Source organism: Canis lupus, chromosome 7, assembly GCF_048164855.1.
Source record: "Canis lupus baileyi chromosome 7, mCanLup2.hap1, whole genome shotgun sequence".
NCBI lineage: Eukaryota > Metazoa > Chordata > Mammalia > Carnivora > Canidae > Canis > Canis lupus.
The window spans coordinates 62,894,184-62,966,272 of NC_132844.1; the positions used below are offsets into that span (position 1 = coordinate 62,894,184).

General features: G+C 43.2%; 1 long non-coding RNA gene across 1 annotated transcript; it reads left to right on the plus strand.

The window, feature by feature from the left end:
* Positions 1-5,346: 5,346 nt before the first annotated feature.
* Positions 5,347-33,359, plus strand: LOC140636342 (uncharacterized). Its single transcript, XR_012033612.1, has 3 exons — positions 5,347-5,471; positions 26,389-26,558; positions 32,693-33,359. It is a non-coding gene; the product is annotated as an uncharacterized lncRNA (long non-coding RNA).
* The last annotated feature ends 38,730 nt before the right edge of the window (positions 33,360-72,089 follow it).

The following is a 72,089-nucleotide window of genomic DNA, read 5'->3' on the forward strand; positions in this document are numbered from 1 at the left end:
TGGAAAGCAGTATAGCAGTTCAGCAAAAAATTTAAAGCAATTCCACTTCTGGGTATACATCCAAAATAATTGAAATCAGAGTCATGAAGAGCTATTTATTTGTACACTCATGTTCATAGCAGCATCCACAATAGTCAAGAGATGTAAGTAACCCAAAGGTCCATTGACAGATGAATAAGTAAACACAATATGGTCTACACTTACAATGGAATATTATTCAATCTTAAAAAAGAAGGATATTCTAACATAACACTATGATATGATAAACTTTGAGAACATTATGCTGAGTGTAATAAATCAATCATAGAAAAAACAAATACTGTATGATTCCATGTATACAAGGTATCCAGAGTAATCAAATTGTAGACACAGAAAGTAAAAGAATAGTTGTCACAGGCTAAGGGGAGGAGGAAATGGGAGAGATGTTATTTAATAGGTATAAAGTTTCAGTTTTGCAAGATGAAAAAGTCCTGGAGATTCGTTGCACAACAGTGTGAATGTACTTAGCACTACTGAATACTTAAAAATGGTTAGGATGGTAAATTTTGTGCATATTTTACCACAATTAAAGAAAAGATAACTGAAGTGGCTGGATTAAAATAAACAGAATAAGAAAAATCACGAGGGAGAAGAGGAACATTACGGAATGATAAAAGGGGTTAATTCACTGAAAACTATTTTAAATTCTAAGTGCACCTAACAACAGAGTTGTAAACAGAGTTTACAAGTACATTAGACAAAAATTGGTAAAAATGGAGGAAGAAACTGAAAACATACGATTATGATTGGAGACTCCAATACTCCTTTCTCAGTGACTGATACAAGTGGGCATCAAATCAGCAAGAGTACAGAAGACCTAAGCAATTCTAGCCAACAACTTGACCTCATAGACATGCACAGAACCTCTCACAGCAGAATGCACATTCTTCTCAAAAGTGACATTCTTCATGTGCAACAGGTCTTCCCGACTTTCCCTTCTTCTCTAGCTCTTCCTTCATATAGTTATTTCTCTCTTCCTACTTCTCTCTCTCTCTCTCTCTCTTCTTCTTCTTCTTCCTCCACTCTCATTCCTTTTTCTCTTTCTCCCAATCTTCAGGGGGCATATATTTTGTCTAGCACTAATTTCACAAAATTTCATGCTTCCTGTTCTTAACTTAAAAGCAAGTGAGTTGAGGTGCCTGGATGGCTCAGTCAATTTGGTGTCTGACTCTTGATTTAGGCTCAGGTCATGGTCTCAGGGTCTAGTCACAGAATCCTGGGATCGAGCCCTGCATCAGGCTCTGTGCTTAGCAGTGTGTCTGCTTGGGATTCTCTCTCTCTTCTCCTTCTGCCCCTCCTCCCTGCTCTCAATCTCTCACAAATAAATTAATAAGTATTAAAAAAAAGCAAGTGAGTCGGCTGTTTTTTTTTTCTAATAAAAAATAAACAATCATAAACTAACTTGCGTTCGCATAAAGTGTTCAAATGATTTCCCTTCTTAGATTCTGGTCCTGGATATCTTCTGTAAGTTACATCGGAAATTTGCAGAAGGTCATTGAGACTGCAGTTATTGGAGGAAGGAAAACTTCATGGAGGAGGTGAAATCTGGAATTGAAAAGAATTTGGATTATGGTTCACAGGGAGCTTCTTTTTATTTTATCTCTCTGTCTTCAAAGCATTGTGAATGGTCTAGCAGTCCACGGGCATCAAATGGAGGAGACATATGAACATGACGATCCCTCCTGTCTCCATTGTGCCTTCTCTCCTATCTTCTCTAGTCTGAAGTAAATATCTTATTTCCTAGTAGATGCCTTTTTCCCCTTCACTTTTCAGAGCCAGGACCATGGCTCTGGCCCTCTGTGATAACTGGGACTCTTCATTTTGCCCTAATTGCCTCACATTGTCTGGCTGAGGTTTGCAATCAGTTTTGCCACTTCTCCCAGGGCCTGCCAGCTCATTCTTGGTTTGTCTCTGGATTCCCTGCAGCCTCTGCTACACTGTCTTGCTGGTCTTGGACCAAAACTCTGGGCATGACCTGGCTGTATGCTGCCTGCTTCCCGAGGACCCCTGGGAATCTCTTCCTGTTTCTGTGTCTCTCTAGGTGAATGCTGCTTTCCCCTTAGAGTGGGAAGCTGCTGACCATGATACCTGAGAAAAGTGCAGGAAAGTGTGAATACTGCATAAGTGGTCACGCTGTGTGTGCATGCAGGTCCTCACACTTAAGGAGATATATGCATGTTTGTCAGAAGAAAGCATGTTCATGAAATGGCTTGTGCAAGCAGTCTAGACCAACAGTATGTGCTTGGTGGTACAAATGAAGGGAACTACAGACCCACCTGGAATCCCTGATCCAGCCTGCCACTTCTTGTGATTTCCCATATGTTCATCGGGTTCATATGGATTCTGAATTATGATCTGAAGGGATCCAGCTTATCCTCCACTGGGCCTAAAGTTTTGCCATTTGGCACTTATTAATTTGGGTTAAACATTGTCCTCTAGAAACTTCCCTTTAAAAATGCAAATACTTCTGGAAAGAGGTAGAAAGATAGGAGACTATAGAAATAATCCTCTTCACATTTTTACAGATGAGGAAAGTGACATGCCAGCAATATTTCCAAGGTCAACTTGGCCTTCTGACCCCTGGTCTAGCACATATCACATACTTGGTTCACAGGGCACCACCTGTGGGTCCTTCACAATGTGCCATAAAGGCTTCCTTACTTATCAGGGCCATTCCTGAGAATATGGTAGGCAAGACCAATTGGAATAAGATGTGTGGTGATGCTGATAAATTTGGACATGTTCATAACTTGGGGTACTGGATTTTCCTCTAGACCAGTGCTGTTTAATAGAAATCTAACATGAGCCACAAATTTGAGTCACATATGCAATTTAAAATTTTCTAGTAGCCACATTAAACAAAAAGAAAAAAGGTGAAATTAATTTTAATAATACACTTAATACCAATACTTATACTTAACCAATATTGTGAAAAATATTATCTCAACCTGTACTCTGTATAAAAATTAATGAGGTATGTTTACATACTGTTTACTAAGTCTTTGAACTCTAGTGAGTATTTTACACTTACGGCTCATCTCAGTTTGGGCTAGCCACATTAAGGGTTCAATGGCCACATGTGGCTAGTGATCCCCTAAATAGACAGCACTGTCTTAGACTCTCCCTATTCAAAGCCCGGGATTCTGCACCCCCTTCTCTGATCAGGACATTGTTTGCACATACCTTTCTTATTCAGACCTGATATCCACAGGCTTGTAGTCACCTTACAAGCCAGCCAGTTCAGGGGATTTCATGTTATATTTATTACATAGAGTCTCAGAGACACAGGGGATGTGCTGGGGTGGACATCAGGGGTGTCTGAGGCATTTGCTTTCACCACGTGCATTGCTGTAATGTGGGTGTTGTGATGAGCATTTACAGATTACTTTATCAAGTGTTAATTAAGCTAACCCTTCACAAAAGGGCAAACAGCTTAAAGGTATCCCTACAAAAAAATCACAGCTTGAAGATAATACCTGTAATGCAAGCGCACATGGACACAGAAAAACAGGGAGCTGATATTTTGCTTCTCCCAGGTCAGCTATGTGATGAGATTAAAACATTAGTGATGGAGCCAGACTTTACATTTCAGAATCACCAGGAAGGCTACCTGAGATGTGAATGTATATCCACGGTTATTAACAAAGACCTTCATCTTAAGTGTATTTTATGGCTTGGTATATTAGTGTGTGATATGTGATATTTCTACTGTTTGGTATATGTCTTATTATGTATGCAATTTACCTGTTCCATGGTACATGGACATAATTCAGAAATACATATGGAGTTTATTTTTTATTTATTTTTTTAAAGATTCATTTATTCATTTGAGAGAAAAAAAGAGAGAGGGAGAGGGAGAAGTAGCAGAGGGAGAAGGAGAGATAGAAACTCAGGCAGACTCCCCACCAAAAGCTGAGCCTGACACAGGGCTCAATCCCAGAGCCCTGAGTTCATGACCTGAGCCAAAATCAAGAGTTGGCTGCTCAACCAATGGAACTACCCAGGCGCTCCCTAGAAATACATACAGACTTTAAAAACACAGGTCAGTTCAGGTCATTCCTCTGCTCAAATCCCTGCACCAATTTTCCACCTGACTCACAGGAAAAACCCCAAGGCCTTATGATGACTAGGGCCCCTAACCCTTCATGCCTGCCTCAGCAGTCCCTGATGTCACCTTCCCTGACCCTTACTGCCATTCTCTCTGCTCCAGCCACACCTGCCTCCTCACTGTGTACCATTTTTATTGTATCTACAACAACAAAAGACATCCAGTTTTACACATTTTTTAGCATTTTATAAGTGGAGTCATACTGTACAAATTCTTCTGCTATTCTCTTGATTGACTTTATATTCCTAAGATTCTCCCAAGACATGGTTTGTAGCTATAATTCATTCTTTTTCACTACTGTGTAGTATTTCATTATGTAATTATATCATATTTTAAAGGACATTCTCCTGCTGTTGTTTTGAGGGTTTTTTTCCTGCTCAACAGGGCTGCCATGAACATTTTGCCAGGTGTCCTGGGGTACATAGGCCTGCACAGCCGTCATAGGTATGATATCATTCACATGCTTTTCCACGTGTAGTGTCATGATAGGTGCTTTCTCCTAAGCTTGGAATGTCCCCTCACTGTCCTTCTCTTGTTTGGCAAACTTAAGACCAACTTACTAGATGTCTCCTTTGAGGAACTTCCTCCCCACATCTTGACACCATTGCTTTGTCTGTGCCTCCACTGAAATACTTCTCACTCTGTACATTAATGAAAGTAATGCCTCTCTTAACTAACCTTTGCCTGTCTGGGATGCACACTCATCAGTGCCCGAAGCCCCCAAGCCCTGAGGACTGGGATTCCAGTTCTCACTTCTGCTTTCCCCTATTGAGTTATACACTCACAGGAACTGGTTGTGTTTGTTCCCAGATGTGCCTGGGCGAATGCTACTTGTCACTCTAGTTACATGGTTTAATTATGCATGATGTGGACCAATGAAATACAAGTGCAGTCTCCAAATTATTTTACTCATTCAATAAACATTTACTGAACAACAACTATGTGCTGGGCACTGTCTTAGGTTCTGGGAGTTAAACAATAATTGAGGTGAGATTTTGCCTTCATTGATCTTATACTCGAGTGGGCATGTTTTGCCCTATGGTAGCCATCTTTATAGCTGAAGGTGGGCAGTGGGGCACCACTTTTTAAGAGGCAAATTAGGTCTGTGGCTCCTGATAAGTGAGAGGAAAGCAGGATGCCACTTTAGGTCATGGAAAGACAATCCGCTGGGCTGGATGGAAGCCAGAGCTTCGGGTGAATGTCCTCACAGGGCAAGAGTGTCCTTGTTAACCACATTTGATCCTCTGGAATTGGATGATTGGGATGGGTCCCAAGTAAGAATATCTGAGCTCTTCATACTTTTCCAATGACAGGGCTTTACACGGTAGGTCTTCAATTAATTTCTATAGAATTAAGTTGACTCTTACCAGCCTTTTAGCAAATGTAGACTTCCCAGAAGCTGGGCTTGGGAGATGAAGAACTAGTTGGCATCCCAGTGGAGCCTGGCAGGGGAATGGGGATAACATTGCCTTGTTTAGATGCTTGGGATTGTTTTAGAGCATGTGTCACTTGGCTGAGTATACTAGAGCCAGCTTTTTCTGGGAAGCTGGAGAGTGGATCAAATCTAGCTTCTTATCATATTAATACTCCCTAAACTCCTACACTCGAAAGCTTTGGGAGTCTGTATTCCTTTTATGTGTAAGTATCAAATTCCTGGTGAAATGATATTTCTCAGGGAGTAAAAGTCTGGGTGTTGGTCCCACATTCCTCCCATCTTGGTGTGAAGCCATCAGGATTCAGCTGGATGGAATGATCTTAGGGTCCCTTTCAGCTTAGTTGTTCCCTCTTTGAGAACTTTTTTATCCTCCCAGGACTTTGGCTGCTGTGGTTAGGCTGTTCCCTCTTACTGGTGCATCTTTGGCCATCAAATGAGTTGCTGTGAATCAGCAGGATTCACCTTCAGCATCGGTCTTTGGAGATAGCTGCCTACCCAGTGTGATTTTGCAGGCTCCCTGGAAGGGACTTTTCTCCCTACGCATGTCCCAAAATACCTTTTCTAATCAGCCTTTTGATGCTTAGGATTGCTTTCCTGTGGACAAAGCCTTCCATTCCACAATGAAGTCCTGAAAATAGAAATGAATGCACATGTGTTTGGCATTGCGCACAACAGACTGTTCTTGGCCTCCTTGCTGCTGCTCGTGCTGTCCCCTTTGCCAGGAATATCCTCCCCGTGCCCTTATTTCCCTTAGACTGATTCTTTAAGAGTCAGTTCAAACATGTATTGCCTGGGGGGGATATTGTAATTGGTTTGTCTTGATTACAAGAAACAGACTTACCCAGACTAGCTGAAATAAAGGCTGGTAGGGGGTAGAGGTGGCCAAGAAAGAAGTTAGCACGTAAGGGGATGAATCTGTGGACATTCAAGGAACAGGGACATAATTATCTGCATCTATAGCTTGTCTCCCCCACATAGACTGGCTGTAAGATCTAGAAAGTAGGGGCTGTGCTTTATTCATTTTTGAAAACTCAGACCTAGCACAGAGCTTTGTACCTAGGATAAACCCAACAGATGTTGAATAGACGGTTGAACAAATACCTGAATCCTAAGTATGGGTAGAAGATATTGGTATTGTCTTAGAGGAATTTACAGTATAATTGGGGAACTAGAAAACAAGTGAAAAATAAATAATATAAGAGCTAAACAGTGCAAAGCAATGGTAGAGAACTGACACAAAGCTTGCAAGATGAATCAAAGGCACCTTAGGGGAGAGGAGATTCAGTGAGCAAATCATCCAGATAAAGACTTCATTTCACATTAACACACAGCTGACTGATGTTAGACCTCTCAGAGTGCAGACTTTTGATGGGGAAATGGGAGTGAACATGGAGCTGGGGGCCAGTTTCACATAAGGCCCCACAAAGGTGCCCATCGACAGCAAGGGGGCAGGCATGGAGGCTTGGCCAAGGGCTGGCTTGCAACGTTGGGGTGCTTCAGACATCGTCCCAACTCCTTTGGAACCCATGAGTGACACTGGCTGGTGGATCAGTGATCCCCATTGGTCTAATCTGACTGGTTAATCCAACAAAGAAAGTGAAGTTTGTGCACTGGGTCTCTGGAGTTATTGCTAGCTGCTGGTGGTGGATGAATGGAAGGCCCCTGGGTACCCCTCAGGAATCCACAGTGAACAAAGAAAGTCATCCCAGTGCTTCCTTATTTTATTTTTTAAAGATTTTATTTATTTATTTGAGAGAGGGAATGTGCGCAGGGGGAGGGGCAGAGAGACTCTCAATTGGAATCTCAAGCAGACTCTGTGCTAACCATGGAGCCCAATGTGGGGCTTGATCTCAAAACTCCAAGACCATGACCTGAGCCGAAATCATGAGTTGGACACTTAACCAATTGTATCACCCACCCAGGGTCCCTTGATGCTTCCTGATTTTATAGGCTTAGCTCAAAGGTCAAGAAAGAAGGGGTCTTTGCAGCTCTCTTTGTTCAGAGACTGGCCCCAGGGTGAGCCCCAACCATTCCCTCTTCTGTGATATGCTTCTTTGAACTTTCCCTCAGAACTTGTTGCCCTTGGACAGGCTCTGTCAGTTTGCCAAGGATTAGCAATGGATGATTGTGAGGGGATCTCACGCACCTCAACTTTATCTTTTCTTATACTTGAAAGTGGAAACAGTGGTAACCCAACTGAATTCACTGAGCTCAGCCCCTAGTTGAGAAAACAGGCTCAGAGAAATTAATGTGTCTGCAATTCATGCAGTGCTCTGAGTTTAACTTGTATGGCCACGTATACCCATGCTTTTGTTTTTCATTAAGCAGCCCTTTATGGAAGGCTCACTATGTTCTAGGCACTATTCCAGGGACTGAAGTATATGGTGGGGTTGCAGGTAACAGAATGCTCATCTAATCATGGCTTAAGCAATACTGACACCCATTATCTCATGAAACAAGAAAGAAGTTTGGGACTGGGGTCTGCAGAGGCTGCTGGCTCATCAGCCCAGCAATACTACCAAGAACCAATGTCCAAAGACAGAGGGAGGTAGGTCAGGGACCTTCACTTCTCTCTTTTATTAGGGAAAAATAGCCTTCCTAGAAGTTTTCATCTGACTTATTTTTATTTTTATTTTAGTTCAATTAGTCAACATATAGATCATTAGTTTTAGGCATAGTTTTCAATAATTCATCAGTTGCATATAGCACCCAGTGCTCATCATATCACATGCCTTCCTTAATGCCCATCACCCAGTTACCTCATCCCCCTACCCACCTCCCCTTCAGCTGATTTCTTTTTATATCCCATCAGGCATTCCAGGTCACATGCCTGTTCCTGCGCCAATCGCAGGCAGATAGGAACATGATGTTATAGCCGGCTGCCATGGCCAGTTGTGGTGCACTGTTCACGAGAAAGGCAGTGTAGCATCTCCATTAAGAGTACAGCCTCTGGAACCAGATGGCCAAGTTCAAATCCTGACTCCACCAATTCTTAGTTACACAACCTTAGGCAAGATGCTTAACATCTCTCCTCAGTTTCCCTATCACCTAAAATGGTGTTAATGAGACCTTAAAGACGAAGTAAGGAAGTGCTTAACACAGTATTTGACTCATAGTGTTAACTACTCCTACAGTCACTCTCCCTTGGGCTGAGCATTTCCCTGCTTGAATAAAATCAGGAAAAGGGGTGATGGTGTTGGGTAGACAACTCCAATGTCAGCCACATGTGGTTACAGACAGCAAACACGAAATGTTAAAATCCTGTGAGTGGTGCCTTGATACAGGAAAGGGACAAGGAGGCTGCCTGATTCAGACTTGAGGAATACCAAGGAAGACTTCTCAGAGGAGGTGGCACTAATGTATGATTTCAGCAAAGGTAGCAGTTTATTGGGCAAAGGGGAGGTTGAAAGGGTAGGAGGCCCTCCAGGCAGAGGGAGTAATAGGAGTAGAGACTTGGCAGTGTTATAGGCCATGGTATATGCAGGATAAGTACGAACAGTTTACTGTGTCCAGAAAATGAAGTGAGGGCTATGGGGGCTCTGAAGGGGTATGCTGCTCACTGGGGGAGGGTCCTAAATGTTGAGCTAAGGAGATTGAGTCTTCCTACAGGCTATGGCTTGTAAACCAGAAGTAGCCCTAGACTTGTAGTTCGGGTCAATGACTTGACTGTGATGGGGGGATGGATGGGAAGGGAGCGAGACTGAGGAAGGAGGCTGTGACAATATTCCAGCGGAGGGGTAACAGCCTGAAGTAGGGCAGCTTAGGTTGGAGAGGGAGAGATGGTCAATTAGCAGGATGTGGTCAACAAATGTGGAGGGAGACAGGACCCAATAGGACCCAGTATTGTAGCTAGAATGACTTGAAAGAGAAGGATTGCAGAATGCAGGCAGGAGGATGCTGAGAAAAGGGGATTGTGGATTTGATTTTGGCCACTTTCGGATGCTTGAGATAGATGCAATAGTCCTGGGAAACCAGAAACCTGAACAAGGGGCAAATCAGCAGCTCTAGGCTTCACAGGGGTTGCCAGTGTTGTGCTTTGTTTGGGCGCTTTGTTGGGCCAAGTGATGGTTCAAGGCCTGTAACCAGGCAGGAGTATTACCTGGCTGTTGCACAGCAGCTACCATTTGACACTCAGCCTTCTGTGTGCATTGCTGCATGCCTGCCTCCTGGGTTCCTCAGATTTGCCGGCCCTGATGGAGGATGAGGAGAGAAGGGGCTGGAAATGGAGCTCTGCAGAGAGCACTTGCATTTACAGACAAGTACAAATAGAGAGGTGCTCAAGGGAGATGGAAAGGGACATGGGTAGGGTGGTAGGAGGGGACAGGCCCAAAGGATGTTGCAGGACCAAAAGGAGGTCATGTTTGTGTTAAGGCACATTACATATTTTTGTTCTATCCCAGCACAGTGCCAGGGGCGGGTGTTTGGTATAGATTTACTTCTCTATATTAAATTAGCAGGAAGAGTCAGGCATTCAGAGTGGAGAAGATGGTGAAGCGGGTTGTCTTTCTGATGGAACCCTATGAGTGGGGTTAACATCCCAGAGACCTACAGAGTTCCAGAGAACTACACAAAGCTGAGGTGGAGGATTGGCTGTCTGTGTGACACTGGGCAGCTTACTTGGTGATTCTGGGCTTCGGTTACCCTGCCCAAGAATCAGAGACACCAGTACCTGCCCTAAGGATGTGCGGAGGTTTAAAGGGGGTACTGTGTGCTCACATTCAGCATCTATGGACCCGTATGTACTCACATATCACGTTTGGAATAAAGATGGGAAAATAACTTTGCTAGTGGGGAAAAAACCCCACCTGAAGCAGCATAGACTTGCTGAGAAACAAGGGAGTGAATGGGGATGAGGATGTAAGAGAGAAACACAGGCACCTTGGGGATCCCCCAAAAGGACTCAGTAAAGTACAGACTTGCCCCCCAGGAGGCTTATTATCATAGAGAGATCCAGAATGGAGGAAGAAGCCCAGTCTAGGTTCTATAATGGTTCTTTGCAGTTTCCAGTTTTTCTGGCGTTTGCCTCCCCAAGCATCCTCATGCTTTTAGGTGGCTAGCATGCTGGAAAGGATATGGGTATTGGAGTCAGAGAACTTAGGTTTCCCAAATCCCTGCTCTATAACTTTACCACCTATATGATCTTGTAAAAGATATCTAACCTCTCTGTACCTGTTTCTTTATTCAAAAAATAAGTGAACCCACTTTAACTGTTTATTATGTGGAGTAAATTAGATTAGTGTCTATAAACTAGCTGACAGTGTCTGGTTCTTAACAGGTGCTCAATTATTATTTTTGTCTTGTTTTTCTTGTGCCTTAAGTAAGGTAGTTTCTATTGCTCTCAAGAAGAGGGGCTTAGAAGTGTCTGTTGACCAGTCAAGAGAGCCCATTCTGAGGAGGGAAAGAGTTATGAGGGAAGGAAGACCGATAAGTGTCTTGTTTTCTGGGGGGCTCATCTTGAAAGAAGACCCAGACTTTGGGGGAACGGAAAGGCAATGGGACCCCACAAAAAGCAGTAGAGATCACCAGCAAACAGGGCCACAGTGGGTCCTGTGAAACTCCAGCACTTTGCCTTTCTAACACAGTGACATAGTCACAACCCTAGGCCTCCCTCTACCCTTACACCCCAAGGACTCTGGGGCAGAGAGGAACCAGGGTATCCAAGCTCCATGGCACCTTCTCTGTTGCCTCCCAGAGGACACTTCCGGGATGGCCACCCTGGCCAAGCCCATCCTCCAAGTACAGGTGGGCCTTGGTCCCTCTTGTCCCATCTGCATCCAGAGGCCAATCCTAGAGTCTGTGGGATCTAGAGGAAAATCTCTCAGGGTGCTCCTCTTCCGCCCCCCCCCTCCGCCCCCAGTATATTTGTAGCTCACAATTGTATGGCACTTGACAGTTCTCAAAAAGCTTTTGCCTCCCATAATTTTATAGGGAGAGAAAGGGAGCCAAAGATAAATGACCTGCCTAAGGAGATCACATGGTTAATAAATAGTAGAACCGGGATCAGAACCAGGAACCCCCAGACCAGGGCCATCTTGTGCTATAAAAATTTGAAGGCCCATGTTTCATCCCTTTGGCCTGTTATCAGTGCGTGGGTTGCTGGCAGCTTGTTTGGGTATGAGCCTTACCCACGTTTTGGTGCTGGGAGGAAATTCGTGTTCCTTTCCCCCTGCCATTCCTCCTCGACATCCCCTGCCATTCCTCCTCGACATCCCCTGTCTCCTTGAGTCCCTAAAAAAGTGTCCTGAAGGACAGAACCCCAGCCTCTGTCTTCCTGAGAGCCTCCACCAATGCCCCATGGGTGCCTCTAATACTCAGGCTCTGGGAAATGAAGCTGTTTCCCCACCTGCTTAATGGCATTGCCTGAAGCTCAAGAGAGCTGCATCTTCAGGTGACTTATTGTGATACCCATCCACACGAACACCCCTTTCCCTTCTACGTGCACCTGCCGCAGTGGCAGCACAGCTCCAGCGGCAAGCAGAATTGCGTCTGTTACTTTCCATTTAGGGGGCAAAAGGAAGTTACCAGCATTGATTGAAATTCTCAGGTAGAGCGAATCTGGGCGGCATTTGAAGAGGTGAATTTAATTCAATAGTTTATATTCCACTTAGGTTCCTCCTCTATCTGGCTGCTGGTAAACAGCTGTAAACTGCCACAGCTGTCTTGTGATGCAGAGGAAACACGGTCTGGAGAGTAAAATAGAGATGGTGGGACAAATGTCAAGGGGATGGAGAACATTAGGGGAATGGGAATATGTGGCCAGATGTGTGCACAGGGCGGGACCCCAGGCACAGGGACCCCATTCCTTCCTTCCTTCCTGGGCCTCAGCTAAATGAGGGGCTTAGGATACATGATCATTCACGTCCCCTCCTGCTCTGAACTTTATACTGTCAGAGGGAGCTCCGTGGTGCAATGGCGGGGACTGAGGATTTGGAATTGGATAATCAGGGCTCAAATCCAGTCTTGGTTCTTATTTTCAGCAGCACTGAGGGCGCCATTTGGCCCTTCTGAAATCTCTGAGGGTGAAGTGGCAAGCCGCACTGGCCTTTTCCCTCCCAGGTGCAGTGAGGTCAGAGAGAAGGTGTGAGACAGCATCGTATGCCCTGGAAAGCCCCATCAAGATGTTAGTAACTACTATTTTCATTGTTACTGGACCAGAGAAGCCCCCAGAACCTGCTTCTCACAGCCCCCCTGCCCAAGGGCTGTGACTCTGATTGTCTGGGTAGGATCTTCCTCCTATAGGGGGGCCACGCCTATGCTAAGCCAAGTGTGTAGTTATCCTAAGATTTGAAAAGTATCCAAACTATCCTCAGCCATCTCCCCCAGCAAGCTCATCTCCAGAAGGCACCTGTCAAAGGATGTTAGTATATTGGCCTGAAGGGGTAATAAGTAACACCTTCTCAGCCCCCGACAGTGGGACTTCCTTTCTGTAGCCTTTGTTTGGTTAGCTCTCACCTTAGGAAACTGTGAGTAGACTCTTAGATTGCAAGGGGAGTGGGACCTAGGATGGGTAAATGTAATCATCTTGACAATATTCAACTTACTTTCCTCCATGCCTGAGGCACTGTGCTGGGCATGGGAGTAGAAGCGGCTAGCCTCTCTTCATTTCTTCATCCATTCATTTAGCAGGCACCAAAAGAGCATCAGCTATGATAGCTATGGACAGGGTGGGAGCTGGGGGGCTTTACATCTGGTCGAGGGGAGAAATATACACAAGGGATCTGAATCCTCATGCCAGGCTTAGAAGCTCCTGCTGGCACCTCAGGAAACTTTCCATGATCCATCTTTTTTTTGCTCATGCAAATAAATAAATAAATAAATAAAATCATGATCTGTTTGATACCACTCTCTAGTTCAATACCATATCATTTATCTCCTACTCTTCACTGACATGGGTAAACTCTCATGTCTTTCCTCCAAAATGGCAGCCCGTATGTTGACCAAGGCTTGTTATTTTCTAAAAGTGCCACTTTGGCTAAATATGCAAGGGAAGGAGTGGAGAGGAGCAGGCAAACGGTCCCACTACAAGCCCAGGCTCCTGTCATGAGAACGGTCTGGCAGCCTTGATCCTGGCATGTGGTCATATGTGTGAGCAAGGTGTTTGGCTCAAGCAGTCCAGCACTAGGGGTGCAGAGGTCGCAGTCATAAAATTCCAAGCCCGTGCCACAAGGAAGGGGCCATTCCAGGTCCCCCCACCTACCACTTGTGGCGGCCCTGGCTATGGTCCCTCTGTGTCCTGAGCATCTCTGTCATCCGTGGGGCCATTGCTTACCTACCTGTGCTCCTGGACACCGACCTGATCCCTCCCCACCCATGCTGTCCTGCTGCCAGCTCCTGGAAGCCCACTCTGGGTCAGATGTCTGGCCTCCCCCCCGGCCTGGGAAGAGTCCCCCTTGGAGAAGCAAAGGGAGTGTGATGAGAGACATCTCTATGGGGGGAGAGCCCTGAGAGAAATCCTAAGTCCCTTCGTCACTCTTTGATCTGGGACAGACAACATCTTGATGGGGAACAATCCCTGAGGGAGATGATGAGCTGTCAGAATGTATAAAACATAAGCTGTGTAAAGACAAGACTCTGAGCACTTCTTACCACACCACTGTACCTCTCTAATCTGGCTACCACATCCCACACCTGGATTGCTGGACCAGCCTGTTCAGGCCCCTGCTCCTCACACCTGTTCCCGGAGTATGAATCTGACCTCACTGCCCACCCCTCTCCCTTCCTCATTCTGCTCCACCACCTGGCTCTCCCTCAGCATACTAGGCACATTGCAGCCCTGCCCCAGGCCTTTTGTACCAGGATCCCCCTCCCTCCACTTCATTCAGGTCCCTGCTCCAATGTCACCTCTTCAGGCTTTCTCTGACCACTCCACCCAAATTTAGACCTTTGTCACTATTATATCCCCAGTGTCTAGAAAAATGCCAGCACATAGTAAGTATTTAATAGATATTTGTTGAATGAAAGAGCATGTGAATGAGTGACTTGTGGCAGCCACAGGGGAGTAGGGAGGCAGACTACAGTGCCCAAGGGCCCACAGTTGGCACAGGATGGAGGACTAGGGCCCAGGGCCTCTTTCTGACCATTCTCTGGACACTAAGGGGACAGCTGGGGTCAGGGGAGTGAGTAGGGGGGTGAGGGGGTGGGGTGCCCAAATCAGCATGGTCGGCATGTCTGCTCTCCCCAGGGCCCCAGTCATTGAGTTCCTTCTCATGTTCCCAGTTTCCCTCATGCCTCTTGCATCTGCACCCCTGCCAGTTCGTGTGCAGAGCTAATGAATAATGACAGGCCCATAATTACACTGGCAGCTGAGCCTTTGTTGTCCTGGACAGCCAGAGCTCGGGGTCAAAGTTCTACTGTCCCCCGCCGGCCCCAGCACTGTGACCTTTCACCCGACACCCTTGCTCGTGGCCTCTGTCTCATGTAAAGGGACTCACTTTCCAGGATCCTGAACAGCCAGATGGGACATTGTGCTCAGGACATAAGTGGAGAGAGGCACGGAGTGCCTTTCAGTTGGTAGCGTGTGGTGGGAAAAGGTCCAATGAGGAGCCTAGGCTGGGGTCCTGGACGTGTCACTTCCCCTCCCAGGTTTTAATTTTCTCCTCCATAAACCTCTAAGAGTTGGATGGGTTCAATATTCTTTATACTATGTTTGGAATACCGCGAGGAATGCAAATGACATTATTTGGATTCTGCATGTAATCTGAGCAGGGAACAGAACCATGACCATCACCTGGCCAGAGGTCTCCACTGGGGTCTATGGATATTTCTGTGGGGCTTCCTAAGGGAGCAAAAGGCAGAGGGGGCATCGCATCTCCCCCATGTCAACCAGGGCATTCCCCCTCTGCCTGCTTCTTACTCAGTATTGATTAATGATTAAGATTTCACTTTAAAAAAGGCTTTTCCCACTAACACTTGAGAAACATCAGAACACATGGTCCCCAAATTCTCTTCCATTTTTGACACTTAAGGTCTTTACTTCATTAAGAGCAAGAAGGCTCAAAGACTATTTTGTTTCTTCTGCTGAGTGGTGTCCCCAGTAGGTGCTGTATGATAAAAGCAGGTTGATGCAGCAGAGCCAGAGGTGCCCTCAAGAACAAACCTGGCACAGTGCTTGGCACATAGTAGGTGCTGAATCATTACTGACTGACCCAACTGGAGAGCCAGAGTCAGAGAGAAGTCTTATCCTGAAACATCATGTCAATGGAAAGCCATGTGACAATAACGCTAGATGGGCAATTGGTTGGTTCAATCCCTGACCCCTCAAGGCACCTCTTATTCCTCCTGGGAGAAGCTGACAGCAACAATTAGCAAGAAATCCTTGAGTGTCCCCCTCCCCACTGTATCACTTCCCCATCTAAGGGGTACACAGTGTTTGTCTGAGTGACAGCTCATTTGAGTGGGAGCGAGTCCTCGGTCTTGTCCAGAGCCAGAAAAGCATTCATTATGCCCTGATCCCACTATCAAACCATTTTCCAATCTCTGACCAGTCTACCCTGGTCTTGGCCTTGATGGAGAAGGAGGTGGAGTGTAACTGGGCAGCGCAGAGACTGATGGGAAGCAAGTGGCACTGAAAACCAAGAGGGAGGGTTGCAGATGGACAGGCCAGCATAGACCCCGCTGGAAGGAGAATCAGGAGTCACACAGTAGAACGTGTTGTGAGGAAATAGTGTCTTGCCAGGGTGACAAGTGCTTTAGATGCAGCCCTCTTGTGAATGGTGGGTCTCTTTGGTTGTAGGTTACAGCAGATTGGAGTCCAACAGATTTAAATGAGGACATGTACTTACCTCATAAGAAGTCCAGAGGAAAGGTGCCTTACAACTCATATGGTTGTGAAGTAGCAGAGACAAGATCTGAAGTCCACTAACAGGTTTGCTACCCGGGCATGCAGTGAGAAAGCCTGGGAAGCTTTCCTCAGCTCACTCCTCCCAGGCAACCCCTCCCTCTGGGCTTCCATGGGGTAAGCTCAGCATCTTAGTCTCTGGGGGTACAGGCTGGCCCAGGAGGACAGCATGGGGCTGGTGGCCCAGAGCTTCCTGGATATAAGGCTGACCCACAACAGGGGTGTGGTGGGGAGTAAGAGGAAGGCAGTTTTCACAGGGATCTGGGTAAGTTCAGAGTATTGAAAGGAGGCCCCATCAGGAACAGAATAAGTGGACAAAGATTGAGGGACCCAGGCTTCAGGGCAGGGCAGGGACCTTATGAATCTGATGACCAACAAAGAAGAAAAGGGGTTCACCTCCACAGAAGGGCAGGCATTTCATATCCCACACTTCCATTAATCCTTAAACAATTCTGTGAATTAACAGAGGGGGAGATAGAGAAAATTATTAAGTAATTTGTTCGAGATTATTCAACTACAAAGTAGCAGAAGATTTGAACCCGGGTCTGTATGGCATCAATCCAGTGTTTTCCATCTGTCAGGTTGCTGAGGAGCTCAGGGGAGGCTACTTGGTGGATGCTGGCATATTTAAGACTCACTACAGGTGCATTTGGTGTCATGGCTATAAACTTGGCTCTACTGAGTGGCCAGACTGGAGTCCAGTGCTGCGCAGGCTGCCTGAGTCAGAACTGGCAAAGGGTCTGGCTGGGCCTGGCTGCCCCCGAAGGCCTCTCCACTGCTGGGCAGGGTCAGTGAAGGTGGCAGGAGCTATCATATCAGCACCATTATCTCTGTTTCAATAAAGGGGTTTGTTCATTTTGTGAGCTCCTCAGCCTAACAGACACCTAGATCAAAGGTGGATTCATTTCTTCTCACCCACCACAATCTGGCTTTTATTTAATTTTCATCCTGACTGGGTCCTTTCTTTTTCTCAGGCTGCTTATGCAAGTGACACCCAACCTTCTGGGAGTCCGTGGCATGCTGTCATTATTTGCTTGATTTCTCAACACCTTTCTCCTGCCTAAAGGATTGCCTGACAAGGATTTTTAAAAATTTTATGACTGTGATTTTATTCTTCTCTCTTCTAACATGAAAGGAAATATAATTTCTTTAGATTGTATAATCCCCACCCCACCTATCACCTTGCTGAGCTATTACTTGTCAAGCAAAAATTATCCCACACTTTTTTGGTTAAAGTCTTAACCAAAACAGCCAGAGACTGAGCAGCCTGGGCAGGGCAAGAGTCGATTCCAAGAGTCCTTTGGTGTGATATGGCACTCTAGAGAACATTCAATATAAACAGAAGCCACCTCACTGCTCTAACATGTATTTCTATAACTCAAACATACTCTCCAAAACAGAGTGATTAACACATGGAAAACTTGCACTTCTCAAGGGTAAACTATGTTTTCAGAAGTAAGCTGTTTATGGCTTACTGCATACATTTTAAAGTTTTGCAGGGAAATGATTGCTCTTCCAGCAGTTAGAATGTAAAAGAGCCTAAACTGAGCAAAGTTGCTGTGCTAGGACTCTTTGGTATGCTGCCCAGAGCAGTTGGAATGTAAGCAGTTGTGAGTTTGGGGGTGAGGGAGGAGGAGAGTGTGGTAATTTGTATAAAAGGTATACAAAGAACTTTGGATTTTCATAATTTTACTATGGTAAAGAAGGTATTAGGTAGGGTATAGGCTAAGCTGCTGTGACAAAAGACCATAGAACTTCAGTGCATTTACTTTTCTCTTCTGTGACCAACCAGAGGCCAGCAGATGGTCCATGGTGGGTAGATGGCTCAGCTCTCTACGGTCATCTGGGGACCCACACTCCTCCTCTAGAACATCGCTCTTATCCATATGGTCACCTCTGAATCATGGGCACTATGTCCAGCTAATCAAATGGCACGGACACCTACATATTTCAAGGGCAGGACCCATAAGTCGAGGACAGCATTTCTCCTTAAATACATTGACAAGACCTTGGCCCCATGGCCAGCTGCAGGGGAGACTGGGGGATGTGTGCTGATGGGAAGCCAGAGCTGAGACACGGGAGATTCGATTGCTGAGAGGAGGAAGGGAGAATAGATACTGGGGACTAATTAGCTGATTCTATGATCCAAAATTTTTTTCTAGATAATCCAATCAATCTCTTACTTCCAGTTGATCTTTAAAAACAGCAACAACTGGGGCACCTGTCTGGCTCAATTGGTAGAACATGCGACTCTTGATCTCAGGGGTCATGAGTTGCAACCCCACGTTGGGCATGGAACCTACTTTTAAAAAATAAAAATGGGTGAATACTATTTTAAACAAATAAATGAATGAAAACAGCAACAACCTTCTGTCTCTCCTAAAATACCACTCCAAATGAACCACTGCAGTGAATTAAGGTGGCTTCAGGAAAACAAAAGACAACTCCTGCTCCTTCAAGCTAATCACTAAGATAATACAGCCCCCTTGTTGGCCAGAGCACTGTGAGGCTGAAATCTTATTTTTTTTCCCTCTGAGGAAGCCACAGGAACAATAAATAGCAGCACACTAAGCAATACACGTTTTATTCTGTAAAGGCATAGAAATTCTACCTGGAGGCTTCACTGACCAGGCTTCCCAATCTTTCCTGAGATTTAATACAGGAAATAAATTCAATTTTAGCAGTTAGTACGTGCCTCATGGTGGGCTCCCGGTAAATGGCTCTTAAATAAATGCTTTAGAAAGTGCCCATCTCCATAATGTCTAGTGATATCACAAAGGAGGGAGTCAGCCTTCACCAGCACAAGTGGGTTTCTTATTTTGTTTGTGCAAAAGAGAATGGGAAGTGTAGTTTTCCTTGCTCTGGTCAGGCCTTCTCAAGCAGCCTCCTACCTGGGAGTCACTCCAATCCCCAGTTGTAGTCACTGCTATGTTCATGTGGGGTTTGGGGATAATATCTCTGACAGTCTTCCCTTACTTCTCCATCATGTTAGTGGTTAGAAGCTGGGAAAATCAGTATTACAAACAGCTATGCTCTGCTAACTTTCTGGCAAGTATGTGAAATGCTTTGAGATCACTGGAGACTCTTTAGGTCCTGCTGGGCCACTGTTCTCAGAAGGTTAGTGGTTCAGGGTAAGGAGCTAGAGAGGCCAAAATTCTGAATTAGGAGGGAAGCCAGGCCAATGAAGACCCGGAGATAGCCCAAGAGCACAACGAGTGTCAACATTCAAGGGGAGGGCCAGGCAGGCGCTTAGTATCTAGGAAAACAGGAACCAGGTGCTGTCTGCAGGTGCCATTGAAACAGAACAGGGGTTGCTCATGTGTGCATGAGACAGGTGTGTGGGAACAAGGGGAACGATGACAACACCAATGGCATTTTTGGAGGTGTATATATATATATAATTAAGTACTATTCATATAGTGTGGTACTTAGGAAGTCAGGACGATTATCATCATTTTATAGAAGAGGAAATGGGCTTAGGAGAGGTTAAATAAATGTCCAACTTTACACAAATGCCTGATGACCAAGCCAGGACCACACGCCCCAGAACATGTGAAAGTCATGAGCAGAGAAATGATACACAGGAGAGGATGGCTGAGCTGATGCTCAGGATAGTGGGCTTTGGCGATGGAGGCATCCATCAGCTTCCTGAGCAAGACTCGCTCCACCAACAGGTGGAAGAATCACCTGGCAGGGATGATGAGTGTAGGAACTGGAAGAAAGCCACTGTCAGCAGTCAGTACTGATCCAGTAGACCTCGAAACTTGAGTGGACAATCACAGGACAGAAGCTGTTGGGGGGGGGGTGGCAGAAAACAGAAGACTGGGATTGCGTTCAGGCTTTTTATGCCCCTGACTCCCTAGGGTTTCAATGTTTCTCCACTGATTTGGGCTTCCTTCTTTCCCCTCCCCTGTCCTGCTCTCCTCTCCTTTCTTCTCTCTTTCCTAAAGACTATGTCCATCTTCTGGTGTAAACCTCTCTTCTGAGCTGTAGTCTTGTACAACCAACCATGTATGAACCCTCCCCCATGGCTATCCCACAAATGCAAGATGTCCAGATGAATCTCTCACCTCTTACCCTACCTGGTCCTCTGCCTGTACACCCCATTATGGCTGAGAGATGATATCACCACCTCCCTTAGGCATCCAACAAGAAACCCATCCTAAACATCTTCCTTCAGCTGGACACTAAACCCTGTAGATCCTACACCTTAAATATCTCCAGAGTCCCCTTCTCACTGCTGTGCTTTGGTCCTGACTCTTCTCACCTCTCATCTGGACCCTTGTAGTGGCCATAACTTGTTTTCCTTCATTTGGTCTCCCTGTCCCAGTCCAATCTCTGTAGAGAAGCCCAAGTGAACTCAGCAAAATGTGTGCCTCTCCACGCCTCCTCTGTTTGAAATCTTTTGGTTACTCCCTTCATCTACCAGAATCCCTGAGCTCCTGAGAGCAGCATAGCCAGCTCTGGATATCAGGTACTCTCCAGTGGCCTGCACAGGTCCATACTCTCTTGATGTGGGTTCCCACTTCCCCTCTTTCTTCCTGGCCTGATTGATGGCTAGTCCTCTCTGAGTTGAGCCCTGCCACCATAGCAGTAGACCCTCTGTGATTTAGCCTATCTGGTCATCAGTCTAGGATTTCATCCTAGTTGACTAGGATGACTTAATTATCATCTGCATTTCTTTCCTCCCCTCCTGCCTTCTTTCTCTTTCCTTCCTTTCTTCTTTCTTCTTTCTTTCTTTCACTTCTATTATGAAAAATTTAAGCATACAACAGATTATGGATAATAGTATAATGAACACTCATATACCCATCATCAGCTACAATTATCAACTCATGGGCAAGCTTGTTTAATCTAGACACTAGAGACCACACCACCTTACATACACATGTGCGCGCACACACACACACACACTCATACACACATGCACACACAGAGTTAGTTTGAAGCCAATTCTATGCATCATATAATTTCACTTATAAATATTTTAGTATTTATGTAAATGGTAAGGATTCTTTAAAAAAATAACCACAAGATCATCAACATACCTCTTAACTACTTAAAATCATCAAATATCCACAAATGTTCAAAATTTTCTCGTTGTCTCATGAATGCTCTTTTTAACAGTTTGTTCAAATCAGGATGCAGGTAATGTCTCACATGTAATTGACTGATTTGTTTCTTCAGTCCCCTTTAATCTAGAGATTCTCTCTTATTCTTGTTCCTTGCAGTATATTTATTAAGAAAACCAAGTCTTTGTTCTATACTTTCCATCTTCCTGGATTTTTTGGGTGATGTTTGCATGGTATTTTTTAATATGATCTCTATTCCCTGTGCTTCCTGTAAACTCTCCCAACTGAGTATTCCAACTGCTTCTCAAAGAGTGTAATCACCTTCTACCTCTGTGTCCCTAGAACCTGGGGCAATGCCTTCCATAAGATAGGCACAGAACAAAAATGTTTTGGTAGGAAAGGAAGGATGGAAGGAAGGAAAGAAAGAAGGAAGGAAGAAAGGGAAAGGAAGGGAGGGAAAAAAAAGAAAGTATGAGGGAGGAAGGATCAGGAGTGAATGCAGGCCTGTGGTTTTCAGTATTATCCAGACCAGAATCATCCCTGATAAACCTGTTAGAAATGGTGTTTCCTGGGCTTTATCCCAGCTCTATGAACATTGGAACTGAGTCCTGGGCCCACAGATCTCCATTTTTTCTCTCTGTTTGGGTCATGAGCTTCCCCATCTGTGCAAAGAGGAGCCCCTTCACTAAGCCCCCTGCCAGCTCCAACACTCTGAGCCCAAGCCAGGTTTCTATGGTTCTGAAGAATGGGTGACTTCACTTCAAATGTTGTGCATTTGGAAAGGCAAAAACCTAAACCAAAGCTTAGTACCTGACACTGCTGCTGAAGTCAACTGTCTTTATTTCTAGTGAGTTCACCCCATGCAGGCTGTGGGTTTCTTTAGGGTGTAGCCCCAATGTCCTAATCTCTTCAGATGGGCCATATGGCCATCTAGTGGTTGGAGAAGCCCACTGTCCTGCAGGCTTCTGGTCAACCTTGCTCTCAGTAGCCCTTTAGCCCTTCCCCATTTCTCCAAACAAACACGGCCTCCCTTTTACACCTCTGCACATTCCTGAATCTGACAGACAAGCCAGGCTTCCCCTCTCTCACATTACCCTCCCTCCTTTCCCTACCTCAGGGCTGTGGACTTTGGTTTTCTCCTTAATCATTATTTGTTTGTTTATCTTTCCACTGGTTTTCAACCTCGGGGATAGTTCTCCTCACCAAGCCAATTTGAATTAATTTTGCAGGGACAATTCCACAAGACAATGTATCAATTGCTGTATTAAAATCAAGATGTATTGCATCTCTCCCATCGTTCCCATCCCTTAATTTCTTAGATCCCTCAAAGGCACAATCAAGTGTGTCTGGCATAATTTGTTCTTTATAAACCCAGACTGCTCGTTGCATGCACTCGCAATTTTAGAAAGATTTTTGGCAGTGTTTTATTTCCATAATACTTTTCTTTATTGTATTTGGTGATTTAATCTTGGTGATTAAGGTGACAGTGGGTTGGACCTCGGGCCCAAGCCCCCTCCATGAGGCTCCTCCCTGGATTTCTTCCATCCCATGCAGTGCTGTACTCTCTGGCTGTGACCCAGTCACACTCAATGCCTGCTGGTAGGGCCACCAAAAGCAGCTGGGGACATAAATGAAAGGGCACTTTGTCCAGGATGCAATGGATAAGCTCAAAGGATAAAAAAAAGGGTGTGCAGAAAAAACAAGGTTCATGGAGTATGGAGGGGCAGCAGCAAGCATGGTGGATGTTATGGGTTGAATTGTGTTCCCTCAAAATTCATATTCTTAAGTCCTAACCCCCAGAGCCTGTGAATGTGACCTTATCTGGACATAGAGTTGTTGCAATTAAATTAAGTTAAGACAGGTCATTAGGGTGAGCCCCCATCCAATATGACTAAGGTCCTTAGTAAAAGGGGAAATTTGGACACAGAGACCTTCACATGAAGTAGAACATCATGTGAAGATAAAAACAAAGATAAGAGGTGATATATTCACAAGCCAAGGAATGCCAGAGATTACCAGCAAACCACCAGAAGCTAAGAGAGAGTCATGAAACAGAGTCTCCTTCAGAGTCTTCCAGAAGGAATCAACCTGCTGATACCTTCATCCCAGACTTCAAGATTCCAGAACTGTGAGATGGTAGATTTCTGTTGTTTAAGCCACCTAGTCTGTAGTACTTTGTTATGGCAACCTCAGGAAGCTAATATAGTGGGTAAGAATGTGGGCTCTGTTGTCAGACAGACTTGAGTTTGAATTCTGATTCCATACCTCATTAATTGTGTAGCCTTGGGAAAGTTTATGTAAACTCTTCCAGCCCCTGTTGTCCCATTTAAAATGGAGTGCTCTTAATACCTTTCTTAGTGGGGTGGGAGATGTAGCAGCTGCTGCTGGTGCCTACCACAACCCCTCAGCCTGCCTGGAGGTTACCTGCATGTGGTTCCTCTACCTGCCCCCCTGCTTTTGGAGCCCCTGACAGTGCTTTTTTGGGGGCTAGAAGTGTCTGGGCTACAGGAGGCAGGAAAAGCCAGAGTTGATGTCTCCTGGACATTAACAAAAAGTACAGAAGTTGGTGGCTAAATACCCCAGCTTCCTCTCTTCTGAGTGGGAGACAACCCTGGGCTGTGTTACACATAGTCTCCAGAGGATCCCAGTGGGCATCAGCTCCAGTTGCCCAGAGTAGTAACTCCTTCATTAATAGCCATAAATGGGCTTCTCTCCCTTTGCTATCTTACTTCTCCATTCTATCATAGTAATTCCTGGATCACTTCCCAATGAAACTACTTGCTCCCAAATTTTTGTTTCGAGGTTTGCTTTGGAAGAAAACCAAATAAAAAGATACTGTATAAAAGCGTTTAGCACAGCAAGTGGCACATGGAAAACACTCAATCCATTTTAGTGGGTATGATGTACTATCTCTATCTGATGTGTAGTCTGTCTATGGTGTTGGTAAGTGGAAGGTGCGTGTGCATGCACCAAGGGTCTCCATGAATGGGGAATCTGGTGTGCAGCAGGGGTGATGTGTTCAGATGTCACTAGAGAGTGGGACCTCTGGGAGTAGACACAGTGGGTTCAAATGTAACTGCAGTGTGGTCACCCTCTGAGGCTTCCAGCCCCAATGCCCGGACTGAGTGTTGGGAAGCCTAGGGAGAGCCCATCTTACTCCACAGAGCCAGGCCCATCTCCATCCACCAGCTTGCTGCCAGTATTGCTTGGTGTATTGTTCTCTGGCTGGCTGCTTGGGAATTGGCATGCTGCCAGCTTTGAAAGCCGTCTCCTAAGAAAAGTACACATACTGAGAGAATTGGAAGGAGTCTCAGGTTTAATTTGAGCTGACCCATCATTGCACATGTAAGAAGATGTCTATTCCATTCACTGTGGAGCAGGATTGACATTTGGACCAGATCATTCTTTATTGTAGGGGCTATCTTGTGCATTGTGGGGTGTTTATCAGCATGCCTGGCCTCTACCCATGGGATGCTGGCAGCAACCCCCCCTCAACATGTAACAACCAAAAATGTCTATAGGCATTGCCAAATATCCCTGGAGGGTGGGGGCAAGAATCACCCTTGGTCGAGAACCAATTCTGTAGAATCCACACATACATGTGTAGATACACAGAATGAACATGTGTGAATACCAATACACAGAGGCACTTGCTTATCAATCCCGATGGAGTCCACTTGCATGGCAGTTGAAAGCAAGGCTCTGCAGTGATATATATCTGGCTTCAAATTTCATTTCCCATTCACTAGCTTTGTGACCTTAGCTATAAAATGAAAATCAAATTATACCACACCCCTGCTTAAAGCCCTTGACTAGCTTTCTATTGATCTTAAAATAAAATCCATCTCCGTACTGTAGTCAACCAGACCCGAGTCTCATTTTATATCTCACTACTCTTGTGCTCTGTTGCAGCCACGTTGAACTCCTTTCTGTTCCCTGTATGTTCCATTCCCACCTCAAGGCTTTGGCATTTGCTTTTCCCTCTGGCTATAGCATCCTGTCCCCAGATGGTTATGTGTCCCCTTCCTCCTTCTCATCACTCAGGTCTAAGCTCAAATGTCACCTCCCCAGAAATGCCTTTCCTGCACACTCTAGCTATAATAGCCACCCCTTCCTGACTGTGGTCTTGCCTTGTTCTTTTCTCCCTTACTCTTCAACATACCCCCATTTATTTACTTCTTTGTTTATTGCCCATCTCCCCCCAAAACAGTATAAGAGCCTTGGACAAATAATACAATTTCATACGTTTGTGGAGAAGATTAAAAGAGATAATAATAATAAAATAATAACAATAGTAATAATAAAGCACTCAGCAAGCACACGCCTATAGTAAATACTCAACAAATGGTGATCATAACTTATTTTTCTCATGTAGTTTAGAGATTATCTGTTATTGCGGCTGCCCCAAATCAATTAACCTCCTCTTTGAATTTTGACAATTCCCTATGTTCCCAATATAGAGTCCTGAAACACCACATTTCCTAGCTAGGAACCAACTCACTCCAGTTTGCCTGAGACTTTTCTGGTTTTAGCACTGTTAAGTCCTACATCTTGGAAAACTCTCAGTCTTGGGCAGCCTGGAATGGTTGGTTACCCTACCCCTAGCTTCCAGTATTAGTTCTAATTAAGTGCCACTGAGATTTTGATTGATTGGAAACCGAGTTAAATGAGACCCTGGGGTAGGGGGCACCCATTTTGCTGGCGTGGTTCTGTGGTGCTTGATGGCCATTTGCTGACTGTCATGGAAGCGTAGATTCCCTTAAAAGGCCAGTTCTGACATTTGTTAATGCATTTGTCTCCAGCAGCTGAACGTAAGACTGTCTCTTGAGCAGTTCAGATGATTCTGTGAGCTCTCTCTATATACCTTACTAAACTGCTCTTTGTTTAAACTGTCTAGAGAGGATTCTGTTGTCTGCAACCAAGAGGCTCAACCAATACACAGTAATTGTACAATTTTCTTCGGTGAGATCTACACTGCAGTATAGAGCCTCTTGAGGGATGCTCAAGAAAAATCAGTCTCTGGACAATCTAGAGGATTGCTCATTACCAATCCATTCACTTGATAGGGTAAGTGCCATTGTCTGTCATTTCAAATGCTCCAGATAGTCTACCACATGTGTGGCAAGGTGTACACCTTGTCAGTAGGGTAAAGCTAAAACACAGCCTTTCCTGATCCTGGGCATTTCAGCCTAGACACCAGTAGGCTGCAGTAAAAGTCACCCTGAATCCTGGGTATATCTCATCTAGCCAGGAGGGTGGGGACACAGTCTTCAGGTTGGAGTGGGCTTGGGACACTGACCCAGTACCAAAGGTTGCCCTAAAGAAGGTCAGGAAGTCCTGGTCAACATGCGCACAGGAAAGGTTAGGATCATCACAAGTTCAATGATGTTTGGATTTGGCCAAGGGCATTCTAAGAGAAGGTTCAATTCAGAAGGCAGGTGGGGCAGCAGTCAGTACTGATTGTAGGTAGGACCTCTGGGATCTGGATTCAGCACTGGGAAATAAATTCAGGTGAGGTCTGATTGGGAATTGGGGCCAGGAGCCCATGCCCAGGGCTTAGGGAAGAATTCAAATCAGAAGCAGAAATTAGGATTCTTGGAAAGACAATCTAGGATGTATCATTGACTTCAGCATGAATCCTAACAGAAATGCAATGTTGCTTCATATGTATGTGATTTTGAGTTTACACACATAGTAGAGAGTTGTAGACTTGTTCTGTTTCACTCTTTTAACCCTTAGCACTGAGTTTTCAACTTTTGCTTTCCGGCAAATTTTTTAAAACTTATTTACTTATGTATAACTTACATAAAGTAACGTGCAAAATCTTGTGTACAGCTCAATGGATTTTTTACGGCAGCTTTATTAAGATAGTTCATTCACATTCCACAAAATTCGCAGTTTTAAATTTTCAGTAATTTCAGTATATTCATCAGTTGTGCAGCCATTACTGCTACCTAATTCAGAATATTATATCACCCTCAAAGTCACTCCCTGTTTGTTCTTCCCTGCTCTTCACCCCTGGCAACCGCTAAATCTACTTTCTGTCTCCACGGATTTGCCTGTTCTGGCAATTTCATGTAAAAAGAATCATACAATATATGACATTTTGTGTCTGGCTTCCTTCACTTAGCATAATGTTTTCAAGGTTAAGTCATGTTGGGGTTTGCATAGGTACTTTATTTCTTTTTATGGTTGGAGAATGCAACAATTGTATGGGTATACCACATTTCGTTTATCTGCTTCTCAGTTTATGGACATTGAGTTGTTTCTACATTTTAGCTATTGTGAATAATATTTGTGTGCAAGTTTTTGTGTGGACATAAATTTTCAATTCTCTTGAGTATATACCCAGGACTAGAGTTCTGGGTCATATGATTATCTTTAATGTTTTGAGGGAATGCTAAACTGTTTTCCAAAGTGGCTGCACCATGTTACATTCCCACCAGCACTATACAAGGGTTCCAATTTCTCCATGTCTTGGCCAGCACTTGTTATTGTCATCTTTTTTTATTATAGTCACCCTAGTGGGAGTGAAGTGGTATCTCATGGTGGCTTTAATTTATATTTCCCTAATGACTAATGATCCCGAGAATCATTTCATGTGCTTATTTTATTGGCCATTTATACATCTTCTTTGGAGAAATATCTGTTCAAGTGTTTGCTGAATTTTGAAATATATCAAGTTATCCCTACATGACTATCACCATGTAACATTTCTTGCACCCAAGAAAACTCCCTTATGCCCCGTTCCCATCAAATCTTTCCTCCAAACGTAACTACTATTCTGACTTCTATGATCATAGACTAATCTATTAGTCTATGTCTAATAACTATATTAGTTTATGACTGATAAATGCTTATGGATGAAATGATATGATGTCTAGAATTGATTTCAAAACAATCCCCTCTGTGTGTGTGTAAAGAAGTGTTATATAAATCAAACAAAATAGTCCGTGGGTTAATAATTGTTGATTAATCTTGCCTGATTTTAAACTTCATAAAAATGGAATGGACTCTTCTATATCTAATTTCTTCTATTTAGTACATTGCATGTGAAATTCATCACTGATGTTCTTTGTTTCTTTGCATGTAGTATTCCATCATATGAATACATGATGGAATGAGAAAGTTTACTCATTCTACTGCTGATGTTGATTTGAGTTGTTCCTAGTTTGTGGCTATGACAAATGAAGTTTCAGCACTTTGAAAAGTTAATCCATTCAGCTGGTCTCTCCAGAATATCTGGTTAGCAACCTAGGTCCCAGATGCAGCTGGTCACAAAAACACAGTAGGGAGATACACCTGCTGCCCTAGTAGCAGTCAAGCTGAGACTCTGATTCTCAGTCTGAGGAGAGCAACTCAATTCCAGGGCTGAAACATAGGTGGTGTGGTGGCCTCAAAGGGCTTGGCTGTGACTTAGAAGGAAAGGCAGGGCTGAGCAAGTAGGGAGGGGCAAATACTAGGAGAGTAGGTAAGGGAGGGGGCACTTTAGAGGGGCTACTAAGAAGTCCCTCTGCTTGGCCAAGTGCTCAAGCATCCTCTGACTTCCAATCCAAGCTTTTCCTTCTCTCTAGCCTTTTCTCAATGAGCAGCCTTGGTGGAGACAAAGTCACAGTCACTCACCTTGAAGTGAATTAAAGAGGCGAGTGAAAAAATGCTCTTTTCCCAAGGAACTTTAATGATTCAGTGACTGCGGTTGGCATGGGATATTATGGCCATACACTTTTGGAGACACTGGGAATTTGCCCTTTCACTAATGGCAAGGGAATGGGGTCAGCACAATACACAGTTCCAGGGCATTGTTCATACTATGTTTCATATGGAGGGGTTCCCTGGGGTACAAAACAGAAAATTCCATCTGAATGGTGCCCCCGGAGCTGAGCCACTGACCCTGAGAAGACTGGGCTTTTGTCACTAATGGGCAGGGCACAGCCAGTAGGTTTCTGGCATTTGCCTACGCTTAGCTGCATCTTTGTAGAACCACTAAACAAAACAAAGATTTGCCATGAAATGGGCCAGGGCCACCAAAGCAGGACCTACTAACCCACAGCACTTGGGCAAATTAAGAGTGCACATCTCTTTCGACGTACACACTCCAATCTGGATATGAACTATGGGGCTGATCTCATGAAGATCACTGGGAAGACATGTGCAGATCTTCTGTGAAGTGATGCTGTGGCAGCTGGTAGTAGAGGTAATGTGGGGGCCCATCAGAGAAATAGAAAGGTAGCATGTGGTGGCAAGCCCTGTGAATTCTGGACAGCAACCAGAAACAATGAACTAGATGCACATACAGCTTCTCAGTAGATCTTTAGAAATGGTGCTGAAGGTAAAAGAATAAGACAAAGAGTAGAGTCTACAGTGCAACACCACATGTGTAAATTTAAAGGACAGAAGCACACAAATGCAACTCCAGGGTATACCCCAAAGGACAGAATGGTCACCTATGGGGCTGGGGGTGGCGGTGGGGAATGTGGCTGAGAGAGGGGCTGTGCAGGGCTGGTGCTGAGTGTGTTATGGCTGAGTTAGGAAGGATGAATACCCTTCCTGAGGAAGGAAGGAGGGAGGGAGGAAGAGAGAGAGGAGACCATTCATTCTTTGACTTGCTTGAGGACATTCACTGGGTTGCAGGCTGATGGTCTAGTGGTTAAGTTGCATTATCCCAGAGCCTTCTCTAGGAGCACAGGGGGCTGAGCTACCCAAAGAGAAAGGAGTGAGCAGTGCTCTGCTCCTCCCACTAATGAGCCCTCACTGGGCTAGCTGGGCCTTATTAAGTTTCAAATTCATCAAGGTTATGAATGAGATTTCTCCTCCTTCCCTTGGAGCCTGTTGAGATTTATACTATGTACCAGGCAACTCTGCACTTCATTTTCCCTTCCCTTCTCATTTCTTTAAACAGGTGGGTGAGGCTCTGTTCCCCAAAGAAATTCCAAAGCTGAGAGTCCACCTGTACCCCTAGTCTCCAGGCAGGAGTCTGTCTCGTGAAGGAACTAGCTTGTTGATGAGATACCTCCTGCCATAGTGGGTCCCTTCCTCTGGGCACCCCTCTTGCAGTCCTGTCCCACCGTCACCTCACTATCCCTTGATGAGTTCCTTACTCGGGCTGCTTCTTTTCCTGGGGGTCCTGGGGCAGAGGATTGGCAGTAGCACAGATGTTTGCCAGGAGCTATAGGCAGATTCTAATTTACATGAACACATGCGTGGCAGAAGGGCTTGTCTTGAAGGCCTGTGTGTGAAGGTTCACCTGAAGAAAGTAGGCTATGGCAGCACAAAATTGGGGTGTCAGCTGTGAGACACTAGAGAACCTCCTCCAAACGGCAGTGCTTGGAGAATTTGGAACCCCTGTCCGGATACTCAGTGCTGGAAGGACTGAAGAGGAACTTGTGGACTTGTAACCTTGAGTCCCTTGTGCTGTCACTTAAACCCATTTCCATAGAATTACAGTGTGAGTGCAGGGACACAGTGTAAGATCATCTGTCCAGCCAACTCCCTGGCATACAGATGGGAAGTAGGAAGGGAAGCCATTCCTCCAGGTATGCAGAGAAGACAGGTGCCCCTACAACTGTGTGTGTGTGTGTGTGTGTGTGTGTGTGTGTGTGTGTGCACGTGTGCACACACATGCAAGTATGAGGTTCCAACTAGAACCTGATCCTGGCCTCATTCTGAATGGGGACATTCAAGGGTTTCCATTTCACAACCTAGTCCTGGAGCCCAAGGGTGCTACGTTTTGTTTCGGAGGAAAGCAAGTTTGGGAAATGGATGGAGAAGACAGGGAAAGACAGAGACAGAGACCTCTTGGCAGAGACAGACATAAAATAGACTAGGCAAGGTGGAGAGAGAAGAGCAGATATAGGATGGACAAGATGAGGGGGAAGATGAGGAAGGCAAGGCAGGGAGTGGGGAGTACTGGGCAGATGTGGAGAAGCAGCACCCTGCTTTGAAACCCTCTGAGGCTGACTCCCTCCTCCCACCCCATTCTTGCCACCCATCCATGGAGCCTGGCCCCAGAGTGTGCACCAAGTCCAGTGTTGGTGCTGCTTCCAGGTCATGCGGGGCCTTCCTTGCTGCCCCCCAAGTTCTGTCTGGTTCCTGGAGGCTTGGCCAGCATAACAGGTAGACCTCCCATTCTCACTCTCTCCCCAAGCTCAACACCAGCTCAGGCAAGTCAGTGTTTGCTCTGGTGCCAGAGTCCTGGGGAAGGGACAGCAAAGGAGACACAGAGAGACAGTTAAGTAGGAGCATGGTATTAGCCCTGGGCTTCACACCCCTGGATGTACATAAATCGGGATTGGACTGGAACAATGGGCAACAGCTATTTCCTACCAGCCCTCTGAACAGTGAACAGTGGCTAAACCTTTTTACCCAACATGGTAGAAGCAGAGAAAGCCACCTTCACCAACATGCAGAGTCTGCACAACACAAAGTGTATCTGAGGCCAGAGGCAGTAAGGTGGCCATGGGGGGGCCTGGACTCAGCTCCCTGTGGGCCAGGATGGACCTGGTTCACCACCTGTGAGCTGTGTCACAGAAAGGAGGTACTTTATCAGCCTGGCCTCAGTTTCTGTATCTGTAAAGTGGGTTTAATAACCTTTCATGCCTGTGGCTGTTTAGCAACACATTCCAGCACTGCTCCTGCCCTCCAGTCAGTGCTCTGTCCAGCCTTTCCCACTCCCCATCAGAAGGTCTTGAAGCTTCTGGGTCCTGCAGAACCCCAGACAGAGCAGCAGACCATCACACAGACAAGTCGAGTCCTTGAAGCTCTCTGAAGATGGGTGGAGCTCCCCGGTAGAGCTCCCCGGTGTAGAAGCACCCCACAGACACACTGGAGACACCTAGAATCCTAATGGAGATGCACAGAGCTTCTCACTTTTACATCCATGTGTTCCTAGTTTCCAAACTGGGTGGGAGGGTAAACTGAGGCAGTCAACAGGGAAGCGATAGACAACACAGGTTGGGCAAATCTTACTTTGGTAAACATGGTTTCCCTGCTTGGAGAGGGTCACTAGCAGCCAACCCCAGATTGGCAACAGATAGGAGCCCACAAGAGCAGGGACCTTGAGGGGGTGCCAAACAGCATGGAACACCGGGTGGGTCTGATAAGCAGCTGCCTCAGCTGCACCTGCACGGGCCATGCTCACCCAGCCCCGAGGTACCTCCACTCACTCCTTTCTTCTTGTTCACTCTCTCTGTCTTCATCTCCAGCTGCCAGTCCATGGGTCTCAAAATAACATGAGTTAAACATCTTAAACATATTCATCATGTGGCAACATCAACTCAGAAAGCAGTACATCTTGGAGGCTGTCACAAACCCAGGGATTTTTATCTCAATAGTGAATGACTACAGGATCCCTGGTGCTGGTAAGGACCCATATCCTCATATGTTACGATCTGATATGTAGGCAGAATTATTGGTTGAATGGAGTCCACAAAATGGCTTCGACCCCCCAGTCCTAATCCCCCAGGACCTGTGAATGTGACCTTGTTGGAAATAGGGTCTCTGCAGGTGTAATCAAGCCAAGAGGAGGTTGTTAAGATGGGCCCTCATCCAATGTGACTGGAGTCCTTATAGGAAGAGGAGAAGCTGGAGAGATAGAGGGAAGGTGGCCACATGAGGACAGAGGCAGGGATTAGATGCAGCCACAAGCCAGAGAGCAGCTGGAGCTGCCAGAAACCTGAAGACAGGGCAGCCTGGGTGGCCCAGCAGTTTAGCACCGTCTTCAGCCCAGGGCGTGATCCTGGAGACCCAGGATCGAGTCCCACGTCGGGCTCCCTGCATGGAGCCTGATTCTCCTTCTGTGTCACTGCCTCTCTCTCTCTCTCTCTCTCTCTCTCATGAATAAATAAATAAAATCTTAAAAAAAAAAAGAAACCTCAAGATACAGGAAGGATGCTTCCCTAGAAGTTTCAGAGGGAGCGTGACCCCGCCCACATCTTAATTTCAGACTTCTGCCCTCCAGAGCTGTAAAAGAATAAATTAGTGTTGTTTTTGACCACCCTGTTTGTGGTACTTGGTTACAGCAGCCCCAGGGAAGAAGTGTAATATTTAAGTAGAGACAGCTGGGGTTGGGAGGAAGTTGGGCACTCTATTTAAGGGGACCCTGGAGTCTCTTCTCTTCTACTCAGGATGGCAATCCTCTATTTTCTGTCCCTTCAGTACTTTAGCCAGTGGATGAACACATCATTAATTCACAAGGGTTGGTGCACCTGGCTTTGTGCTGGAGCCTGAGGAGGACGCAGCAGGATCAGATTGAAATCCCCCTCACAGCCTGGGCTCTAGCTGGTGCCTGGGGGATTGGCAAAGAGTGGGACTCAAGGGCACCTGGCTATGTGACTTTGGGCATAGGACTAAACCATCCAAGCCCACTTCCTCCCCTGTAAAACAGGGACAAACCTTACCTACTTCACAGGGTCCTTTTGAGAATTAAATTAGGTAATATATGCCAAGTGATTAGCATGGGCAATCAATCAGTGCTAATTATTATCATGACTCTTGTCACTGGTGTCCGGGAACAACATGGAAGAACTTGGTGTAACACAGGATAAAGTGTGACACATGCTGGTGCAGAGCTGGAAATGAAGCATTTTGAGAAGACAGGTCCCTATCTATCCTGGGACCAGGGAAGGCTTTTGCAGAATAGGAGCTTGTGAGTAGAGCCTGGAAGTGCAAGCAGATTTCACCAATGGAGGAAGGTGTGAATGGAGTGTGAATTCACAGTGGAGTGTGAATTTGTCCATAGTATGTGTTGGATGGGGAAGGGCAAAGGTTTGTTCTGGAGGAAATAGCATTGGTGACACAAAGGATCTGACAGGTGCAGCAGACAGGGTAGCCCCAGCTATATGCAGTGTTCTGTGTATGAAGAGAAGTGAGACCGTCTGGACTGGAGTGACTGGCTCTTATGTCAGGGGCAGGAGTCAGGTCGTGACAATGGCCCTGTGGAAGTTAGAATAATACCAGTGGCCTCTAAAAGCTGGAGGAATCCAGCTTAAAGCCAGGAAGACCAGCAAGGACTCAGCAATCTACTCCAGTGACAAGGAGGGTCCCAACCAGAATGGGGAGGCGAAGCAGGAGGGGCAGATTTGACAATCATGGAGCTAACTGGATGGGATCATGGGGAGGGCCATTTAACACGATTCCTTGGTTTCTCACCAGAATTACCTGGAAGGACAGTCATGGGAGTACCCACAGGTCTGTGAGGAGGTAGTAATAAGTGTGTTGAGTGAATTTGATGCCATTGGTGGGAGGGGATCAAAGGAGGAGCAGCAGGTTTGTAGGCGTATTAATTAAGCTTAGGATACCTTGAGGCAACCATGTAGAACTGTTTAGAGTGCTGCTGGAAATGCAAAGGGGACAGGAGCAGTGTGGAGATGTAAACTTGGTGGCCAACAGCGGCAAAATTAAAACAAAGCCACACACAGGTTTATAACCCAGAGACACCCAGATCTTTAAGCAGTCCGCAGGCTACAGGAGATATCACAAAAACTTAAGAGAGAATAACAGATGTCTGGTGGAGAGGGAGCACAGAAATGGACTCAGATAAGCCAGTGATTCTCGGCAGCCTTAGAAACGGGATGGGCAGGTACATTTTCCCACTTACGGACCAGTAAGGAAAGACTTCCTGTGCTCCAGAAGGCGGAGAACCTCTGCCCAGCCAGGCGGAGCACCCGGGAGGTCCTTCCTCCTTTATTCCCTCCTTGAAATGTCAGCATGAATACTTTTCTCATTAAGAAATGGTTTTAAAAATTTGTTTTTAAAGGAGTTTCAGAGTTGGGGAGCTCTGCTGGCCACAATGAGACATGTTTTATGGGACCATTAACAGGCACTTGGAGAACAGTGATGACCTATAAATGGATTCAGACCCCAAGGCAGGTTTCACAGGCCAACTGCTGATGCCTTGCGGATGGTGCCAGCAATAAGGCCACTGCCCAGCAGCCACATCTCCTTCCCCCACCTTCTTAAGTCCTTAAGTCTGCTGTGAGGCAGACTCTGAAGTCTCAATATCTCTTGGAAGCTCTAAGATGCCTTTCAGGGAAACCACAGGTCCTCACTCAGGTTGTCTGTGTCCCCTTAGCCCCAGACACGCCAGCCCATTCAGCCACACGAGCAATATGCTGCCCAATAAGCCTAGCAGCACCACCCCATCCTTTGCCCTCCACCATAATCAGTTCTGTGCTGGCCAGACCTGGGCTCCAGTCCTATCTACTTAGACTCTGACCTTACACAGTCAGCCTCTCAGAGGCTCAGCTTCCTTATTTGTACAAGGTTTCTCTCCTTGTGTGTCTCTTCTTGGGCCAGGCACAGTGCCTGGCACTCATTCAATGCTCTGCAGATGCTAAGCAGATGTGCAAATGTGTGCTTCCTCAGAGTACTACATGTGTGTGAATTCAGATTTCTTGCTGAATGAGAATGCTTAGTTGAGAATGCTCAATTTCAGTAAAGTTGAAACTGGCTTGCAGATGTTGGTCATATCAAACCACCTCTTTCTGGCATCCTGGTTGGTGCCTCATTTGAAAAGCCTTTGTCCACACTCAAGAGTACATATCTGCCTCACTCCCCATGCCCTGACAGAGTTCCATCTTCCTTGTATAGCTTTCCTGCTGCCTCTAGTCTGTGTAATTCCCTCATCTGGTGGATGTCTGCCTTCCAGTCAGTTCTTCAGAGTTTAGGATGTATACTAGATTGGAGTCACAAAGTTCTAAGCCATACATAGTACTATTTGTTATCTCTGTTCTTGTTCAGTAGATATGCTCCAAATACAGGCAGACTGACCAGTGCATCCCAGAATCAGTCACCAGAAAAGAATCCTAGATTAATCACGCTGTAGCACGATCATAAGATACTGATTTGGGATGTGGGACACAGACAAGGCATTGGCAGCACACATGATCACACATGCATGCATATATGAAAATTGCAGGTGCCGACACTCATTGGGGAAGGGATAGTCTTTGCTTTCCTTTGAAACTTCACTGAGTCACGTCCCAGTTCCGAGGAATCTGGGCTGAGGCTTGGAGGTGGCCCACATGATGTGAAGAAATTTCTTGTATGTTCTGGGGCAGACTCAGTGTGATATATGGCTGCTACCACACTGCTGAGGTGGGTGCACAAGGGTGGACAGTGTCGCAGCTGGGGGCACTACTGAGCCTGGAGGGTGCAGGGATGAGAGGAAGTGGATAGAGATCCCAGCCGGAGGCTGCAAGCTAACATCTAGGCAGTAGGTTTTGACTTTGGATTAAAATACACACTCACATACTCATGGACACCCATTCATATCACATACATACTTACACACACACCCCAGAGGCAGTGGGTACAGTCTGCTAACATGCCCTGCTCACACCCTGGTATAATATAGACTCCAGCAGATTTCTCCGGATAGGAAAGTAGAAATGGAAGAGATAAGCCAGTGGAATGATGGGGCCTGCATATAGTACACAGCTTCACTGAGTAGTGATTAGTTGGTACATTTATTCAGCACGTATTTAGTGTAGACCCACAAAGTGCTAAACACTGAGGATACAGATAAGAAAAAGATACACATACACCTACACAGCATACATCCCCATAATCATCTTTTCTGGGGCAACCCTCATCCCCAGGCATGTTTACATGTGTTCTTACTTGCACCACAAATATGTGAACATGTGCACACACACACACACACTCACACATGCACACACAGACACACTTGCTTGTCCATCCACAGACACCCACACAGACACTTCCTTTCATAATCCTCATGAAAATAGCAATGGGAAGCTTATAGTTTTAGCATCTAGGTCCAGGCTTAATACTGTTTCCCTAATTACCTCTCCTGGGGCTAGGGGCCAAGCTTCAGCTGAAATGACTTTTTAAATGTCCATTGGGACTCAAGAAGGGAAAGGAGGTGGGAATAACCCTCCCTTTGTAACCTGTCTGTCTCTGCAGCACTTGAGAAAATTGGATGCTATTAAAATCAATTTAACTCTAAAGGGCATGAATAGTGGAGATGGGGAAAGCCTGCAGTGGCAGCCCTGAAGGCTCATTGTTGCATGGCAAGATGCCATGTGGGATAGGTCCCTGCACAAGAGAATCTTGCAGGCTGTCCCTGCATGATTTCTTAGCAACTGGAGTGTGACTCTAATCCAAACCTCCTGCAGCTAGTCATATCCATCCTTCATTCAGTGGGCCTCCTTGGGGTTCTCATGTAAAGAAGAGATCACCCCCATCATTGGGGGAGTTCCTCAGCCAATGGGAGAAACAGAGCTCCTGGCTTCAGGTATAAGGGGAGTGCCACACAAATGTGTTAACAAGCAAGAGAGGAAGAAGTGTTGGAACAGAAAGAAATATTCATACAGTAGGATTAGCATTTAAATTTAAGTTTAAAAGCATGAAGAACAATCCATATATTGCTTTGAGAGACATAGGTTTATAGTATAAAATGCAGGCAGCCCTTGTTTTGCGTGACCCCCATATACCTGGACTTCTGTTATCACTGTTTAGTTAAATCAGTGCCCTGACAACACAGCTCAAACTTGTTATCATGCCATGTTGACTATGAGTGAATGCGCAGGGTACAAACTCTAATGCAAAGTCTTCATTCCACAAATCACTGCATAAATAGCAGGTGTATATCATGATAAGCGACCGGTCAAGTCACCTCTTTCACAGGTTAGGGTGACTGATCACCAGGCATCTGTGATTCAGTTCATGCACAGACAGCAAAGCATGCAGCTGTGTTGCTTTGGTGTCTACTGGTGATAAACTTTGTGACATTTCATCAAAATGAATAATCAAAAGAGGAAATTGGCCAACAAAAATGAAAGAAGCACAGCAAAGAAAGAAAAAGTTGCTAATATGACAGGTGCTATTAAAATCAAATGTAAATGGAGCCATAGAGGGAATAGCTTACTGTTGGCAGGGGCACTGCTGTGTCTGGGGAGAATGCAGACAGGCGGCCAGACTAATTTAGAAGACAGTTAATCCACATTAATGGGGACATGGTTATGATGAAAAGGATGAAGATGGCCCAGGGGAAGTGACACCTGCAAAAACTTTCCCATTAAAGGAAATCTTGGAGATGTGTCACAGCATTGAAAGTGCAAAGGATAAAATTGCTGAAAGTTGATTCAAACTTATAGAAAAGATAGAAAATATTTTTGCTTTATATTGTAAGATGAGCAAAATGCTAGAGGTGGAAGATGTGCACTGTTTGTATGATGGGAAGAAAAAGTCAAGCACTGTTCAAACTACTCTTGAGGAGCTTTTTTTTAACAAAGAAATAAAACGCTTCAATTCTCAAGGCTTCTCATGTTTAAAATTGAATAATTGGGATAACATTCATATTTTAAATATTGTTTTTACTATTTTTTGTATATTTTTTTATTGGCGTTTGATGTGCCAACATATAGTATAACACCCAGTGTACTGTTGGTGGGAATGTGAACTGGTACAGCCACTCTGGAAAACTGTGTGGAGGTTCCTCAAAGAGTTAAAAATAGATATGCCGGGATCCCTGGGTGGCGCAGCGGTTTGGCGCCTGCCTTTGGTTCAGGGCGCGATCCTGGAGACCTGGGATCGAGTCCCACGTCGGGCTCCTGGTGCATGGAGCCTGCTTCTCCCTCTGCCTGTGTCTCTGCCTCTCTCTCTCTCTCTGTGACTATCGTAAATAAATAAAAATTTTAAAAAAATAGATCTGCCCTACGACCCAGCAATTGCACTGCTGGGGATTCACCCCAAAGATACAGATACAGTGAAAAACCGAGACACCTACACCTCAATGTTTATAGCAGCAATGTCCACAATAGCCAAACTGTGGAAGGTTCCTCGGTGTCCATCAAAAGATGAAGAGATAAAGATGTGGTCTATATATACAATGGAATAGTACTCAGCCATACTACCCCCCATTTGTTTTTACTATTGTTAAGAGAATTCCCTTGTATATGTATAGTCTACAGTAAGATTTTTTTAATGTTCTAACAAGTTTTTTTAATAAATTAATTTTTTATTGGTGTTCAATTTACCAACATACAGAATAACACCCAGTGCTCATCCCGTCACGTGCCCGCCTCAGTGCCCATCACCCATTCACCCCCACCCCCCGCCCTCCTCCCCTTCCACCACCCCTAGTTCGTTTCCCCGAGTTAGGAGTCTTTTTCTTCTCCCTTCCCTTATATTCCCTTTCACTTTCATTCCCCAAATGAGTGAGAACATACACTGTTTGTCCTTCTCCGATTAACTTACTTCACTCAGCATAATACCCTCCAGTTCCATCCACGTTGAAGCAAATGGTGGGTATTTGTTGTTTCTAATGGCTGAGCAATATTCCATTGTATACATAGACCACATCTTCTTTATCCATTCATCTTCCGATGGACACCGAGGTTCCTTCCACAGTTTGGCTATTGTGGACATTGCTGCTAGAAACATCGGGGTGCAGGTGTCCCGGCATTTCATTGCATCTGAATCTTTGGGGTAAATCCCCAACAGTGCAATTGCTGGGTCGTAGGGCAGGTCTATTTTTAACTCTTTGAGGAACCTCCACACGGTTTTCCAGAGTGGCTGCACCAGTTCACATTCCCACCAACGGTGTAAGAGGGTTCCCTTTTCTCTGCATCCTCTCCAACATTTGTGGTTTCCTGCCTTCTAACAAGAAGTTTTAAAGCTCACAAAGAAACTGTCATTTTTCCCATTGATTTTTTAAGATCATTTTGCATGGTCTCAGCATGTGTGGTTGTTTTTATGCCCCTGAACCACTGTGCAGAGTGAGGACTGCCTATATGTTATTTATGTAAAAAATAATGTCTCTAAAGTATGAAAAACTATATGGAAGTGATGAACATACCAGTCAATGTCTCCAGTTGGGTCTGCAGGGGGAGAGACAGTGTGACTGGGGAGGTGAACACAGGGGGCTTTGACTGTCTTTATATCTTATTTCTTCAGTTGGAGCAGTAGTTTCAATGATATTTGTTGCCTTTCTTTTTTTGTGTTGTTGCCTTTTCTTTATGTATTTTTACACAGTGAAAATTTCCTAATAAAAACTTAAATGCAGCTGTGCAAATAAACACATCCAGCAGGTCCATTTCTTTAGTATAAATGCTAAATATTGGTGCTGATTAGTAGAGTAAAAATGATAAAAGCAGAGCTGGTTCTTTAGAGGAGACTTTCTGGAAGAGATGGTGGCCCATGAGAAAGAGGCAGGAATAAGAAAGTGTTTGAAAAGGCATGGTGCTCCAGATTCCATGGGGCAGCTGGCCCTCAGTCACAAAATACCGTAGAGAAGACTCCAGACTCCCCAGGATGCAGGCACGGGTGCATGTGGAGGAAAAGGGGTTACTGGAGGCCAAGGTTCTAATCTTTCTCCCACTGTTAACAAACTCTCTGTGCTCCGGAGAAGTCCATAATTTTCTTGGACCTCAAGAGTATCATCTACAAAATGGGGGTTTCCATACTTTATCCAGAAGAGATGCTTTCTCATTGTTCCCTCTAGGACTAATTATAGTTCTTTTTTGCATAGTAGGGCTAAGGACACATAGGCTAAGTGTTTTGAGTAACCCATTCCTGAGCAAACAGGAAGATTCCCATCCATCCCTGTGGGCAGTCTGGAAGCTCTCTGAAACTACTCTGCAGCCTGAAAGAGATCGTGTGTCATCACTACCCTTGTCACCACCCCTTCCCTCTCCTCCCCTCTCAGAGGCCCCCAGAAGCATCCTCAGTCACCAGTCACCTCTGCAGGAGCTGAGTGGGAGGCATCTCCCAGAGTGGTGTTGGGAATGGCAGTTGGGTAGCACAGGGAGTCCCTGTGACCGGAAGGTGCAGGTAGAAGCTGACCTTCAGGAGGTAGGGCTGACCTGTCAGAAGGATCTGGGGCAAAGAAAACAGGGTTAGAGAGCATTTCCTCCCCTGCTATTCTTGGAGACTAAAGGGAAAGCTTAAATCCCCATCTGCAGGGCTCTGTTCTACCCTCCTACCTTCTTACCCCTGCAAGCCCCCCTCCCCTTTCAGAACAGAGTTGGCTCCCGAAGAACAGGAGGGGAGCTCACAGCCTGTCATTCATTCTGGGTCACCTTCCTTCTGATTCTAACTTAGTCCCTAGTGCCTCTCTCTTCCTGAGTGACAGAACCAGATGAAAAATCAGAAAGAAAGGTACTTTCCTACAGAGGCGAGAGGAGCCAGGTGCTTTGGGGATATCTCTCTTTCCTCAAGGGACAAGGTAGATTTTTCCTAAATCCATTATTAACAAGGAAAAAAAAACTTCAAGAATTCACAACTCTGTGAAAATGCTACTTTGGGGAAAGACTGGCTGATCTGGAACTTGTGGTGAGACAGTTCTTTGTTAGTGAAGGCACTGGTACATCAATAGCATATGCAGATGATAGAAGATGATGTAAACCCATCAGAGAAATGGAAACTTTCCTACTTGGTTGGAAAAAAAGTAGTTGTTGGAGGGGATATAACGATAACATAACTACCATTTGCTGTAATAGCAGGTATTGTGCTAAGTGCTTCCCCTTTAATCCACACAACCACCCATGATGTAAATCCTGTTACTAGCCCCATTTTACAGATGAAGAAACGGAGGCATGGAGGCAACTTGCCTAAGCCAGATAGAGCCCCCTCCAAGTAACAGATGCTGACTTCTAGGAGAATGTGTGGTTTGCTGGAGTCAGTTGTACCTAGTTGATATCACCTTTATTTCCTCATAGTTGTTACTACTTACCCTTCCTAGACCCAGCAAAAAATGAACCAAGTGCAAAGCAGAGTTCTGGAATTAGGACAGCTCCATTCTGCAGCCAGCTCAGCCCTTCACTCCATGTGTGATGCTGGGCAAGCCCCTCCTGCCCCTGGCAGGGACTTCCACGTTGGTCAAAGGAGGCAGGAGACTAGCTGGCTTCAGAAGTCCATCCCAGTCCCATCATTCTGTGCACACCATGGGCACTGACTCCATGGGCAGGGGTTCAGATCCTCATGTCACAGCTGCTGCTGAGGACTTTTCCAAGGCTCCTCCTTTCGAGGAGGTGTCGCCCCCTTGTTGGCTCTGTTTTGCAGCCAAGAGAGCTGAGTAGGAGTGCCTAGCTGTGTAGGAGTGCCTAGCTGCCTGTCCTTTTGGGTTCTCTCGTTCAGGATGTTTTTTCACACCTCCAAATGCTGGGTAGGAGTGGACATCCCACATGTTTGGCTCTGATGAGACACCTTCCTTCCCTTCCATGAGAGGCTCGCAGCATAGGATCTGGGGATTGATGCCTCTATTCTGACCCCTTGTGAGCTGTTAGGCTAGGATGTCTGCATAGCAGCAATCCATCATTGCTGCTGTGTAAACCATTCTTCCCTGGTCCCCAAAGTTCAGGGGAAACACCTCCTTTGCCAAAGCCAGTCCCTACACAACAGAGGAGGTGAATTGATTATGCAGACTGGGCCATGTTACATCTCCTCCCTGGACCTCAGTTTTCATGTTTGTAAAATGAAAGGATTGGACCGGACTGTCCCCTAAGATATGCAACTCAAATGCTGTAGGGTATGTTTCATTTCTGTGTTTGTTTCAAGTCCTTCCCAGTTTTCTCATATCCTCCATGATTTGTGTACATCATATATGCCAATTGGGATGTTAAGCTGCTTTGAACACCCTGCTGGAGGTGTTCAGCATACTGGGCTGGATAAAATTTTGGTGGCATAGCCTGCTATTAAAATATGGTGAATATTGAAGTTTTATTTATGAAGTAACACTGCATGAGAAAAGCAGAATGGAAAAGAGGATGCACACATTAGTTGGAATGTGGGGGGAAGATGTCTGACAGTGCTTGAGAAGGAAATCAGACATAAGCCGCTTGTTTCATACTCAATCAATTCTTTTGGCTGTAATATTGCTTAAGTTAATAATTTCTAAAAATTGTGGCTGATGAGACTAAGGGGCCTTTCAAATTTCATCAAGGAGCCTGTGGGGCTTCCCTAAAATTTCATTAGAAGAGACCAATTTAAAGATTAACTAATGTAAGAGATGCAGTTTATCTAATTAATTGCAGCAGGCTGGTGTAGTAACATAGAGAGAGGTTCCTGGCAGCTGATGGAGACCCAAAAGAGGGGCGCTAGAGAAGAAAGAATCATCATTGCTTCCATGGTCCATGTTTAGGATGGAAAGTTCTCTTTCTAAATGAGTTCCAGTAAACCAAAATGGGATGTCCTTGGAAGTGAGACCCCTTCATACTGGTGGAATGAGAATAACCTTCAGATGACATTCAACTTCCTTTCACTTATTCAAAAATTTTCAATAGTCTTTTAATCAAATTTAGCTTCTGTGCAAACCTGCCCAACAGGAAGATGCACCCTGTGCAAATACTGCTGCTAAGCTGCCAGATATATGTCCCAGTACAGATAATGGGTTATGGTGCTTCTGATTTAAAGGTATTTCACATGCATTTAATTATAATTTTCATAATAGCCCTGCAAGGTGGATAGTAATGTTTCAGGGCCGCCATGTCCATCCCTGCAGATCATGCATTGCACAACTCTGGGTCACCCACCATTCACATGTGAATGTCATCTTCTGGAGTTGTATAGTACATATCCTGTACTACTGCACTGGTTTAATCACAATATAACAAGACTTCTATAGTCTCCTGTACTGTTCTAAGTACTTACACATATGTCAGCTAATTTAACCCTCATTCCCTCTATGTAAGTGGCCAAAATATACCTTCCCAACATCTCATGTTGTGACTTGGGAAACTATTTTAATACATTGCCTTGTGGTCTCCAGGTCAGCCTCTGCCTGTGACTACCATGAATCTGTCAGAGTGTGACCATACTGAGTTCCTGAACCTGAGAAGCTAAGAACCAGGAGCTTAAGTATCCTCTGAGGCCCACAATATGAGAGGCTCTCCCTGGTCAGCCTTTAATTTCCACCTTTACCATTTGCCTCTACCCTTTATTGAGGAAGGAGCATATGTTCTACATGTTTGTATAGTAAGAACATAAACCATTGTGAATGATTATGAGTTGACTCCATAGTTAAGATTTAAGTGGGGGAATAATCTGATGACCACCCCTACTCAAACCTTTATATCTGAGGTGACCAAGGAGGGTGACGAAACAATCTTTAAGACTTTAAATTTGATTTTTAAGACTTGCCTCTGGCTGGATTCAACACCTTGTGTCCCAGAAGAAGGCAGACAGCTCCATGGTGGTTCTTGGAGAGACTTGGTCCTAGCTCCTCTTCTCATTCCCATCCTGGTGTGATGTGTCTGGCCTGCAAATGGCTGCAGGAATTCTTTTGTGGTTAAATGAGATGAAACATCAAACAATCCCTCCAAAAGAAAGGCATACCTCTAAGAAAAAAGGTACACCTGTTCACGGAATGAACAGAGAGGGTCACTACTCATTCCCTGGACATACACACACCCGGTCTGTCTCCTCTGCTGCCCCTGCTGGCCAGCTGTCAGTATAACAGACACACTCTCTTGCTCAGCTAAGAGGGCTTCTCCCTTCTGTGTCCATGCAGCCCCCATTGATTCCAACAAGTCTTGCTGTTGCTATAGTAACTCTACCCAGCCTGCTTGCTACACATTTCTGAGTACAGATTGCATCCTGTCATCTTGTCCAAATGCCTGGGGCCAGCTTGATTTGGGAGGGAGAGGGAGGGTGGGGTTTTAGTCACATTGGACAACTTCATGTCCCTCAGCCACTTGGGCTTGATGGGAGAAAGCAGAAGGGCTCAATGTGGTTTCTTAGGCCCATTAGCCCTTTACATCCCATCCACACACTGAGACATTCCCTGCTTGACTTCCCCAGATGTTCCTCCTTTTCCTGCATGTTCCTCAGGCCCCTCCCTCATATTAACTGTCATCGTTAACCCAGCCAATCCTCCTGAAGGCCCCCAGACCCACTCCTGAGTCAGATCTAGAGGTAGGTGTGGAGCTTGTGTCAAAAGAACTGAAGTAGGACTTTAAGAACAGGAAAACTGGTTCTCTGGGCAAACCTCCAAAATCCCCCAGCCCAAGATTTTGTCTCTGCACACACACACACACACACACACACACACACACACACAAAATGGATACAAAGGTATAAGAATAATTGACCTTATTTATCCCCAGATGTTAGAAATGGTCTCCAGGACCCCTAATCTTCCTTAAGTCATTTCCAGGATTTCTCTGGGCTATTGACATTAACCTCACTTTTTTCCCTCTTCAAATTAAGCATTTTGTCATAGTTACCTTGCTGAAAATTGAATGTATTTTTAAAATCTCTCCCACCAGGATCTTAAACTGTTGTGACCCTTAATACATTAATGTACTCAATTCCTAACCACTCCTCAGAACCAAAGCAAACCCATCTCTCTTCCTTGCCCTTCAAGTGACTTATTCAGGCAGCTCCTGCATATCTGGGATCCTGTGGAGATGGTGGCTGGCCGCCTTTAGAGAGGACCCTGCATGGTGGCTTCAGAGCTAGTGTTGGATGCTCAAATTTGTAGCGCACAAATATATACTTCAAAACTATTTGAAATTGACTGCCTTTAGGCAGGACATACACACTTTTTTCCCCCATAGTCTCACTGTGCCATGTTGTCTTTTTACACTCTGATATATCACCAAGTGATCTCCTTGACCTGAAAAGGCATTCTTGTTTGCACCCTCTGGAATAAGGACTGGTTACCCTTTGTTCAGTGGCAGTATGTCATGGCCTTGCTGTGAACCTTTTCTTGCACTGAGCTCACTAGTCTCCCATTTGCTGAATAAAGATCCATCTTTTGGAGCCAAGGTCTAAGATACAAGCTATTATTCATATGCAGGGTCAGATACTAAAAAAGTTTCTGCTTTAAATAGGGACAGGTTCTTTATCACGTTATTAATACACTGAGATAATTACAGGTCTCCTGACACATATCCAGTGGAAGAATAATTGATTTAGGGACTACTTGGAGTCCAATTTAAGCTTTCCCTTAATACAATGTCCCCAGAAACTTGGGGAACATTGTCACTGAAGCTGTCCCCCAGATACTGGAGGGAATAGGCACCTGCTCGACCCCTGGGCTGGGCTGACCACAAAGTCAGGTGAGAAAAGTGGGTGGAGGGGCACAGCAAGCTTTTGGAGGCAGGAAGCACAAAATTCACAGAACTGGGCTCAGTAAATCAAGCTTCAGAGTATGGAAGGATGAGGCAAGAAAGGAAATGCTAAATGTAGTAGACAGCTCTCTAGACCAGGGGCCCTGAAAGTGGGGTCTGTGAACTTGAGTGGGGGGAATAAAGTCCATCTGGATGACTTCTAACTGTAATCTAGCACTTGCTTCAATTATGAATGCAGACAAACCACAGCAGTGTTAGTGGGAACAGAGACATTTCTGTCAATGGAAATCAACTATTTTCATCATGGTACAATTTTTACAGATAACTCAAAATAATGTTTATACTTTGCACTAAATTCTAAATTATTTATTAAACCTGTTTCTAGATTTTACTTAATGGGTTAAACATGTATTACTGTATTTAAAAATAAAAAATTGATATTATATGTAGTATGTATTATATATTTGCTATACTTTTTGATTTTATATATATATATACACAAACTAGTTTCCCTTGTAATCCTATAAATTTTACTTTGTACATTTGAAAACATTATTCAAGAAGGCTTCCCATGTGTATTACCACAATGCGAAGCATTCTATGTCACAAGGAAGGGTAACAGCCTTTAGAATTCTAAGTAACAACCTAGAATTCCCTTTAAAAGGAGCATTAACTTCTAGAACTTATAGGTAAGACCAGACTGGAAGGGAAAAGACTTAGCAATCCAGTTTAGGTTTCTAGAGTCTTCCTAAGATTATTCTCTTCCTAAGAAGAATCTTGGGACGTAGGGCAGGTCTATTTTTAACTCTTTGAGGAACCTGCCCTACTACCCAGCAATTGCACTGTTGGAGATTTACCCCAAAGATACAGATGCAATGAAACGCCGGGACACCTGCACCCCGATGTTTATAGCAGCAATGGCCACAATAGCCAGACTGTGGAAGGAGCCTCGGTGTCCATCGAAAGATGAGTGGATAAAGAAGATGTGGTTTATGTATACAATGGAATATTACTCAGCTATTAGAAATGACAAATACCCACCATTTGCTTCAACGTGGATGGAACTGGAGGGTATTATGCTGAGTGAAGTAAGTCAATCGGAGAAGGACAAACATTATATGTTCTCATTCATGTGGGGAATATAAATAATAGTGAAAGGGAATATAAGGGAAGGGAGAAGAAATGTGTGAGAAATATCAGAAAGGGAGACAGAACGTAAAGACTGCTAACTCTGGGAAATGAACTAGGGGTGGTAGAAGGGGAGGAGGGCGGGGGGTGGGAGTGAATGGGTGATGGGCACTGGGGGTTATTCTGTATGTTAGTAAATTGAACACCAATAAAAAATAAATTAAAAAAAAGAAGAAAACAAAAAGAAGAATCTTGGGAAGACAATGCTTAAGCCAAAGGAATAAAATTTGAATGGTGGCATCCCAGGCACTGTGGAGAGACCATTTAGTGGAGGGCTTTAAAATTTCCCTATAAAAATACAGCAAACACCCACTCTGCAGGCACCAAAGCTTTATCTCAATTCAGATGAGTTCAGAAGGGTGAACAAAAGATAGATATGGAAGAAAGTAGCAAGGACAGACCTCAAGATCACTTCACTGTGCAGTCAGGGGAGAACATCTATGAAGTTCTCCAGTGTGTGCATCTCGTGCTTTTCTTTCATGGACTGGTGTGGTGGGGACCCTGGATTTCACCTTGAGTCCAGTAACCCTAGGACTTGGGTACCCTCAGTGTCCAGGAAACCCCTTCCTCCTGCAGCCCACTGAGCCCTGAGGCCCGAGGGAGCTCTCCTCCAGTTGACCCCATTGTCTTCTCTCACTGGAAATGCAAACAAAATATAAGGCCAGGCTTCCAAAGTTTGGCCAGAACATTCTGTAAAGAATCATTTTCCCTGTTGCAGGTGGCAACTTATTACTGAGTCACAAAATCACATTAGTGGATCACCGCAAGCATTAAAATGTAGCATAGGAAAAAATACCCAAGTTTGGTATTATGTTGTACAACTGGTTTTTGGTTTATACATGTGTATACTGGGTGCAGTGTGATTTGTTCTTCACTGCGGGTCACAGCCAAGAGTTTGAAAAACAGTGCTGTCAAGATGTCTCTGTGGCCCCACAGAGAAATCACAGCAGTGGGAAGTGTATGCTAACATAATAATTGAATTCAAGGACTTAATAATTATTTTAATGAATAGTAGGGGGAAAATGAGCATACCAAACTCAGGGGAGTCTTGTATGTAGCTCAACACTACGTTCTGTTCTAGTCGGGACCTCACCTGACATAGAGCTCAGGAGTCAATGGGTGGCACTTGGGTGAAGATAGCCCCAAACACCCAGAGGCTCTGGGAATGACTTCACTGTGAAAAACCCTGAGAAGGGCGAAGACATGAAGTAAGTAGTTAGAATGGAGAGGGCAGGCCTGAGAGTGGATAGAACATAACCTATGCCCTTGTTTTATTCATTTAAACTGGTGTCCTGATCTCTCACATGGGAACCATTACACCAGCCTGGCTGACTCCATGAAGCTGGCTTCCTGACCAAAAGGGATAGCATCCTGGAAAGCCATGCAGAGTGTTTAAGGTATCAGGAATTATTGATGTTAACAGAAAAGGTAAGTTTATCCCACATAGACCAAAGATGGCTAGCAAATGTTTGGAGCTGTTTGTGTGACAGCAAGATAGAGTATTATTATAAGAATAATGACCAGCATCGAGCTAGCTGCTCCTCTAACAGCAATCTGTTGCCCCTCTCCTGTGTGGCTGGGCCCTGCTTATCACTGGTATTGGCACAGGGCCCTCATGGAGATGTACACATCTCCAGATGCATGCCATGGTGGTCCCTGCTGCACAAGGAGCCTCCAAGTCCTTACCTGTCAGGCTGTTGGTCCACTCAAGAAGCCAGACAGAAAGAATGTAAAACAGAGAGAATAGGAAAGATGCAGAAGAAGAGGGGTGAAAACAGCCTGTTTCTCAAGAGAAAGAAGATGAGAAGGTGCTATCCACTGAACTGGGCCCTCCCAAATTCCTATGTGGAAATCATGACCCTGAAGATCTCAGAATGTGCCTGTATTTGGAGATGGGGTCTTTAAGGAATCAATTGAGTTAAAAGGGATCATTAGGGTGGACCTTACCCAAAGTGACTGGGGTCCTTTTAAGAAGAGGAAATTTGGACCAAGACACAGAGGGAAGAAGTGTGTGAAGACTCCAGAAGAAGCAGCCATCTATAAGCCAAAGAGAGAGGGCCCTATCCTGCACAGAGACCTCTCCTGCAGATACCTTGATCTCAGACTTCTGGCTTTCAGAACTGTGAGAAATACATTTCTATTGTTTAAGCCAACTAGCCTGTGGTATTTTGTTATGGCAGCACAAGCAAACTCATACAGATGGCAAGTCCTATGGTCAAGGGAGGATGAGTGCTACAAGATGGGTTGTGGGCAGCAAACCAAGGTGGGGCATGCCTAGGCCAGTGTGCACTGAGCAGTGCTGCCCCAGGCTTAGGAGAGAGAATGAACCAGTGTTAAGAGCCTGTGATTAGCAACTGTGAAGTCTTGAACTATGCTATATACATAGTCTATACTATTTACAAAGTTGAGAATAGGTGGGTCTCAGTATGGGTCCCAGACCAAGAGCCTCAACAGCACGTGGGAACCAGTTGGAAATGCACATTTTCAGGCTTCACCCCAAATCCACTAACTCATTAACTCATGTGGGGAGTGGTGGCCAGCAATCTGTCCTCTACCAAGATATGCAGGTGATTCTGTTGTATGCTCAAGTTTAAAAACCACGGCTTCACACCAACTTGTCAGTAATTCACCAAAAGAGTTTGTGAAGTTGAGTCATACAGAAAGTCAGGGAAAGAGATTGTCAAATGACTTTGACCTGCAGCTTTCTGAAGGGGCCTCTATGCTGTGCAAACGGAAAGAAGAAACATCAAGTGTGAAAGGGACTACTTCAGTCCCATAGTTCAAGTTGCTCTTGTCTCAATCAGAAGTAAGAGGGCTGAGGTGACCACAGGACCTTAGCACTTGGCTCATTCAAGCCCAATTATTTTCCTTCCCAATCTTTTTTCTGACCAAATCTTTACTTTATATAGATATAGTCTCAAATAATGACACTGGACCCTCTAAGATTTATACACTGGGAGGAAGTAGAGGTGGAGGAAGATGAGAGCAAGGACATTCTTATTTAAGGAGGGCCTACGTTATGCCAAATATCATAAGGTGACTTTCAGAGGTGACTTTATGAAGTGGCTCAATAAATGTTATTTTCTTTCTCCTTCCTTCTTATTAACTAATAGCTAGAAGCACATCGCTATATCAGGAGAGAGGGCAATTACCCTAAAGCCACTTGTGGCTCTCTTTACATGGGACAAAATGATTAATGTCAAGACATATGTAAATATGGTTCTTCTACTTAATCTCAATTTTAAAGGGATGAGGATGTAATGATGAACTCATTTTGAAAAGCCATCTTCATGTGAGATTACGATAATGCCATTCTAGAATGCCATTCTACATGCAGCTTGATTCTGGCATTCTAGCTGGAATCAGGGATTCTGGAGGCATGGATGTTTGGAATGCCTTTTTCATCCTCCAAGGTACCCACAATCTGTGTGGCCACTGGCTGGAGTGCCCCTTCCCTGCTCCTGGTGATGTCCACCGAGTTTCCTGTAACTTTAGAAAGAACGTTTGAATCTAAGTACTCTGACAAAGGTCTGAAGTGCAAGCAGTAGATGCAGCAAGGGGTCCATCCGGTAAGCACATTGGTGGCTAACTTGGTATTTTGGTAATGACATTTGGGGACTCTGGTTCACTGTCAGCTTTTCCTGACTCTGTTGGAGCTGGACTCTGACCAAAGACACATTAGTCATAAGAGAGCAGCTAACACTGGCTGGGCACTTACTATGAGAGTCACATATGCCACAACGAACTTTTTTTTTTTTTTAACTGCATTCTAGATTTTTTTTCTTGTTTTCCTTTTTTTTTTTTTTTTTTTTTTTTTTTTTTTTAAGTACGGAAGCTCCAGTATAAGATAGTTGTAGTAGATTGTTTTAAGGTTTACAAAAAAAAAATAATAATAAAACAAAAAACTTCTTTTGCATTCTATAAAAATGGACAGAAAAGCATTTGACCAGAAGAGCAGAACAAAAATGGTCTCCATGAGACAGGGGCCAGTGTGGGCAGGACAATGCTGAGGGCCATCTCTCCTTTCTCTTAGAAGATCAATGAGTTAAGTAACTTACTAGATGATGCACCTGCTGAGTAGCCAAATCTGACCTAAAAACAGTTTTGCAGACAACACACTGAAAATTGTCAACCAGCCAATGGTGACTCAGGAAGCATGGAGTGGCGTTCTTCTGGGAGGGTTGGAGAAGAAGAGAACAGGTACATCATGTGGCTGTAATGCCCAAAGGGACAAAGCAGGTTCAGAGATGGTAAGATTATCTACTGAGTCCATGTTATATTGGTGTGATTACTGCAAGAAGGAAGCTGTTGGCAAGGGGACTGTTTGGGAACCTCAGACCATGTGGACACATGTAGACAGAAGCCAGCAAGCTTGGAAGTCTGGAGCTGAGCAGGGAGTAGAAGTGCCTGACCATGAGGAGGCACAGGACATGGGGGATTTATGAATGGAGAAGTCTCCTGGACTATAATACCCCTTCTCTTACAAGTACCCTGGACAGAGGACAGCTGTTCTAGTGCCCCCTCTGGAACCTCCACACTTATGTCCAAAGGCTGCCCTCTAAAGCTACTGCATCCCTTTGCCATATAGTCTCACCCTAACTCCTATCCCTCCAAACTTCCCTGAACTTCACCTCAGATTTCTAGGACCTATTTTCAATATCTAGTGTCTTTGTTCACTGCTGGGACCAGACTACGGCCTTCAGCACTTCACACACCTCAAGATGTCTATTCACTGAAGGATCAGACCCATCTCTCTTGCTTTGTACACCCAAGATATCTGTGTTTAACTCAGTACGATGAAGGTCTACACTACCTCTTCATTAAGTTCATGATAATTACTACCTTAGAAGTTCTGCCACCAGAGGGACTCATACTGCAGTTGACTTTTGTAAGTTAATGACTTCTCTCTCTTTTTTTTAAAAAGATTTTATTTATTTATTTGAGAGAGAGAGAGAGTGCAAGCAGGAGGAGGAACAGAGCGGGAGGGAGAAGGAGGAGGAAAGTATCTCAAGCAGACTCCACGCTGAGCAGGGAACCCCAACAGGCTCCATCCCACAACACTGAGATCATGTAGGTCAATGACTTCTAAATTAATTTTTATAAACATCAATTTCCACACAAAAATGTCGTAGCTCATACCTTTCTTTTTTCTTTTTTTTCCTCACAGATACTTATTGCCTTATCTTCTCTTCCAATGAACCCATCCATCCCCTACCTGTTTTCCCAAATCTTCACTCCATTGACAGTCTTCTCCACTCTACACTTTCATGGAAGCCCTGCCCTTAACATCTTAGAGCCCTTCAAGCCTGGTGTGGGCTGTGCTCTCACAAAGGAGTCCAGGCAACAGGGCAGTCCACTTTCTCCTCCCATCATCCTGACCCCCAATGAATTTCATCCTTCTTCCTTCTGTACTTGAGGCCAGTCCTTCACCTGTACCCTTCCTAGCTTTTCTCCCCCTGGAATTTTGCTCCATTAACCATGCTTCCTCAATAGATTTGGCATCTTTTTTAATGTTCCCATCCTCAGCTTGTAAACTTGGCCAGTTTTTCTTATGGCTCCCACCAAAACCTCCCTTGAACCTCTCCCTAAGGTTACTGACATTTTTATTCGCAAACTTGATCTTCACTTCTCAGCTTCTGCTCACGTCTTCATTCTATAGTATCTTGGTATAATCAAGCTCTCAATCCCTCATAACTTCATGGAAACCATTCTTGCTAAGGTCACTAATAATATCCTAATGGTAAACTTCAATAAATTCTCCAGTCTCTGTGATCCACCCTCCTTCATTTGGTCTGTTGGTCACTTTTCTTTTCTGAAAACTGACAACATAAAATCACATGTTATCATAGAATTTATTGTTTTCTTGTGGTCTCTTCTTTCATGATCTTAGGTCTTAGGGATTCAAAGTCCTGCTATAGCTATGCACTGTGCAGCCATAATGGTGCTGGTTTAGAAATATATGATATATATTACAATATGTAAATGGTGCGGGTCTTTCCCTGCTGTTCACCTTTTCCTACAAGGCTTGTGGGCTTGATCTTGTCCTGTATTCCTGATAAAGCCTAGCAGTGTGGACCTTCAATTGGGGAAAGAAGGAAAGGTGAAAGGAAATATGATGGGACAAGAGAATGATCCATGTAAATGATACTCTTGGTCAGACTTCAGATCTCTCTCAAGATGCTCTAGGAGAACTTTTGCACTTGCAGAAATGTTAATACTCAAAATACTGTCAATTCTACAGATACGATAATTGTTTGAGTCACAAAGCTTTCTGAATGGCCCAGGACAGTATCAAAATATTTCCTGGAAAGCATTTTGAGGGGGAGTGGTAGAAACAAAAGATATGGAATTAGTGAGTTCTTCCCTGTATCCTCTCCAAGAACTCCATTACATACTTTTTTTCCAGCCAGAAGAGCTCTCCAGAGGTAGCCTTCCAATATCTAAGCTACCTGAAATTTTCTCATGGATCTTGTTTTTCATATGTGCTGACTTATAATGGCTCTGTCTCTTCTGCCTCCAGTGGGCTTGCATATGCCAAAAGCACGTCAAACATAATTCTCATCACACGCAGGGATTCTCAATGACTGCCTGGGGGGAGAAAAACTTCTATCGGCTGTTATTTTTTTATTTTGTTGGATAGGAAGCATAAGTAATTTGAAAAATGCTAACTCCTTCTAACAGATTTAAACAATTTGTCCATTCACTGTACATAAAGAGATTTATGTTTGTACAAGCATTTCCTGGAAATACTTTAACCAATGGTATCATCTCTGATAGCTTAAGTGATAAATGACAAAAAATGAAAAATATGGGAAAAGATTTTATAGAATGCAATTGTAAGTTGAGGGTAGATATCTCTTTGACATTTCATAAATCATGGCTGTCTCTATTTACCTTCCTGCTCTTGTACCTGGTCCTTTTGAAGTTGCCTCTCCCCTAGCTATGATTTTTTCTCTCCTTCAAATTCATGTCCCTCTTATCCTAGTAGGACGGGAGACCCTAGCAGGACAGGAGAAAAACCAGGGCCTCAAGAGTTTTGACATTTGTCTGCAGTTTCCTTCTCCTAATCCTCTGGCCTCCTTGTTTTGCAGTCTCTCTACGCCTTCTGCAGAATGGAAAGTTTTAATATCCTTCATCTCTTTACAAATTAACACAAAAATTCTGCTGACAAGCCTTATCCTTTCTAAGGTTTAAATCGCAGGGCTCGTGAGCTGTGACAATGTAAATGAGCAAGATTTCCAAAAACTGATGAGTGAGGCTTTAAATGTCCCAAAGAAGCAAGTTGCCAAGTCCTCCTTAAAGACTTCTGTAGGACAAAGTATATGGTCAGTAGTTGCTGGTGATAGGATTCACGTGCATGTGCAATTGTGGTAGGGAAGCTAGCTTTGAAGAGTAATTACAAAGCAAAAGAGCTGGTATAACCTTTGGAATTAATACACCAACAAGAGCATTTTCAGGATGAATAAAACAGCCAAAGAAGGTTAGATCACTTGTTCAAGGTCATGTGTCAACTGTAACTTATGTCTCCTGTCTCCAACTTAGCACTCTTTCTTATTTCATGAGGCAGTAAGGTATAGAACATGTAAGAATGATCAGGCACTGATCAGAAAGATGAACTTTGCTCACTATAGAAAGATGTTAAGTGTCAACACAAATCTATACATCCATTTGGTCTACTTGCTGCCATTTGCTCTTCTCCCTGACAGCTTTCTGATGGCATCATCTCCATTTCTCCCTCCCAAAGGTTAAACCTACTAAAAGAGGTTCATATTATTTAAAGATAAATTTAATTCTTCATCCTAAGCAAGAGAATAGATATAAAAGTGAGGAAACTCTTAAGCTACATACTGTAATTGCAAAGAGCAATTAAAATCCACTTAGCCATTTCCACTCAGAAGTGGAAATGGAGTAGGATTGAGAGGTTGGAGTAGACCCACCTTTCTCTCTTCCTCCCAGTAAGTACAAGCAAATATCCTGGCTTTACATATAAAAGACACATAAGAAGTTTCTGAAAGGAAGAGAGACTACGGCTGGCCAACTAAGAAACTCAGGACTGGAGGAACAACATGGAAGTGAGTTCTCTGGGTTTTCTTTTTGCTTTCTATATCACACACTTGGATTGGGATGAGCCATTAACACAGTCAACAAACTTCCCCCCGCCACCACCACCACCATCAAAAAAGCCTACTCTCTTTAGCCAAAGTACCAGGAAAGGGGAAGCCCAGTGAGACAGTAAACTTTGAATAATAAGCAGTCACGTATAGCTAAACAGAACAGAAAAAATGCAGCCCTACTCCTTGGCAGAGGCTGAGTGGGGAGTTTAGATTTGTAGTCTCCCTCAGCAGTGATAATCAGCTTTGTCACCCCCACTGGATAGTGTCAGAGAAGGCCAAGTGGGGACCTAAAATTTGCTTTCCCACCCAGGCAGAATGAGCACCTCCATTCCATGGTGACAATGGAGGCCACATGGGGAGTAGTAACAAGGCATCCCTTCCTCTCCCAGCCAGGATGGCATCAACTGGGAGGCCTAAGAGGGAGGCTCCTATCTTGACTAAGCACTAACAAAGAAGGAGCCCCCTTCCAACTTCCCTCCCCATGTCAATGAAAGCAGAGTGGTAATAATGGGCAAGTACCCCTCTCCTTTACCCACTAACATGATGTCAAAGAGTTTTTCTAGAACAGAAGATTTAAATAAGATCCAGAATTTCATAGTACAATAGCAAAATTTACAAAATTTAATAAAATAAATCACTTGTCATATCAAGAAATCAGGAAAATATCAACTTGAATGAGAAAAGACAGTCAACAGACAACAATATTGAGATGATACAGATATTAAATTATCTGACAAAGCATCTATCAGTCACCACAAAAATAATTCAGTGAGCTATTAGAAACATGTTTGAAACAAATGAAAAAATAGCCTTAGCAAAGAAATAGATATAAAGGATCAAATGGAAAACTTAATATAACTAAAATTAAAAACTCATTGGATGAACTCAACAACAGATTGAAGGAGACAGAGTAATCAATGAACTTGAAGATAGAACAATAAAAATGACCCAATATGAGCAAAAAAGAAAAAAAGTAGACTAAAAAAGTGAAAAAAACCTCAGAGACTTCTGGGTCTGTAACAAAAGATTTTGCATTTGTGTCAATGGAATATCAGAAGGAGATGAGAAAGGGTACAGCTGAAAAGTTTTTGAAAAAATAATGTCTGAAAATTTCCCCCAGTTTGTTAAAAAACATAAACATACTGATTCAGGAAACTGAGTAGCACCAAACAGGATAATCCTAAAGAATCCTTACCAGGACACATCACAAACTTCTGAAAACCTGCAAAGAGGAAATCTTGAAAGCATCAGGGGATAAATGACATCTTACCTTCTGAATAAAAACAATTTGACTGACAACAGATTTCACATGGGAGGCTATAAGAAAGTGGAATGACACTTTCCAAGTGATGAAAAAGAACCATCAATCCAGAAGTCCACACCCAGTAAACATATCCAGGAATGAAGGGGGGATCAGGATATTCTTAAACGGAGGAAAATAAAGGAAACTTATTGACAGCAGACTTACCCTAAAAAGCAGCTTACGGGAGTTCTTTTTTTATGAGAATGTTTTTTAAAGATTTTATTTATTTATTCATGAGAGACACACACACAGAGGCAGAGACATAGGTAGAAGGAGAAGCAGGCTCACTGAGGGGAGCCTGTTGTGGGGCTCAATCCCAGGAACCCGGCAACACACCCTGAGCCAAAGGCAGACACTCAACCACTGAGCCACCCAGGCGTCCCTAAAGGGAGTTATTGAACCAGAAAGAGAATCAACAGAAGAAGATATGGTGGAACATCAGGAAGGAAACAAGAATGAAGAAAAGAGTAAAAATATGGCAAATATGATAACACTTTGTCTTCTCTTCTTGGATTTTCTATATTACATTTAATAGTCAAAGCAAAAAAATATAACACTGTTGATGTGATTCTCAATATATGTATGGGGAATACTTAAGAAAATTATATACAGGAAAGGATAAGAAGTAGAGTTTCTTTACTTCACTCAAACTGGTAAAATGATGACACTAGTAGATTTTGATGTCCTGTTTATATTATGCAATACCTAGAGTAATCAATTAAAACTATGCAGAGACAAATTCAAAACCACTACCAATAGGGGCATCTCAGTGGCTCAGTTGGTTAAGCCTTCAACTCTTGATTTCAGCTCAGTTCATGATCTCAGGGTAATGAGATCGAGCCCTGCATCAGGCTCACAGTGGGCATGGAGCTTGCCCTCTCCTTTCCCTTTGCTTCTCCCCACTTCTTCCTCTAAAAAAACCCCACAACACTATAGATAAATCACAATGAATTCTCTTTTTTACAGAGAGAGCGTATAGGGGAGAGAGGCAGAGGGAGAAGGAGAGAATCTTAAGCAGGCTCCACACCCAGTGCAGGGCCCAACTCAGGGCTCAACGAGGGGCTCAATCGCACAACCCTGAGATCATGACCTGATCTGAAATCAGGAATCAAAGGCTTAACCAACTGAGCCACAGAGCTGCCCCTCAAAATGAATTCTTAAAGACATTAAAGGAACTTTTAAGAAGACAGAAAAAAGAAAATAGAGAAATGAAAAACAGAACAAACCAAAGACAAAAAATAAAATGGGAGACTTGAGCCAGAAGATATCAATAATTTCCTTAAATGTAAATGTGCTAAATATACCAATTACAAGACAGATTGGTCAAGTAGATAAAAAGACATGACCCAACTATATGCTATCTATAAGAAACTGACTTCAAAAATAATAATATAGGTATGTTAAAAGTAAAAGGATTATAAAAGATATACCATGCAAACATTACTCAAATGAAAGCAAGAGTAACTCTATTAATATCAGAAAAAGTAGATTTCAGGGCAAAAAAAAACTTACCAGGGACATTACATGATGATAAAAGGGTCAGCCTATCAAGAAGACATTGTAATCCTAAGTGTGTAGGTTCAAAGACAGAGCTGGAAAATGTGTGAAGGAAAAACAGAAGGGACTGAAAGGAGAAATAGACAAATACACAATTTTAGTTGGAGATTTCAGCACTCAGTTCTCAACAACTGACAGAAACCAGACAGAAAACTATACTAACTAGACCAGCATGGATATAGAACTCTGTAGTCCTATCAATCACAAGAATAGACATTTATAGAACTTTACTCAACAACAGTAGAATATACATTTTTAAGTGCCCATGGAACACACATCAAGATAGACCACACTCTGGGTCACAAAAGTGACCTCAACAAATTTTTGAAAATTGAAATCTTCCAGACTGTGTTCCTCCACCACAATGGGATTAAACTAAAAATCAAAACGAGAAGATAAAATGAAAGTCTCTAAACACTTGTAAACTAAACAAACTTCCCTAAAAGAAATCCACGGTTCAAAAAGGAAGTCTCAAGGTAAAAAGCAAAAAAGAAAAACATAAAGTATACACACACATACACACACTCTCACTCAAGCACGCACTCACACACACAAGTAGTGCTGAGAAGGAAACTCATAGAACTTAAACTTTATATAATAAAATAGGAAATGTCTCAAATCAATCATCTAAGCTCCCGCTTAAAAAAAAAAACAGGAAAAAAAGAACAAAATCAACACAGAAGGAAGGAAATAATAAAAGGGTAGAAAAATCTATGAAATTAGAAACAGAAAAACAACAGAGGAAACCAATAAAAAGCTGTTTTTTGAGATTAATGCAATTGATAGACCTCTAGAAAGACTAACAAAGAAAAAAAAGAACACTCAATTTATCAATATCAGGAATTAAACAGTAGATATTACCACAGACCCTGTAGACCTCAGGGGATGCTATGAGAATACTATAAACAGCTTACACATGTAAATTTAACAAGTTCTGTAAAATGAACCAATTCCTTATAGAGCATAAACTACCACGACTTACCCAATATAAAAGAGATAATTTGAATAGCCCTATTACCATAAAGAAAATCGATTTTGTAAGTTAAAAAATCCTGAAAAAGAACCCTCCAGGCCCAGATAGTTTTACTGGCGAATTCTACCAAACATTTAAAGTTTTAATATCAATTCTATACACTCTTCCAGAAAATAGAAGAGGCAGGAACACTTCTCAGTTCATTTAAGAAGCCACTATCACCTTGATACTAACACCAGACAAAGACAGTACAAAAAAAATAAATAAATAAAGCTCAGAATCCATCATGAATATAGATGCAAAATTCTTAACAAATATCAGCAAATAGAATTCACCAAGATATAAAAAGCCAACCTCAGAAGGTCACATACTGCATGATTTTATTTGTATAACATTTTTTAGAATGACAAAATTGTAGAGATAGAGAACAAGTCAGTGATTGCCAAGGGTTACAGATGCCGTCATGGTGATGGGGCATGGGGCTATCAATGGGTAGCATGGGGGACATCTTTGTGGAATAGAATAGCTCTGTATCTTGACTGAGGTGATGGTTACACAAATCTATGCACATAAGAAAATGACATAAAGCTATGCCCGCATTATACCAACATGTTTCCTGGTTTTGCTACCATGTTATGCACCGTGTTATGTAAGATTTAACTATTAGGGGAAATCAGGGGAAGGGTATATGGTATTCTATACACTCTTTGCACATTCCTACAGATTTACAATTATTTCAAAATAAAGAGCTTAAAAATCACTTTGTATCTCAGCCAGTAGATTTATCATGCTAGACTTTGCTCTACCTCTGGCCAGGTCCCCGTGTCCACCCCATTGCTGTTTCAATGTCCTAGGGAGTGTCAGTTCCCACAAAACATTTTCTCAAGTCTTAATATTTGCAGCTGTTCCTTCCCATCAATAAATTAGAACTCAGCACCAAAGTACCAGTGAAGCCATAATTTTGTCCTTTGCTCATAAAGTCAGTGTTTTTCCTCTCTATGGTCTCTCCTTCGCCATCTGGGAAGTTGAAACCAGAAAGATGATGGAGAAGAAGGTGGTCTTGGTAGCATCAGGCGTGGATGCAGTGGCGTCTATAGCTCTTCTCCCAGAGACTTTCCACATTGCCACCCAGAGTTCACATGGCTGGGTGTGGTGTCTCAGTTGTGTGTTTGGAAGGTGAAGAAAAGCCAACATTGCTGGCTGGAGAGCAGATACTGGGAGCTCAAAGTGCCAAAGCTGCAGATGGGGCTGAGGCAGACGGGACCAGGAACACCAGGTGCAGATCAAAACCCAATTACTTCTGTAATCAATCTTCTTATCAGAGCCCTAATTGCTCTAAGGATAGAATACTGAAAGTGGCAGGCCCCTGCAAGGTGATCTCATTTATTCCTAACAGCCACCCTTATACCATTTACATGTATGCAGCATTATATAAGCTAACAGAATGCTTGCACAGGTGTGAGTGCACTTGAGTCTTACAACTTATGTGCACTAAATAACCACTGTAGAGTTAATAGCTTAGATAAGTGACCATAACCAGGGTTGATCTCACAAGTTAACCATTTATGAGGTTTTGGGATATCATAGAGAAAGATTTCCCCCAACCTGGACCACTGCGTGTATTCTGACCATGCCTGAGTGTTTTGGGGGAGAAGGGGAAAAGGAGTTCATAGTGGACTTACAAAGGCTGACCTTTGGAATCTTTATTCCACTGAAGGCTGATTCACTCCCAGCACTACCTTTGACTAAGAGGCAGAGCCATTCGTTCTGTATTTCCACTAAAATAGCTTCTAAGAAGTCAAGCTAATTATATGCCAAGATATGTCTTTGATATCCTAATTCAGTCCAGGGCTTTCTCTTCTCTTATACCTCAAAGCTTGCTTCCACACTGGAATCCTGTTGTCAATCATCCCTCAGCCCCCAGAGCCTAGCACTGTGCTCCTGTGCAAGCAAAGGAGGGACACACATATTGTTGGCTTTCTTGGCTGCTGAAACTGGGTGATAGAACAGCCCATCCATGCCTAAGCATCCCTGGACAACTTGGTCGTTTTGTACAGCAGATTGACTCTTGTCAACAACCTCATTAAAAGTTAGATTCATCTTGGTGACCAGTGTTCAGGTTCTTCATCTCCTCACTTCAATAAAAGCCTCAGACTCTATCTGAAGCACAGGAAATGAGCCTGGAGAACCAAACATAAAAGCGGCTAGGTATTGACACCTTGAAGCAGCTTAAGTCTGAAGCAAGGCACTTGCAAGGCTCAATAATGAAACTCCAACTCCCAAGAATAGGATTAAAAGACCAGCATCTTAAGAGTTCTTCCAGAAAACACCTAGTATATAACTTGCAAGTACACGACTATAAAGCACCAACTCTTTTACAGCATTTTCAGCAAATCTGCATATGTTTGATCTTAAACTTCTAATATTGGGCAAATTGAGGAATGTGAGGACCAGCTCTTGTATATAACACACCTCTAAAGTTTATGAAGAAGGCTTGCACATACCACACTCCCTTGGTCCTAAACCAAGCCTGTGAGAGAGGCAGAACAGGCCTATAAAAATAAGAACTATGCCCATCAGCATGTGCAGGCTTCACTGTCTTAGAGCAGGTGCTGACCTTTTAATCTCCCTCCTCTATCTCTGAAAGCAAAACACTATTTCTTAAGGAAATACGCCACACAGCTAAACCAAGAACTATCCATATTTAAGGAGTTTTGTTTGTATATAGTTTTTATTTGATAAATCATGAAAATGACTCATGAATAAATTTAATTCCTATTATTTCTTTTCAACCAATATCACCAAATAACTTTTTTAAGATTTTAAAAAATTCATTTATTCATGAGAGAGAGAGAGGCAGACACAGGCAGAAGGAGAAGCAGGCTCCATGCAAGGAGCCCTATGTAAGACTTGATCCCAGGACTCCAGGATCATGCCCTGGGCCAAAGGCAGGTGCCAAACGGCTGAGCCACCCAGGGATCCCCTCACCAAATAACTTAATTCATTAGCAAGACTTTCTAACTGATTAAATTGTGCTCAGTGATTTATGCTTCCAAAAAATACCTAGCTTTTCTTTTCTTTCTTCCTTCTTTTCTTTCTCTTTCTTTCTTTTCCTTCCTTTCTTCCTTCCTTTCTTCCTTTCTTTCTTTCTTTCTTTCTTTCTTTCTTTCTTTCTTTCTTTTTCTTTCTTTCATTTCTTTCTTTCTTTCATTTCTTTCTTACTTTTCTTTCTTTCTTCTTTCATTCTTTTCTTTTTTTTTTTTTTTTTTTTGTAGTCTTTGAGTCAATAGAAAGCAGAGAAACTTGAGAGGAAAATTGCTTTAGTACAAAGCCTGAAGCTGGGTGGGCCAAAGTAAAATAGCTCCAGGAGATTGCTTAGTGCTCCTGGCAGCACCACGTAATCCTGAGAAGTCCAAGGCCACAGTGCTTCTCCTACACCCAACATTTACTGCTCGGCAGTCTTCTCAATAATCGCAAACGTCAGGGGGCAGAGGTGGGGTAGTTGGTTAAAAACCAAAGTTCTACAATTTCTTTGTTAACTTTTGAGTAGGAAAAAAATCTATAGTAGCCATAATGCTATAAGCAGAAATTCCAAGTTCCTGTTCAATTGCACATCTTGGAAGTTATCGCTTAATAAAAAGCATGCCCACTATATATTAGGTAGTATTCTGAAGCCATTTCAAAGGCTCACTAAAATATTTCCTTTGGAATGAATAGGTCATAATTAAAGATTCAAATTTTGAATGGATAACTCATGATTAAAAAATTGAAAGTGTACAGGGAAATATCTTCCTGACACTCATTTCCCACCCTAAAGGACTCTAGCATTAACAGTATCTTTTGTATAGTGTGGGACAGTAGAAACAAATATATAACATATTCTTAAACTTTTTTTTTCTTTTACTAAATGAAAGCCATTTTACAAATGACAGGTTGACCACCACTCTAACCCTTTAATCTTCTACTTAGTGTAGCTTCAAGATTTCAAAGGACCTAAAGGAACTCCTCCTTCTCTATAACTGTATAGTATTTCATTGTATGGATGGACCATATTTAACCAGTACTGTACATATGGCATTGTTTTAAAATTTTTGCTTTTATAAACAATACTGATTAGTTGCCTCTTATAGACATAATTTTGGAACATATATATCTTAAAGGTAAATTCTCAGAAAAGGAATTGCATTTGTATGTTTGTAATCATGATAGACACAGTCAAGTTTCTTTTCCCTGACCAAGTATGTGTTGATACGAAGCCTATATTTTTTCTGATTCTTACCATCTCAGAATTCTTTGGTTTGAAGTTAGTTCATGATGAACTTCATCATGCAATCCAACGTATCATGGCACATTTTATCACACATCTAAGAATCCTCATGTCCTTAAGAATAATCCATAGAAAACTAAGCAGAATGGCCAAGTCAAAAGAATGAATATAGGATATAGCTCTGGTCTTTGGAAAAAGACCTGGAAGCGCTGCAGGTGATATTCTAACTAGAACTTACTGTATTTCTCTGATTCAATCTGACAGCCTAAATACTTCTAGTAATGCTTCAGCAGAGACATAAGCACGAGTCTTAAACGTGTCTAGAAATTTGCATTACATTTGCTTCAATTCTGGATGCTTTCAAAGTTCATTCACAAAAGGCAGTGAATTCCATTTCCCTCCTCTCAAAAGGTAAATGTGTCTCACTGTTATTTTGTTTGCGAAAGATAATGGATTTGTTTAACCCAAACACTCAATCAGTACACAGCTGCTCCAACATCAGGCATAGTTCTAAAGGTTCCATCCACTTATCAGTATTTAAAATGTTCTTAAATATGGGATGATGAACTTGAACATGCATGTCTTAAGGCCAAAAATCTTACTTAAGCAGACATTCCTGCTTTTCACTTCATCTGTTTTCACCTGAAACAAGGATGTTGTGGCAACAACTAGCAATAACTGTTCCAGCTTGTCCTTTCAGAGAAATGTTGTTCTTTTTATAATTGAAAAGATCAGGAGCTCTATAGCAGATGCCAGACCATGTCCAGAGGAATTCACGTTTTGGGGTGTAACAATAGCTTACTAGTGAATCCACAAATAAGTGCAATAACATTGTCATTTCAGGAGTGATGTCATCTAAGTTGTAGTGCTTGTTGTCTGCCTTTACTCAAGGGGTTCCTTTGTTCTCTATAACTAATGAGTTCTTTGTAACTCATTTGGTATAGCTTGTGTATCTTCTACATGACTCATAAGTCATTCTTCTAAGAAGCCTGATTGTGGGGTATACACTTTAATAAGCTTGTACTTTCTCATATGCTGTGGACATATTCCTGCTGCATTTTAAGGATGTGAGCAAAGCAACTGTCTCTTCAGTGCTCCCAAGGCTAGGACAAGCAGTTTAGATAGTGTTGCCTTAGGTCTGACCGCATGTACTGATTCATCCAGTGGAGTCTATCATGGTTTGTCATTCAACTGCTAGTGGGGCTAGGCACACAATCTTGAAATAGTCTGCTTTTAAGCTGACTGGCCAGGTCTCTTTCACTTGGGACAGTATCAGAGGTAGTAAAAAATCTAAATCCTCCATTGACAATATAGTTTTCCTTATTTGTTCAGTCACTTAAATTTTATTTTGTTTTTCGTATAGCCTTTCCATTCCTTTCCTCAAGATGCCTGGCTCCTCTGTCTGCAAGTAAATATTTGGAAGCAATTTCTTAGTGAGTCCTTCCAGAAACTTCCTACACATATATAGGCAAATATATCCTTCACCCAAAACATATGCAATAGTATTGTAGTATTCTTTTATCAATTTCCCCAGTATTATTAGTATACTCCTTTGGAACAGGCAAGCATTATAACATGTTTTTCAAAAGCTACATGTTAAATCATTACTTTTTCTCTGAGAAAGAGTCCTTGCTCCTTCCTGGGATTTTGGCAGTTCCCTGTATCACCAGCAATTCACTTACAAAATTTCTCCTGAGTGCTATCTCCTGGGGAGATTTAAAGCATTTTTATTATGAAACTCTTCATCATTATCAACCTTTATTCCATCTTGTTTCTGTTGTCCCTTACTGGATTATTTTAAAGCAAATTCTGGATCTAATTCATGCTGGCAAGACTTTTACAAAAATGAATAAGAATACCCATTTCAGAGGGTATAATTTACTAATATCTTCCTCAAGGCTAGAGAGAACCTTACTTGTGGTCAATCCCACGAGAAATATCTTCCCTTCTCAGTGTGGTCACTATTATAACCCTGTGCTGTTCAGCAGCTCTGTGGATAACTTTTTATAGATAGAAAACTGAAAGGTGGGATGATACCAGGGTGGTTCAGTCAGTTAAGCATCCTACTCTTGATTTCAGCTCAGGTCATGACCTTAGGGTTATGAGATCAAGCTCTATGTCAGGCTCTATGCTGGGCATGGAGCCTGTTCAAGATTCTTTCTCCATCTCCCTCTGACACTCCCCCATTCTCTTGAAAATAAAAAAAGAAAAAAGAAAGAAAACTAGAAGGAACCCCCAAAAAAGGATTAGAAATGAGGAATATGGCACAGAGGACCAAGAACCGGCCCACACAAAGGGTTCAAAGGAGACATCCTTTACCCCATGAAGATTTTGGGGAAGGGTCCCCTTCTTCCCCATTTGTCCAAAATAAACAGGCTGGCCATATCAGGCCTTCTAACTAATCATACTTCTTCTCTTTCCACTAATATAGCCAGGTAGGAGACCTTCAGTGATTCTTCCCCCCCTCCAAAAGACTACTGAAAACAGACACTGGCTCATAAGAGTCCCTGGGAATCTTTCTATGGGAATACGAGGAATAGAAGAGATAGGGAATAGTAAACAGAACCAGAAGAGAGCTTAGATATTTATATATGTACACACACACATAGAAACTTGAACTATGTAGACTCTTATAGGTAGACTAGAGACAGGGTAGGAGAAAGTGATGCTTAAAGCTCTGGCTGGAATATGGAAATAACATGTTTGGTGAATCGCTAACATGGGCAGGATGGGTCAGAGGCCAATCTTTCAACCTGAATTGAAGTGCTAACAGTAGTACTAGAAACCAGCACACATATACTTACTTAAATATAAGTGTTTAAGTACTCCCATGGATATTTAATAGAAGAGGTTTGTACTGGCTTAGCGAGACTTTACAAATAAGATAACCTGTGCAGGGATGCCTGGGTGGCTCAGCGGTTGAGCACCTGCCTTTGGCCCAGGGCATGATCCTGGAGACCCTGGATCAAGTCCCACATTGGGCTACCTGCAGGGAGCCTGCTTCTCCCTCTGCCTGTGTCTCTGCCCCCCACACCTGGGTCTCTAATGAATAAATAAATAAAATCTTAAAAAAAAAAAAAAGGATAACCTGTGCAGCAGAGTTTCTTCCTTTTATGACTCCTGGGAAGGTATGTGCCAGAATGGAAATTGGCTCAATCTGGGGCCCAAATTTTTCAAGAAATGTGTTAGGATAGGCTAACTCTTAGAGAGCCACCCAAAACATAAGAAGTCACCTTAGGGGAAAGAAGAGAAATTCTAGACTCTAGGTCAGAGCTAAAAGGAAGGAAATAAAGGGCTACTCACCAGAAAGAAAAACCATTGATGTTGGCTGGCACTGAAGAAAGCATTTATGAAAGGGAATCTTAAAGCCAGAAGTGGTCTGGGACTAGGAACAGGAACGCAGCCAAGGGATCTGGGGCCAGAAAGACAAATGTCCAGGTGGAGGGAAGCAGGAATACCTGACTCACGGAGAGTCAGAGGAAGGTATCCTGGGGAAACATGCTTTTTCTTAAAAATAATATATTCAGTAATTTACTCTACATTGAACTTTGGTAGATCTTAAACCAAAGGAGATTTCTTCCAAGTAGGAAAAAGTTACAGTTGAATCAAACCCTTGTTAATCTGCCATGCTTTAGGCTATGTCAGATTCTGCATTGGTGCTCATTGGAGTCTTATTAAACCCTCTTATAAGGGTGGGGGGTGGCTCAAGGGTAACTTAAAAGAGAAATTACAGAGCTTGCTTCTGATTCAAAAAGCAATGGCATGTCTCCAATAGGACTATTTACCAGTGGTACCAAGCACTGCCTAACTCTAGACTAAAGTGAAAATGGCAGACAAATATTTATTCATGGAAGAGGCACTAATTATGAAATCGTATTATGATCTTGTTAGCACAGCACAAACTATTCTAGCCAAAGGTATTCCATGACCTTGGCTTCAATATTGCATGAGCTAATTCTTTATCCTTGAAGTGTTTAGGAACTAAGTGAGGGAATTTGTATAATTTACCCATTCTTCTTTGCATCTATTTAAGTGCCTTGCTCTTTTTCAGTTTTGAAGTTTGATAGGAGAGATTGCCCCAGCATCATAGCTGAATCAACCTGGAGTTTTTACCGGCTTTTTTTTCCTAGAAGAAAGCATTCACACATGATGTTCCATTCTCAGGTGGTTTGGTGGTTTTTATGTAAGGTTCTAGGACTACTAGTTAATGCCTATCATCTTCAAAATGATAAGCATGGTTCCTCCACCTCCATCTTACTAGTATCAAGGTTAGTACAGATCAACTGCATCAAGCTGTTCCCCATGGACAGACACCTTAAAGCTCCTCCAGGTCCCTCCCAGAACAGTTCTTAGCTGCTTCATAGTTATCTGTGTGAAGGCTGGTGACATTGAACATTGAACCTGACACGTTCCCATGGGGAGAGAGAATAAGAAATTCTTTTATATTCATTTTGCTACCTGAGCTGGGGCAGTTTCTGTGGCAAATTTAACCTTCCTAGTTGGGCAGATACACATCTATCATGAATACCTCATGTTCCCTCATCAACTTCACTAATGAGATTGGGGGGAAGTGACCACAGCTGCTATATTCAGTTAACTAGGCAGGCAATGTTCCAAATTTTCAAATGCTCCAATTTTATTAACAATATATAGAGATGACGACAGACACTAGGTCATTTCCTTCTCTTTAATCATTGCAGGCAGAACCCATTGACATTGTAAACACACAAAAATGCAGGATTTTTCACCAGTCAACACAATTCTTCAGTTGAATGCACGGACATTTTCTGAAGGCTAGCCTCTTGGGAAAGTTTTGTCTGATAAAGCTTATCTCTTTCTTTAATGACAAATTCTAAGGCCATCTCAGTGGCCTTTGATATCTGACATGGATTTAGAAACAACCATTGATTTGTGGGATCCAGAAGTAAAACTCAATCTTCCTCCAGCAGACCTCGAGATTTGGGTACACCAGGGGTTGAAACAAGATGTGACATCCTACCAATTGACACAAACATTGTGATTTTCAGAATTTTCAATTTGTAGTCACTCAGCCAGAGTTAACTGGATTAAAATGTGTAATGAATTTTTTGTTGCCTACAATAAAATATTTCAGCATGGCAGTTTATCTTTTCCTTTGCTGCCTGTCAACCGGCTTTTTAAAATGTTTGAACCTTTGAACAAATACTTTGTAGATCAACTTATGGTCCTACAGTAGTACTGAATATTTGCAATCAAGCTTTCCACATTTTGGTTATCTAAAAAAATCAGCTGAGAAACTTTAATCAATATATTCAATAGAGTGCCAACATACTTCAGCTTTTAGGGGGAAAAAAGCAATTATTTAAAATAAAGCTTGTAAACAGGATGAAATTGAAATCTATCCTAACAAAAGCAAGAGAAGAAGTGAACCTATCCGAATGCTCACAATAAGAAAAAGAGTGACAACATCAAATATTGATGAAGATGTGGAGAAACTGAATCATTCTGATATTGCCGGAGGGAATGAGAATTTAACAAGTGTACAAGATTTAATTCCCTTAACCTTTTATTGCAAAATAATTATAGGTTCACAAGAAGTTGCAACAAACATGTGCAAGGATGTTCTGTGCACCTTTCAGCCATCATCCGTCAATGGTAACGTGATAAATACCTATAGTACAATATCAAAGCCTGGAAATCATTGGTACAAAGCACTTACTCAGATCTCTGCAGTTTCACATCTGTTCATTTGTGTGTCTGTATAGTTTTATGCAACTTTATTGGAATCACCACCATAATCAAGATACAGAATTATTTCCTCACTGAAACTTGTGCCACTCCTTTTGTAGTCACACCTGCTCTGTCACTCCCATTCCTAATCTTGGCCAAGCATTAAATTTTGTGATTTCAAGAATATTCTAGAATATAGGGGCACCTGGGTGGCTCAGTTAGTTAAGTGTCTGTCTTTGGTTGAGGTATGATCTCATTGTGATGGGATCAAGCCCCATTTCAGGCTCCACACTCAGAGAGGAGTCTGCTTCAGATTCTCTCTCCCTCCCCCTCTGCACTGCCCCCTGCTCATGCTTTCTCTCTCAGATAAATAAATAAAATCTTTAAAAAAGAATATTCTAGTATGTTATATCATCATTATACAGTGTGTAATCTTTTGAAATTGGCTTTTTTTCACTCAGTGTAATTCCTCTGTCATGTATATCAATAGTTAGCTCTTTTTTCATTACTGAGTAGTAGTTCTGAATGTGCTGCAGTTTATTTAACTTTTTACCCATTGAAGGACACCTGCATTGTTCCCACTGCTTGGTGAATTTGAATAAAACTGCTATGAACATTTGTGAATAGACTTTTGTGTGAACATAATTTTTATTTTCCTAAAAGATAAATTCCCTAGAGTACAACAAATGGGCCACATGGTAACTGTATGTTTCATTTTAAAAGAAATTGCCAGACTAATTTCCAGAGTAGTTGTACCATTTTACATTCCTGCCAGCAATGTATGGAAACCTATTTTCTCTTCATCCTGACCAGCAGGTGGGGTGGTCACTATTTTTAATTTTAATAATTCTGACAGGTGTGTAATAATAACCCCTTGTGGTTTTAATTTGCATGCATCTACTGGCTAATGAGCTCCATATCTTTTCATGTGTTTATTTACCATCTATGTGTCCTCCTCGGTAAAAATATCTGTTCAAGTCAAGTATTTTGCGCATTATCTTTTTTGTTTCAAGAATTTATTTATTTATTTTAGAGAGAGAAAGAGCAGAGGTGTGGGAGAGGCAGGAGAGAGAGTCTTAAGCAGACTCCCAGCGGAGTGCAGAGCCTGATGAAGGGCTCAATCTCAACCCCAAGATCATGACCTGAGCAGAAACCAAGAGTCACATACTTAATTGATTGAGCCAGGTGCCCCTATTTTGTCCATTTTCTAACTGGGCTGATACTTTTCTTCTACTGTTGGGTACTAAGTGTTACATACATATTCTTCCTACAAAAACTTTATGGAATATGTGGTTTGAAAATATTTTCTAATGTTGTCAACATCCAGTTAATCAATTTCCCCCTTTATAGATTGTTCTTTTTCAAAATTCATTCATTTTGCTTTTTCAAAATTGTTTTAGCTATTCTAGGTCCTTTACTTCCCATATGAATTTAAGAATAAGCTTGTATATATCTACAAAACACTTTGCTGGGAATTTGATAGGGACTGCATTAAACCTATAGATCAATTTGGAGATAACTGACATCTTTACTATGCTGAGTCTTCCAATCCATGAATATGGCATCTCTCTCCATTTACTTAGGTTTTCCCATGATTTCCATCATCAACATTTTGTAATTTTCAGCATACAGATCCTTTACCTGTTGAATTTATACTGAAGTATTCCATTTTCTTCAGAGCGATTAGAAATGGTACTGTTTTTAATTTTGGTTTTCACATGCTTGTTGTGTATCCATAAAAATGCTATTGATTTTTGTGTGTTCTCCTTGTAACCTGTGACGTTTTTAAAATTATTACTCATGAAAGACACAGAGAGAGAGGCAGAAACACAGGCAGAGGGAGAAGCAGGCTCCCTCTGGGGAGCCCAACGTGGGACTCAATCTCAGGACCCTAGGATCACAACCTGAGCCAAAGGCAGATGCTCAACCGCTGAGCCACCCAGGAGTCCCTGTAATCTGTAACCTTGCTGAACCCACTAATTCTAGGAATTAAAAAAATTCCTTTGGATTGTCTATGTAGACACTGAAGTCACCTGCAAATAGGTATAGTTTTTGTTTCCATTCCAGTGTACATGTCTTTGATTTCTTGTCAAGATTTAATTTGAAAGTTCTATAATTGTGTTTGAGAATGTGATGACTTGTTTGAAGAATCACTGGCTGCAATTCCTGTTTTTAAATGGACGCATTTACAGTCTATTTTAGAAAGTAGTGAAATTGTGAAGGCCTACAGTTCTGAAGCATTTAAATTCAGTGAAATATTCAAAAGCATCAGAGACAATTTATTTAATCAATTTTGTCTTGGAAAAATATTTGCTGAAGAAAGGTAAGCACTAGAGATAAAATAAAACATATTGAAAATATTCATGGGTGACATTTGTGCATTTTCATTCCAAAAAATAAAATTTAGAATATTTAGTACATATCTGCTACATTTAGCAGATGTGCTCTGATCT